At 42.5% G+C, this 71,651-nt stretch overlaps 2 protein-coding genes across 5 annotated transcripts; one reads left to right on the top strand and one right to left on the bottom strand.

Annotated features, from left to right (window-relative positions):
• Window positions 1-3,782: 3,782 nt before the first annotated feature.
• LOC118621416 (gamma-secretase subunit PEN-2-like) lies at window positions 3,783-4,088 on the bottom strand. Its single transcript, XM_036248727.1, has one exon. It carries the CDS (start codon window positions 4,086-4,088, stop codon window positions 3,783-3,785), a length of 306 nt encoding a protein of 101 aa, XP_036104620.1.
• Window positions 4,089-18,844: 14,756 nt separating this feature from the next.
• Window positions 18,845-63,026, top strand: GCLC (glutamate-cysteine ligase catalytic subunit). 4 transcript variants are annotated; one of them, XM_036248335.1, is made up of 17 exons: window positions 39,642-39,706; window positions 39,919-39,970; window positions 41,529-41,641; window positions 42,447-42,629; window positions 45,938-46,051; window positions 47,839-47,897; window positions 48,003-48,136; window positions 52,790-52,864; window positions 53,336-53,452; window positions 54,515-54,653; window positions 55,085-55,224; window positions 55,706-55,798; window positions 56,085-56,189; window positions 60,033-60,114; window positions 60,190-60,293; window positions 60,368-60,488; window positions 61,500-63,026. In XM_036248335.1, exons 1-17 carry the CDS (start codon window positions 39,657-39,659, stop codon window positions 61,709-61,711), a joined length of 1,893 nt encoding a protein of 630 aa, XP_036104228.1. In that variant the 5' UTR covers window positions 39,642-39,656; the 3' UTR covers window positions 61,712-63,026. The 4 variants fall into 4 exon arrangements, with proteins under 4 accessions (XP_036104227.1, XP_036104229.1, XP_036104226.1 ...); XM_036248334.1 differs by lacking the exons at window positions 39,642-39,706; window positions 39,919-39,970 and adding an exon at window positions 18,845-19,474 and having other exon boundaries at window positions 55,112-55,224; XM_036248333.1 differs by lacking the exons at window positions 39,642-39,706; window positions 39,919-39,970 and adding an exon at window positions 18,881-19,474.
• The last annotated feature ends 8,625 nt before the right edge of the window (window positions 63,027-71,651 follow it).

Raw genomic sequence — 71,651 nt, 5'->3', positions numbered from 1 at the left:
CCCCTTTTTATTGCAGGCTGCTGCAAAATTAACTTTCTCACAGCAAAGGCCCAGTAACCTATCTACCACTGCTCCCCGTGAAGTACAGACAGGATGTTTGCCAGGCGCAGGCCACAGGGAATCCCCTCTGGGGAAACTAGCAGAGGAAAGAATGCATTTATCTTGAAAACTGAGAAATTCCTGAAAAGACTGAAGGCCGTTGTCAACTTTGGGTGGAAGGCATGTAGAGGTGGAATAACAGGTAAACAGAGTGTTGTTAGGTTCTGCTCTGCCTCTCCTTCAGATTTCCTTTGGACCACTAGACAGTCTGCTCCTTACAGCACTGTGAGTCAGAAGGCAGCACCAACAGCCCACGTAATGTGAGGGAGGTTGACCAGTTGCCCTGAATACTCACTCCTCCAGTTCTCTTCATCAAATCTGCATAAGGGGATGATGGATCACATGTGAGATCACTGCCTTCTTCCTGTCAGAGGAAAGCCTAGTGAAGGGCAAAGGTGGGTGACTGACAGCTGTTGTCTAGGACTCTGCCCAGGAGCTCCTCTTCTAACCTCTTCTTTTTTTTCTTTTAATTGTTGAAAGTATTACAGATGTCCCCCTTTTGTTCTCACTGACCCCCTTCCTTCCCTCTCCCCTCTTCTTAAAATCACAAGGAAGCCATAAAGTAAGGCCTGAGCCTTGATGGCTCATCCTGGTACCTGATAACTCTATGGGAATATTAGCTCACAGCCTAAAGTACCTGAAGTCAGAACCACTCTAGTTATCAAGCAGAAACAGAACAAACAGAGTAAAATTTTAAAATAAACACAACTTATGATGTTAAAAGATATTGGTAATATAAAGCAGGGAAAAAACGTTTTCAAAGAAGAGATAAATGGAAAATTAAACATATAAAAAAAATAACACTTGAAAGAAAGAAGATGGGATAAATAGCAAGCTGAATATAGCCAAAGAATAAATTGCAGAACTAAAAGAGCAGACTGAGAAAAGCTGATGGAAGACAGGGGAAAAAAGGGTTAAAATAAAAAGGAGATAAAAATAAAAGAAGGGAGAAATATTTAAGATAATAATAAAAACAATATTCCTGGATTAACAAAAGATGTCCTGGCCCTGGCTGGTTTGGCTCAGCAGTTAGAGCATCGGCCCACGAACCAGAGAGACCTGGGTTTGGTTCCCGCTAAGGATACGTACCTCAGTTGTAGTTTGTCCCCGGCCCGGTTGGGGTCATGTGGATGGCAACTACTTGATGTGTCTCTCTCATGTGGGTGTTTCTCTCTCTCTTTCTCTTCCACCTTCTCTCCCTCCAGCTCTATCTCAAGATAAATGTGAAAATGTCCTTGGATGAGGATTAAAAAAAAAAGAAAGTTGGCCCGGCGGTGTGGCTCAGTGGTTGAGCATTGACTCATGCACCAAGAAGTTGCTGGTTTGATTCCCTGTCTGGGCACATGCCCAGGTTGTGGGCCTGATCCCCAGTGTGGGGCATGCAGGAGGTGGCCAGTCAATGTTCTCTCTCATCGATGTTTCTATCTCTCTCTCCCTCTCCCTTCCTTTCTCTCTAAAATCAATAAAGGAAAAAATAAAGAAAGAAAGATTCAAGAACATAGATGACAAGAATTGTTTGCCAAAGAAGAGTGATTAAGAACTCAGATATAGAATTGGGAAATTTAAGCACATCAAAGAAAAGGAGAAAATTATAAGAGCTTCCTTACAAAAGTATAAGAATCAGACTGGCATCAGATTTCTTAACAGCAACACTAAAGCCAAATATTTGGGAATTTTCCAAATATCACGCTGTTATTGATTTCTAATTTAATTCCATGTGATCTAAAAATTTACTTTGTATGACTAAATCCTTTTCAATTTATTGAGACTTGTCTTGTGGCTCAAAATATGGTCTTTCTTGAGCAAATACTTCACCAAATAAGATATATAGGTAACAAACAAGCAGGAGAAAATGCTCAACACAATTAGTCATTAGGAAAATGCAAATTAAACCATAATAAAATAATTCCACACCCCAACCAAACCAAGTGTTGCCAAGGATACAGAGGAACTGGAACTCTCATTACTGCTGGTTGGAATATGAAGTGGTTCAACAACTTCAAAAAATAGTTTGGCAGTTTCTTAAAAAGTTAAACATATACTACCATTCCTAGTCATTCCACTCCAATGTATCACTTAAGGAAAAAGAAAGTATATGTTCATACAAAGACTTATACATGCATGTTGATAGCACATTTACTACTGGTAATAACCACAAGTGGAAACAATCTAAATGTCCATTAACAGATGAATGGATAAACAAATTGCAGTACATTCATATAATGGAATATTCAGAGGTCTCAGTCCAGCTCTACAGGGCTCATCCTCCAACTTTATAGATTTTGTTTTATTTATTTATGTTTTTTTTTATTGATTTTTTGGGAGAGAGAGATAGAAACATTGATGTGAGAGACAAACATTGATCAGCTGCCTACTGCACACCCCCCACTGGCCAGAACCGGGACATGTGCCCTGACCTGGAATCGAGCCAGGACCTCTCAGTCCATGGGACGATGCTCAATCCACTGAGCTGGGCAAAAGTTCTTATCTTTAAAATATTTATACTTAAGTGTTTATAGAAGAAAGAATATGTTGTCTGTGATTTGCTTCAAAATAACCTCAGGGGAGGGATTGCTAAAGTAGGTTGAGCTATAGACAAAACAAGATTAGATGTACATGTACAATTATTACAAAATAGTGATACAGAGTTCATTATACTATTCCACCTTTTATGTTTGGAATTTTCCACAAAGGGCATTTTCAAAAGCATGCACACTGTAGTATTTATATAATAAAAATGCTTACACAAAAGTGTAACTATCAAGTGTATTAAAATGGTTGCCATTGGTGGGAGTGGGGATGGGATCAGAAGAGGGAATAAAAGAAAATTACAATGAATGAAACAGAAGGGTCTAGCATAGACCAATGACCAAGCTATTCTATAACCCCTGCAAAGTATTCACTGACTACTGCAGCTAGGAGAACATGACTGAGAAGCAGGAGATGACCAGATGTAACTAGACCGAGAGCTGCCCTCTCCATGATCATGCCACCACCAGGAGAGGTGAGGAGAAGCACCAACACTCTCCGAAAATGCTACAGGAAACAGGGAAAGAAAGGTCACTGACCCCAGTGTCCCCAGAACCAACAGCTGACTTTGTAGGAGAGCCCTGGGCCCGGTGCCTTTGTTCCCTTATGTAGCTGGGAAGAGCAGATGGCAGAGAGATGCCTGGAAAAGCAAGGTGGTGAACACCTGCATTGGAATTGGGATTCTGCCATTTCCTAGATATAACTTAAAAAAATATGCTTAAATACTCCAAAGGTTGCTTTTTCTCAACTGCTCAATGGAGCTATTATTGTCTACTTCATATGGTTGTTGTGAGAATTGAGAGGATGTGTAAGACTTTTGAACACAATGACAGAACACACTATGGCCTCAGCCAATGGAACTCAGTCTGTAATTATTTGATAGTGGCCTTGAATTAGATAAATCAGTCTCCTTGATCTTTTCCTGTCTTGTAGAATGAATCATCTACCCAAACAATGAGATAGCATATCTTAACAATGCAAACTATAGCTTTAAAAAATTTTTTTTGTTTTTTGAGAATTAGGATCATTTATTGGAGGATGTCAACAGAGAACACAGAAAATGGGAATAAGTATTAGGGGCTTGAGAGTGTGGGCTCAGAGTAGAGGAGTCCATCCTGGGAGAATGATCAGGTCCCAGGCCTGTGCTGAAGTTTTCAGGCGGTACCCAGGGGTATGGTGAAGGAGAGGTAGTCCCCAAGGGCGCCCCCACGGGGCCGGTAGATCTGGAAGATGGTGATCCAGGTGGAGAGTACAATCACCCAGAGGAGGAAGCCCACAGCTGAGCGCCAGACAGAGCCTTTGATTTGGCTCTGCTCTGTATATGCCGGGGCAAGGAAGGCCTCTCGGAAGAACCAGAAGATGTGGACCAACCAGAGAAAAGGCAGGAAAGCAAACCCACCCAGGCAGTACTTCTGGCACAGGTTCAACTTCTCCCCGTTGGACACTCGCTCCAAGTTCATAGTTGCACTGGGGCCGGTCTTCCCGAGGGTCTGCGGGGCAAGACCCAAGCCTTGACACTGTGAGATGCAAGGATTGCAAAAACCACGCTCCTTTTACGACAAAACAGATAAAATGAAGGATGGGTTTGCTGCAAGTAGGGCACCTCCGCCCCCATCAGCAAGCCGATTGTGTTATTTATGGGACGCTATTTATGTTTATTGGGGTGCGTAAAACGACCCCCATCTCACCAATGGAGTTTACTTCCTCTTTAAAAAATTTTACCATAAGCACCAATCAAAGGGTTATTATTCTGCTCCCACGAAACCCTCATACACTCAACGTGAGTACTCAGACACACCGCAAGCTTTCTCACAAGATAAGAGATGTTCCTTCTTACTCTCTGCTACGGGTGTGGCCTGAGCCCAGCATGGAGGCCACTTGAAATGCCTCAGATGTGGTTTTAGAAATAAGATGGTAAATGGGTTTGTGCCTTTTATTAATGGTATCTAGAGAGAATTTTCTTCTGTAGATAATTTTTTTTATCCTCACCCGAGGACATTTTTGCATTTTTTGTTCAGACAGAGCGGGAGGGAGAGAGGAAGAGAGAGAGAGAGAAACATCGATGTGAAAGGGACACATCGAGTGGTTGCCACCAGCAAGACCAACCAGGGCCCGGGACAAACTGCAACCGAGGTACGTGCCCTTAGCGGGAACCGAACCAGGGTCTCTCTGTACCGCAGGCCGACACTCCAACTGCTGAGCCAAACCGGCCAGGGCTGTAGATAATTTTTTTACAGCACTTGCATATATGTTATGTTGTTTAACCCACACAGTACACACAATAACTGTGAGACAGGGCTGGAATTATGACCATTTCCAGTTTTGTTTTGTTTTTCTTAATCTCCCCCTCCCCTACCCCCAGAACCCAAACTAAGAGGTTAATTTATTGGCCCAAAATCATGTCATTAGCACACTAACCTTTGAAGGAATGAATGAGTTAATTAATGGGCTATTAAGCAGGGAATTTAAGACACGAATCCATGCTATCACTATTTTCTTTCTTTCCTTCCCTTTTCTCCTTTTCTCCCGTCCCCACCTTATTTCTATCTGTCTGTCTCTTTCTTGTAACTTCTCATAATCCCCATGAATTTCCACGTCCTTCCTCTGGGACTCTGGAATGCAACAGTAATGCGATTACTAAACTACAAGCCTCAGAAAACAAAACATAATAGCCATTGTTTTTTATTATTTCCACGGTGTTCTTTCTAAGTACAGTTAAAAGAAACCCAGCCCTCATTAATCATGCAACAACATGTTACTTCAATTGAGCTATTAACAGACTGTAAATGTTGAAGTAAATATTTTCAGGCTTACGTTGGCATTCTTTTTGCTTTTAAATAAACTACCATATAATCATCTGACTGTAAAACAACCCTAAAACTGTATAAACTAGACATAACTTGAAAACTAAAACTTGGAAACCTCTAAGCATATTTCTTTAGTTAAAATGTGATGACCCGAATCTCCTTTTCACATCTAGAAAACACAAAAATGAATGAAAGAGAAAACTCTTGTTGAGGAGTCCATCTTCAAGCATAATTTATGTTGTTTTCTTCTGAAGGGGAGAAAACAGGACTTATAAGCAACTTTGGGTATGATATAATTAATATGGGTTAAATTGCTCTTTTATTACAAATTTTACATCAAATGTGCCACATTACTGAAAAACAGAATTCTCTGTACTTTCTCTCTCTCTCTTTTTTTTTTTTTTACGTTCTAGATGCTTTCCACACCCTGTACTAGGACCTGTATAGCAATGTGGTCTACCTACAGAATATTATAGTGTAATATTAGCAAAGGCTTGCCGTTAAGCATCATTTTCATCCCAAGTAAACTGTGGGAAAAGAAAATTCTTAACCATGTAAGTCCATTAATCAACAGGCTTAAAATATCAAATCAAATATTGTTTGCCATTTTGACACATTTTGGCTTTCTGAATATATCCTATCATAAATCTTTCACAAATGCTTCAGGCTTTAGAAATTGTTTAATATCATGTTTCTAAAGATCTATAAATTCATAACAGAAGCTAAGGACTGTCAAAGGTAACTAAAACATCAGTTTTTCAATAACCTTTTAGAATGATTATCTCACTTTCAAGGAATTTTGGAGGAAGCTCTATGCTCTGCCTGAAGGAAAAGGGGGGAAATTCTCTGTCCACTTCAACAGACAGACTTTATCCTCCGCGGGAGCAAAGGGGAGTGTTCTAGAGTTGGCAGCTTTTTCGGCTTGCGAAGTCACCACACTGCTACCTAAATCATTAGCAAACTGACTAGAAGACCGTCCAGCACACATAAGTCATCACAATAACAAGACTGTCTTCAAAATGGCATCCAAAACTATCGAGTTTATTTTCTTGTTTATTGCCTGTTTTCTCCCTCTAGAAGGAAAGCTCCATGGGAACAAAAATACTGCCCCTCTCATGCACCCAATACACCCACACTGAGAACAAGACGTACACAGAGTGGGTACCTAGTAAATATTTGTTAAGTAACCAAGTACAGGTTTAATCTGACGGGCAGAAAACACCTTACTTATGTCATCATGAAAATGTATACATCATTCAGACTTCCAAAGTGTTTTGTAGCCCCGATCAACATTGGTACTAATTTCATAGCTAGTTTATGGACATATTTAGTCTATGTCATTAAATATGAAAAGACATCTGCAAAAGAGTTCTCAGTTATTTGTTTTGCACAGTGAAAATAAAAAGATAGCGCTTAAATCTAACTCCAATAATGATCTTGCCTTCAACGACACATTCTCATATTCAAGGTTCTAGCTTGGCCATTCTTATTGCAATCTAATCATGACTCAGGAAACCTACTGAATTTCCCCATGATACTTTGTCAGCAATTACAGGACTGTGCTCTGACCTTACTGAGGGTTGTGTGAACAGTGATTAGTTCCCTGTGTGTGAAAATGGCTCATGATCTCTCACAAAAGTTATATTGGGTTTTCCTAAACAGGAAAAAGGGCTTTGCTGTGTATCTGAGAGACATCTCTGGACAGAGAATTTTCTTTTCTTTCTTTATTTTAGTGAATGATATGACTAAATGATACTAAAAAGGAGTCGCCTGTTTCACATCCATGGATTTACTTCAGGATCATACTTAGTGAGGGTTTTCCTTTAAAAAGTTATCATCGCTTAAGGGTCTTCTGCCTGTACTAGGTCTCATGGTAAGCACTCTCACCTCTCAAGCCTGTTCTTCACGTGATTGGTGATTTAACCTCTGAGCTGTCTTTTTTCTTTCTCTAATCTTCCTCTCTCAGTACATGACATAGGTATTATTCCAAAACCTCAAAATTATGGGCAAAGATACCAAAGAGTTTAGAGAGAAAATTAGAAATGTATAAAAAAATTTTAAATATCATCAGGTGTAAGAGTTTCTTTGGTATAGTTTTCACCCAGTCAAGATGACTATCTTATTCTGGAAGTTTCTACTGAATGAAATTGCACCGTTGCTCACTGGAGCAAAGAGGGTCCTGAATTTTGCAGTTAAAAGTCCTGGGTTTGAGTGCAGGTTCTATCATTCAACTCTTCGCCAGCTCAGTTTTCTCATCTCTAAAACAAAATTCTACGAGATTATATAATCCAGTTGTGTAAATAGAGCATATAAAATGGGGCATATATATTAAAGTTGGTTATTATATATTCTATTCTCTATTCTATTCTATTCTATTCTATTCTATTCTATTCTAATTTTATTCTCTTCTGGCAGCCTACATATTAAGACCCATAGGCAGAAGCTCAGATGGGAGTACTGTCAGGATAGACTTCATGAGGAGGAGACAGGTGAAGCTGGGCAGTCAGGCCATCCCCCTGAGAGGAGGGATGCTGACCTCATCACTTGCCTCAAGCAAGTAGTTACTCTACCCAGAGAAGAAAGTCATTTCCTGGGCCAGTGTTCTTTTGGTATTGGTTTTTTAATATTTTTTTTATTCTCATCCGAGGACATTTTTGCATTTATCTTCAGATAGAGCGTGAGGGAGAGAGGGAGGAAGAGAGAGAGAGAGAAACATCGATGTGAGAGAGACATACTGAGTGGCTGCCACCCACACAACCCCAACCGGGGCTGGGGACAAACTGCAACTGAGGCATGTGCCCTTAGTGGGAACCGAACCCTGGACTCTTTGGTCCATGGGCTGATGCTCTAACCGCTGAGCCAAACCTGCCAGAGCTGGTATTGGTTCTTAAAAAAACAGTTGACTGAGGATATTTTTAAAAAGGGGGACGGGGGTTGCCCAGGCCAGTTTGGCTCAGCCGGTTGAAGCATTGGCCTGCGAACCAGAGAGTCCTGAGTTCGGTTCCCACTAGAAGCACGTACCAAATAAATAAATAAATAAATAAATAAATAAATAAATAAATAAATAAAAGGGGGGCAGGGGAAAAACTATCTGCTAAATTTCAGCTCTTGAAGAACTGGGTTTGTGATGAAATACTCACTAATCAATGGCCACTGCCAAGTGCTGGCAGGATTGGAGCAATAAAGATAGGTGGCAATCCCAGCTTGGGCTGGGACTAGCAATGTGACTTTAGGGCAAGACAAGTAACATCTCAGCCTCAGTTTGCTCCCCGGCAAAATTGACCCACTACACAGGTGTGTTTTAATAAAATGAGATAAAATATTTGAAAGCTACACTATTGTACACAAATATGAGTTATTGGTGTGCTTGTTTTTTGAGTCCAGTTCTTAGGAGCGAAGTTTACTAAATTTGTAAACTAAATTTGTAAACCACATGAAAGCTATCTGCTATAAGTTTATACATAAAAAGTTAAAACTTAAAAAATTAAATCAAACTGTTGATATAAAGCACAAGATATAGTATAGGTTTATGAGAAATGTTCCTTCCCTCATCCCTTAATTCCCCCTTTCTTCTGTCAAAACACTCATAGTCCATAAAGGCCTATTCAAAATTTAGGTATTTCTGTTTATATGGTTTGGTTTGGTTTTTAGCAATGTGAGGAAAGTAAAGTGAACTTGAACTTTGAAGGCAAACTGACCTGGAATCAAATCCTAGTTCTGCTGTTTACTTGCTGTTCATAAGTGTAGCCTTTGAGTATGCTTCCTAATCTGTCAGCCTCAGCTTCCTGCTCTGTAAAATGGGTTAATACCCCATAGTAGTCTTTCCCAACATTTTTCATAGGTTTGCACTCCTTGAACATGAGACTATTTTTACTGCAGAGGATGTTGCTGCCCACAGTAAGATGTGGCCAGACCAGGGGGCTCTGATCACCCAAATCAGGTCGTGCTTTGCCATTGCGAGGACCAAGGGAATGGGCATTTTGGCTCTTCTTTATTGCTCAGGGCACGTTAGTAACTCGGTGTGCTCTTTGAGAAGCTCTTCTCTCTTTGATTTGTGAAGAGGAATAAATGTGAACCTTCCTGATCAGAATAGATGTTATATGATTTCTTAGTTCCCCTTCTTTCCCCAGATCGAGGACAGAGAAATCTGTTTAACTGGTGCCCATTACCCTGGCTGAACACTCCTCTGAATGGTGATGGCTGGGCTGTGCCAGAGCAGACATGCCCACACCAATTGATGCTTCATGTCAACTCCTCTTTGGTGAACTCACTGGCCGAGCCTGCTATATGCCCACCTTGAAGCATGGTTCTGCAACACTCTGCTTGAGGCCATGAAGGCAGCTGCTGACTAGCAAGTTGTTCTCTACTTTGTCCAGGTTGCTACTTGGGGAGGAAGAAAACAGAGGAGCCAGTGAATGTTTGTCTGAATGACACCTGCAGACAAAACAGGCAGTAATTACCAAACCTCAAAACTTCAAGTGCCAAAGAGTCAGCTCTTAGTGGTCAGCAGAGAGCTGGTAACCTTGGCTTTTACAGTTGCTGGGCCTTTGAGTAACAGGTGGGTGGAGGGTGTCTTTTCCAGGAAAATCTAAAACTTCTTACCATTTCCATGACAGAAGCATCCGATGCTGGAGCATAGTAGTGCTGCTCCTCCTGAAAGTCCTATCCTGTCTTGATTGATGCAAAAAAAGTACCATGATATGAGCCCCAATATGTACCAGATGCTCTATATGTTATTTTCAGTCTTTGCAACCACTCAGCACAGTATCACTCCCTATCACTCCCTTTATACAGATGATAAAATTGAAGCATAGTAGCTTGCCCAAGGTTACAGAACTAGAATGGGGCAGAGCTGAGATTTCAACTCAGTTCTCACATTCCAGCGGAGGTTTGTTCCAGTACCCATATTCCCTGCTCAGTACTAACAGAGCTTCTATTTTTTTTTCCTTTTCTTTTCTTTTTTGGTACGTGCCCCTAGTGGGAACCGAACCCAGGACTCTCTGGTCTGTAGGCCGACGCTCCAACAGCTGAGCCAAACCGGCCAGTGCCTAACAGAGCTTCTAAGAGATCTAATGAGTTTTCATTTTTTAAAACTGAATCTTTAAGCCCTAGCCAGTTTGGCTCAGCGGTTGGAGCTTCAGCCTGCGGACCAGAGAGACCCGGGTTTGGTTCCCACTAAGGGCATGTACCTCGGTTGCAGTTTGTCCCTGGCCCTGGTTGGGGTTGTGTGGGTGGCGGCCAGTGGATGTGTCTCTCTTACGTCGATCGATGTTTCTCTCTCTCTTCCTCACTCTATCCCTCCTGCTCTATCTGAAGATAAATGTAAAAATAAAACAAAACAAAACTAAATCTTTAAGAAATATAGACAGGTTGACCAAGAACTCCGCAGTTTAATATTAATATTGGTACAAGTATATAACTAGTCTCACATGGACAGAAAATAAGGCACTACAGAGAATACACCAGGGCTGGACCAGTAAGCGGCCACAAGGAAAAAAGAAACAGGATAAACAAGAGACCATAACCTCTCCAATCACGGGTTCCATCGGTGCACTAGAGACTTAGTATATTAGATGGCTATATCTATTTCTGCTCATGATAACTACACATAAAGTGATACTAACCATTGTATATATTCAGTTCTTCTCAACTAATCATTTGATGACCTTGGAAACTTTTACAAATATTGAAGAGAAGGCCTCCATGTAATACTTAGAATTAATCTAAGTATTAATTTCGGTCTGATGCATATAGACCAAGGTGTTTCTTTTTTTTTTTATCCTCACCCGAGAACATCCTTGCATCTATCTTCAGATAGAGCAGAAGGGGGAGAGGGAAGAAGAGAGAGAGAGAAATATCGACATGAGAGAGACATATCGACTGGTTGCCACCCACACGACCCCAACTGGGGCCAGGGACAAACTACAACCGAGGTACATGCCCCTAACAGGAGTCGAACCCAAGACTCTCCAGTCCATAGGCCGACGCTCCAACCACTGAGCCAAACCGGCCAGGGCTAGACCAAGGTGTTTCAATGTTGGCACTGGTGACACTTTGAGATGGATGATTCTTTGTGTGGGGGCTGTCCTGTGCATTGTAGGACAAGTTGTTCTAGATTAACTGATTTCCCCCCAAATACACCTACTACATTTTAGCCTAAGTACTAAAATAGGTGGCAGGGGGTATTGTGTGTGGAAAAATACAATATCTTTAGGAAGTACAATTATATTATTCCTTTTTTCTTTTTTTGCTCTGAGGAACTGGTCTTATTGAAGCAACATTACTCAATATCTAGTATAATTTCCTTTCTGCAAAGATGTAATTATGGTTAACACTTTTTCACATTTCATCATCCGTAAATGATGGGTTGCTGTGTGCCAAAATTAATGATTTGGTGTTACCTAACCTAGAATGAAATTTACATATTTTTATGTGAACCAAGGTGAGTGAAATAGGAGGAAAAGGGTGGTGAATAAAATTAGGAATCTCAGTAAGGGTAAATACTACCTTAAAAATCTTACTCACCTTTTGACAATGGGCCTACTTTGACCATAATAATTATCCATGCTGGCATTGTAAAATATTTTATACTATGTGTAAAAAGCATGATTTAAAAAATTTTTTTTATAAATACAATGTCCCATAATTTAAAACAACAATAGCTGGAAAATTTGGAATAAAAACAACTGAATAACATCAATAGTCTCCAATTTCCAGATGAAAGAAATTGATTTCAAATAAGGGATTAGCCTGTTGCTCATTCCTTTCCATCTTTCTGGATCACCCCTCATACCAATTGCTCAAACCATTTTTTATGTTCCTCTTTCTGTCTTCAGCCCTCATTTCAAGCTAACTACCTGAAATCATAATCCAGTGAGATTTGCTTTGAACTAATGAAAGAGGGTGAATACCCGAAATAGAATTAGCCATGTGTTAATTCTGAAGATGAGTAATAGGTACATTACGCTATGTTCTCTCTGTTTTTGTGCTTATTTGAAGTTGTGTTTCACCCTGGCTGGTTTGGCTCAGCAGTTAGAGTGTTGGCCTGCGGACCAGAGAGTCCAGGGTTGGGTTCCCGCTCGGGGCACGTACCTCTGTTGCGATTTGTCCCCGGACCCGGTTGGGGTCGTGTGGGTGGCAACCAGTCGATGTGTCTCTCTCATGTCAATGCTTCTCTCTCTCTCTTCCTCCCTCTCTCCCTCCTGCTCTATCTGAAGATAAATGCAAAAATGTCTTCGGGTGAGGATAAAACAAAGAAAAGCTGTATTTCTTTAGCTGTGCTCCAGTGAGAAGATTGATGGGACTGGACCCATCCCAACACACTTATCTTGGCTTCCTTACTTTCTTCCCTAGCATCTGACAAGAAAACAGATACATATAAGCTAAAACTTGGTTTTAAAAAACAAATTAAGAAGGTTATGTTTGTTTGTTTTTTCTAATTTTTTTCCTTTATTGATTTTAGAGAGAGAGGAAGTAAGAGGGAGAGAGAGAGAGAAACATCAATGAGAGAGAACATCTATTGGCCGCTTCCTGCATGACCCCCACTGGGAATCGGGCCCAGAACCTAGGCATGTGTCCTGGCCAGGAATCAAACTGGTGTACTCTTGGTGCATGAGTCAGTGCTCAACCACTGAGCCACACCGACTGGACTGTTCGTTTGTTTTTACTTAAAATGACAATGTGCATCTCAGAAGCATATGAAATATTACACAATACAAAAAGATTTGCACTTTTTTTGGACTAATTTAGTAGAATTGACATCAAAGAATGTTTAGGTTGGAAAGGAGTAATTATTTTGTTGTAGACCCTCATCTGAAGAGTGAAGAGGGTGGGGTCCCTAAGAAAAAAACACAACTTGGCTTAAATTGACCTAGCAGGTTACCCTCTGAGCTAAGGTGAAGACCCCAATGTTTTTTGGCTACTGCTCTTCTATTGTTATCAGAAAGGGGACCTGGCCCTGAGCGGGTCACCTAGGGCCAGCTGGTAGTGTGTGGGTTCTTGAGTTCCTGCAGGGAAAGTTTCACAACATGAGTCCAGGTGAATTTTAGAGGACGTTTATTAAAGCTGGGGGTAGTGAAACAAGAAAGGGCCAGGAACATGAACCTAGGCTGGTCTGTTTTGGTTCACTAAGAATTCAGAGAAATGGGGGCCTTGGGAACAGGTTCAGGGGGTTTGTCTGGGACAAACTGTTGCTGCCCATTGCTGTCTTGGTTGCAAACCTCATAGGGTCCCTTAGAGTTTAGGAGCTGCATGCCTGTGGGGGAAGAAGGTGGGGTGGAGGAAGGCATAGGCATGCTCCTGGGAAGGAGAGAACAAGCTGGGTCCTTGGTCTTGAGGCTTTTATTTCTCTCTTGCAGGTGGAAAGCTTAGGGGAGGTCTCAGGGGAGGGTTTGAATAGAATAGTCAGTTTTCTAGGTGTGCTTCTTGGGAGTCATGGTCTTCACTGGTTGGTCAGTGTCAGAACAGGGGATCCTTAGTCATTGCACCTGTTCCTAAACAAATATCACCTGCCTGGTTTTGCTGCTTTTCTGGGTCTGGACCTGAAATACAACTGAAGCCTAGTGCTATTTCTAGGGAGGTAACCTTCTGTATCTTCTGCAAATTGCTCCGTCAATAGTTTGTTCAGCTATCTGCCTCAGTTTCCCTATTCTATTTGTCCTGGCTTACTGGCCTGTTTCACTATCATAAGGTCCTGGGCCTTGTTCAGTACAATCAAATAAAATTCCATGTATAATGCAGTTGTAGGGAGAAATCCTCTCTACATCTTTTGCATTTTGTACCAAGTACACTGAAGTTAGGAAATAACGGTGTACTTGTTCCTACCAATTAATTAAAATACAAAGAAAGTCTTAAGCACCTCAATGGCAGACTAGAGGTCTTTTGGGGAATAGTTGTGTCAGAGAAGGAGGGCTCTGCAGAGATAATAGCAATACACAAAAAGAGTCCCATGGAAAGAGGCCCTCAGCTTTGCCCAGCCTGTGAGGTGTAGTACAAAGGGCACAGGCTCTGAAATCACACTAGAGTTCAAATCCCTGTGTTGCGACTACCTGTTATTTACAATTATAGTAGTACCTCCCTTACCCAGGGTTTTGATTTTCCCTTTCCGATTTCTGTTAACAGCACCAATGGTAGCCTGAAAATATTAAATGGAAAACTGCAGAAATGATTTATAAGTTTTAAATTGTGTCCTTATGTGCACTGTTCTGAGTAGCATGATGAAATCTTCCACCATCCCCCTCCAGGTGTGAATCATCCCTTTGTCTGGAGTATTCACACTGAATACCCTCCCTGCCCTAGTCATTTAGTAGCCATCTCGATGATCAGTTCAACTATCTCAAGTGCTTCCCTTCAAGTAAACTTTAACTTAATAATGGCCCCAAAGCACAAGAGTAGTTTAAACTTTACTACAAGTATGTATGTAGAGGGGAAAACACTATATATAGGATTAGGCACTGTCTGTGCTTTCAGGCATCCGCTGGGGGGTCTTGGAATGTATCCCCCCCAGATAAGTGGGGACTACTGTACTGGATTTCAGTTGCTTCATCTATAAAAGGAGGCAACAAGGAGGACTGTTCTTTGGATTCCAGATCAGAGTTCATGACACAAAGCAGGTGTTTCATAAAGAGCAAGTTATTGAGACCACCAGAGAGAACATCTAGGGGGATGCTCGGCCAAAGAGAACAGTATGGTCTGGGGCGGGTGACAAGTGACTTCAACCTACAAGTTTCTCCCTCATAGACCATACGCACTCCCTCTCCCCCTTTCCTCATTTAACCTCTGCTCAGCCAGCGCCAAACTCTCCGCGTAACCGCTGACTCAGGGAAACTAGGAACGGCGTGACTATCAGGGAAATATATATTTTCCTCCTCTCCTGCAGTTCCCAAGACCGACGAATCTGAAATGGCTGCTGCAACTAGCAGCAGCAGCAGCAGCAGCAGCTGCCAGGGGGTCAGGATTGACCAACTGAGACTTTGCCCCCGAAGCACCCCTCCTCGGACTGACCTCTAGCACAGAGCCCGCACAAAGTGCTGAGTCACGGGGAGGCGGTGCCTCGCGCCCGGAGGCGGGCCCGGTGCAGTCACGTGGCGGGCGCTGTATCACAACAACCTCGCGGCGTGCAGCGCCCGCGGCCCGCGCCGCTTCCTCCCGCGACAGACGCGCTTTCCGAGCATGCTCAGCTCAGCCGCGGGCTTGCGCGGAGTACCCAGCCGCCGTGCTCCTGGTTCCGGGTTTTCCCGGAGGCCGCCCCGGGTGCTAGGAGCCCAGGATGCGCTGTCCGCACCACCACTGTCAGGGCTTGGTTCTGGCGGAGGGGTCTTGATTTTTCCGCAGAAGAAATAACCAGGAATCGCCTTTGGGCAAGGCCAAGGGGAGAGCTGATTCTGCAAGATATGAGCTCTTTCTTTCCCCTTTAATGAACGTTAAGGCCCTAAACGATCTGTCCAGGACTGTCTGCTGAAAATCCACTTCCAGATTCGAAACCCAGTCCTGGTTGCAATTTACTGAATGACATCAAGAAGTAACCCTACAAGTGCAAAACACTGTCAAACAGAGGGAAATCACTGTTGTTGAATATGACTTTCGTTGACCTGTGGTGGGTTTCTTTAACCCTTGTAACAGTAATCGGCAAAGGCACTGTAGAGGTCATGGTTTAAATTTTACATAACTACCAAGTGGTGTCACCACACTGCACCCAATTTGGGATTGTCTAGAGCCCAGGAGCTCCCTCTTTGGATTATGGTTTGGAGTTTGGGGGCAGGATTGGAGTGGCGGCACCCTTCTGTGAGAATCAACCGGAATCCGAGACCAAGTGACAAATTATAGCACTAACTTTCACTACATTCAGTATCATGCAAAGCATTGGCTAGATTAGAACTTTCTCTTCCTACTCCCAACCCTGTCATTGCTTCCTTTTTAAAACGAAACACTTTCCCCAGAGACCAGCTTTACCATATTGTGAGGAAATAAAGCAGGTGTACGGGAAAGTGTATATTTTGCAAAGTGTAGATGCCTACACCTGCGCTGTTGTTTTTGTTTTTTTTTCTTTATTGGTTTTAGAGAGAGAGGAAGGGAGAGGGAGAGAGAGAGAGAAACATCTATGAGAGAGAACATCAATTGGTGGTTTTCTGCATGCCCCCCACTGGGGACTGGGCCCACAACCTGGGCAGGTGTCCTGACTGATGGAACTGGTAGACACTTAACCACTGGCTGTGCCACCTGTGCTGTTTTAATTAAGTGGAATGCAAGCCACCTATGTAATCTAAAAATTTCCATTAGCTACCATTAAACACTAAAAAGAAACAGGTGAATTAATTTAAGCACTATATTTTATCTTGACATACAAAATACTAGTATAGCAACATAATATAAACTTATTAATGAGATATTTACATTTTTTTGTACTAAGTCTTTGAATTGGGTGTATGCATTACACTCACAGCACATTTCCCAGGTCACTTAAATTTCACTGGAAACACTTGATCTGTGTTTAGATTTCATAAAATGAACAGATGAAAAAGTGGATTCACATTCCCAACCTGTTCCAAATTTACTTAAAAGTTTTCTAGCAACCAAATGGAATATCAGTTTTGAAAGTTATATTTAAGTGGATTTAAATAAAACTAAAATTCAGTATCTCAGTTAAATTAACCATGTTTCAAACACTCTGTAGCTACATGTGGTGGATGGTATTGGGTTGAACAGTGCAGGTCTATGCAAATGTGCAGTGAGATTATGAGAATAACAAAATAATCCTTTGGATGCCTCACCTGTATTCCAAACAATGACCAACACTGTCCCTTACCCTAGCCCTCACACTTACTTGCCTTCCACAGGAAGCAAACATTTATGCAGAGCATTTTTCTAGAATTAAAGATACAAAGGCATAAATCATCTCTATCCCAGAGGAAGGCACTATCTAGTGTGGAGATATTTATTTTTAAATGATTCTGTCATAACATAGAAATACAGGCATATACAAATGCAACTAAAATATAGGGAGGAGTATCTGAATCTCCAAGGATGAAAAGGAATGCTTCAGGTGGTGAATTTTAAGCAGAAAAATACAACAGAAAGCCAGGACCACACAGGTCTGGAGAGACTGGTGAGGAGAGTACAAGGAAGAGTAGGGGCAGTAGGTGAGGATGCTAACTCAGCTGTGGATTAATTAGAATAAGGCTTGGTTTCTAGCCTGGAGTGCAGCTGGGGATTGAAACATCATCCCCTGAGCTTCAAACACTGCCACACTCTGCCCCCACTCCCCACCCCATACAATACACATACACTGCTGTGGAAATTACAGCTAAATTTGGGGTATCCATGTCCCCAACCCTTGAGATGGGCACATCCAATATGAAGGGTGTGGGAGAAGAGACTCCTATCATACATCCACTCAGCAGTTAATAAGTGCTTTTTAAATGTTAACTTTGTAGTGTGAGGGAAATAGGCACAATAAATACACTTTCTGGTCTCAGTACATGTACGATCTAGTTGCTGCCACTTTTTCCTTGATCTGTCATGTCATTGCTCTGTCAACACATTTATTGAACAATCATTTGTGGTGAGGTGCCTCATTTCTTCCCTTTTCTGCCAGGATAGGGCCAATCCCAGCTGTTTCATATACCTTCTACCCCCATGGTAAAGCCCACATGGAACATCATTTTAATCACTTAATGGATGACTCTTAGGCTTAGACTGGGTATGTACTTTTGGAGGTGATTCCTTCAAATGATCCATTTGGAGATAATGACAAAGCCCCTTTTGTTGCAATAAATGGTGTCTGTCATCCAAAGAATGTATGTCATCAAATAGTTCAGAGAATACACAAATACTTGTAATACATTTCACATGTCTAAAAACTTCGAGACAATTCCTCTTAATAACCAGGTCATTTATTGACCATTAACTCTATGCACCTCTGCATTGTGCACATTCTTACAACAGGCATAAAAGATGGAATAAGTATAATTTTGTATAGTGTGGAAATAACTTGCCCAAGGTCTGACAGTCAGTAAATGGTGGAGACTAGAACATGTGTTTCACCTGACTCCCCAAGTTAATATTTTTCTTGCCATAACCCTGCTGTTCTCACCCCCCTCTCACCTAAAAAGTAATCTGGTAGGTTCTTCATTAATTGAAATACTCAACCAGAGTTGATCTTTTTGGGTAAGAGAAAACGGAAGGCCTGCGGGCCCAAAGCGCCCCCCCTCCCCCGCCTTGACAGACAGACCACACTTCCCGCCCCCGGTGAGCGCCTTCCCGCTGACTCCGCCCTAACCACGCCTGCGCACGCCTCCTCTGCAGCCCGCTTTGGCCTCTTCCGGCGCTCAGCCACGCCTCCTCCCCTGCACCGCCTCCGTTCCCCGCCCCCAGCCCGTAGTTTATAAGATCCGGAGCGACGGATTGTGCCCAGGAAGGGCGAGCGAGCGGGTAAAAGGACTGGGCATGCTCCGCGGCGGCGCAGGTTTTGGTCACAAGTAGGAAGAAGCCAGTGCACGACACCGGCAAAGAGAAGCGGGAGCTGCGGCACCGCGGTTGTGAGGTCCGTCGCCGCCTCCTCGGAGCAGGAGCGGGGCGGGAGCTCAAGCGGAAGAGGGACAAGGCTGCCGAGCCGAGAGCCGCCCAGCCTGCCCTCCTGTCCTTTGCCTCTGAGTCCGCGAGGTGCGCCGCCGGTACCCCTGGGTCGGTTACCTGGGCGGTGAGGACCCCGCGCCGGGGAGCCGGAACAGACCGGACCCTCCCTCTGCTGACTGCGGCCCGAGGGCGCCCCCCTCGGGCGGAGCAGCTCCCGCCGCCGCAACCTCCCGCGAGCCGCTAAGTGTCCAGCTCGCGCCCCGCGCCGGGAGCGTGCGGCCGCCGTCAGCCTCGAGGAGAAGGAGGAGGGGGCGGCCATGGGGCTGCTGTCCCAAGGCTCGCCGCTGAGCTGGGAGGAGACCAAGCGCCACGCCGACCACGTGCGACGGCACGGGATCCTCCAGTTCCTGCACATCTACCACGCCGTCAAGGACCGGCACAAGGACGTGCTCAAGTGGGGCGATGAGGTGAGCGCCGGAGACCTGTCCCTCTGGGCCCCCCTGTCAGGCCACCCCGCGCCGCCTTTGTTTGACAAGGCCCTACCTGCGACCCTGGCGCCCGGCCCCCGGGCCCCACGGCAGTCCGCGTCCTGCACTGCGCCCCGAGGGTCCCCGGGCGCCTCCCCGCCCTCCCCCGGTGGGCGTCCAGAATTGTCTGGGGCGTGGGGCCCTGCTCTGAACCCTCTGGCCAGGCTGCCCTCCCGTTCATTCATTCATTTGGGGTTTTCTCCTTCATTAAGCAAATGTGGATTGGGCAATAGTGTGACATTTGGTGCTTCGGGAATTTGCAGTTTCTTACACTTACCTGCCGGCCGCCTTTCGCGACCCACCGTCCCATCTCAATATGCGCTTTTGCTGTTAATATGAAAGGAAAGTTGTTTTAGGAAGGAAGGCCGGTCGCTATTAGGAATCAGGTCTAAAGGATGTTCACTTCTGCCCCTCCCCATTCCAGTTATCTTTAAAACCCCTATTTCTTCATCAATCCCCCGTCACAAACACACACACTTTATAGGGATAAATTGAAACTGAACTTTATTTGCCCCTAAAAAGGAGGAACCTTCCCAGCCCTGTTAGATTCTAACTCTGAACTCTTAGCGCTTCATAATTGGGATTTGTTAGTACCTCTCCATGGTGTAAATCCAGCATCTAAACTTTACAAATCAGTGCTTCAACATATGTTCTGCCTAGAGATGAAATATCTCTGGATTCTCATTTTATTGTACCATTGTTTAATTGGAATGATCTGGAAAGTATTGCCTCCTGTTAGAGTTACATTCTTTTCTGCCAAAGCATTTTGTGCCCTCCCGTCCCATTTTAAAAAATCACAGGTATATTCAGGTCAGATAATTAAATGACTTCTTGAAGAGTCCATTTATATGTTTTGTGTTTATCATTTGCCTTCCATGGCTTGGTCAGGTGTAAATGCTTTATCTTCTAGGCATTGTTAATCACTCTTGACTGAAGCGTCAAGGTGCTGCTTCACCAGTACAGAATCTCTTCCTGCAAAAAGTTAGGTTTTCTTTTTCTAAGATTGGAACATAATTCTACCTCTTGCAGTTAAAGAATTGTGCTGTTTTAAGTTTGAAAAGTGTAATGATCAGTAATTCACATTTATACTTTAAGTGATTTCGTTTCAGATGGAAAAGAGATATGCTATGTTTGATGATAATTATTCAGTTTAAATCTAAAGTCCATTGTTTCTTTATAACATCTGACTTTTTATGTTCATTTGTATACTGTGTGTAGTTTATAATCTAACTTCTCTATATTCCTAGATTTTCTTCTTTCCGGGACTTTTATAAAAATGGAGTTGGATGAAGAATATTAATTTATCATACATAGTAAAGAATATTATGTCAAACTTTTGAGTTATTTATTTGAGGTGGTGTGTATTGGTCATATGTAAATTATTTCTTACCATGGTTGCAGTTAAGACTTTGAAAGCCAGTCTCAGATTTATCATGGAAGGCTTCCTTGGTAAGATGAGCCTTTGAAACAGAGCAGCAGAGTAGTTAACTACTCCAGTGTTAACACTAATCCTTACACATAGTTGGAATTCACTATCATATTTGCCAAATAGAAGTCTTCCAGCAGGGGCAGACATCTAGAAAGCTTGTTTTTTGCAGAAGCCTTGGGCAATAATTGAGAAACAGGTTGGGAAGATAAGAGTGGAGAAGGGTGTGGTGGGTAGTATGGCCCCAGAGATGAAGAATAGCCTTGGCAGACAGAAAGTGGTGTTTGGGATGCGATATGTTGGACAGTGTTAATGTGATACCAAAATATTGCCCTTCATGGGGAGGTTTTGGTGGTGTACTTATGGGGCCATGGATTTGGATTAAAAAAGCAAAAAAAGTGCCTTGAAACTGTGTAAGGAGAGCCTGCCACTTTAGAAATGCTCGCTCAGCCCTAGTTATTAGGACAGTATTTCTCTCTGGTAGTATTTAATCGGAAAGAACCCTGGATCTGGAGTGGCACTTGTGTTGTATTCCAACTGCCTGTGTGATTCTGAGCCTCGGCTTCCTCATTGGCAAGGGAAAGAGTTGGATGCTCTTTCCCTTCCAGCTTTTACAGTTTAAGTAGTGTGAATAAATTTTTAAATAATGTACATCTTTCTAACTAGAATGTTAGTCTTTGAAATTCACCTGGAGATAATCTTTTGACTGCTGAGTAAAGAGAAGGCTGTCACCAATTGCTATGGTAAAAATGGATTGTGCATTTTTTTTTTTTAACCTTCAGAGTGACAGGTCCTAACCCTTGCCACCATTTATTATGCTATTTCTCTGGGAAATAGAAGTTCTAACTCCTAGGTGCCAGGAACTCATAGGTTCATTTTGCTCCAGGATGGGGAGGGAGAGGGGCCTGTAAAGGGGCCTGTAAGATGGGTGTTCCTGGGTGCCCTATTGCTGCTATTGGAGGTATGCAAAAAAGTAAGCATGTCTCTCTTCACAACTCACACACAACTTTTCAGGTGCAGATTTTGTTTATAACTTGGAGTTTGCACATTTAAAGACAAACCTAGGAAGTCTGTGCTGCAAATGTGGCAATAATACAACTCTTGGATTTTTCCTAATAATCACTCTAGTGTTAGCTACCTGCCCGGCCTTTGCAGCTATTTGGTTGCAGAGGCATTATCAGAATTGAAATCTGTCTGACTCAGGGTCCATTTCTTAAAGACATTATACCAGGTTTTGGATTATTTACAATGTATGAGATTTCATCAAATCTCCATTTACAGAGTTCAAACTCTACAGGTTACAGAAATGCCAGAACACAACATTTAAAAATACATTTTTATTGATTTTAGAGAGAGAGGAAGGGAGAGGGAGAGAGAGTTAGAAACATGGATGAGAGAGACACATCAACATTTATCAGCTGCCTCCTGCATGCCTCCTACTGGGGATCAAGCCCAAAACCTGGGCATGTGCCCTTATCTGGAATCGAACCAGCAACCTCTTGGTGCATGGGTGGAAGCTCAAGCACTGAGCCATGCCAACCAGGCCAGAACACAACATTCAAAAGCAAACATAATTTTTCTAAAGTTTTTAATCCAATGTAGAATGGCTCTCAAAGGCAGGAAGGTAAATTGTCCTCTAGTCAGGGAAAAGTCTGTGTGAACTTTGAGAGGAATAGATAGATATGTCTTTGATGTTTATGAGTGTGTTCTTAACATACCCAACACACAACTAATAAAACTGAGGTGGGATTTAAGGGCTGGCATATCATCTATTAATTTTGAACTACAGATTTGCCTGTGTAGGTTAAGAGCGCTTAAGTGATTATTTAGAAAATGCATAGCATGTCAGTATTTAAGGTTATGATCCTATAACAAAAATAAAATGATCCTCAGCTGTAAATCTAGACTAGACAAAAGCATAGTCATTTTAGTCTAATGAAAGGTTTTGTGTAGCTTTGGACCAATTACTTAATCTCTCTTAACCTCATTTTTGTCATCTATTAAATAGAGACAATAATACCTTATAGGGTTGTTAAGATTAAATGAGAAAATGTTGATGAAATAGTTCATAAGTGAGAGTCTAGCCTTTTTTTTTTTTCTTTTTCATTTATCTTCAGATAGAGTGGGAGGGGAGAGAGTGGGGAAAGAGAGAAACATCAATGTGAGAGACACATCGACTGGCCGCCACCCACACGACCCAGGGCTGGGGACAAACAACAACTGAGGTACGCGTCCTCAGTGGGAACTGAACCCAGGACTCTGTGGGCCGCAGGCCGACGCTCCAACCACTGAGCCAAACTGGCCGGGGCAAGAGAGTCTAGCCTTTTAAGACTCATAAATGCTAACTTAAACTGTTTACTTCATAAAATTTTAATATCCAGTATATCTCATTTAAATTAGAATAGTCATTGGGAAAGGAGGCGTTCCGTGTATGTAGATTTTTAAAAACATTGACTTCTTAGAATAAAGTATTGAGCACAAATTAATTATTTCTTGATAGTCATTGTGAAGATTTTGGGTTTGTGGCATAGTGAGCAAAGTTGTTGCATCTTTCTCTTTCTCAGTTGTCACTGTGGATATTAGTTGAATAGCATTCACTGACATGTGCCTAAAATGAAGGAAAAAAAGAGTGAAACACGGTTGGAGCCTTCTGGTGATGGTTTTGTTGTTGTTTTCAAAATTACCTTTTGTATCGAGATTCATTTTTGAAAGTTAGGAAACCAGTTTATTGACCCTATGTTTATATTAAGGATTGAGGCTGAGAATTTAAAGCGTAAATGTGAGCTTGACTACTACTTCCAGGGTAAATCTCAGTTTTTTGCTGTTCATTTTGTGTTACTTTTGCATGGTCTTGCTTTTTAAAACCAATTTCATTGAATTATAATTTACGTATAGAAATATGCACCCATTGCCAAGGCGGTTGGAGGGTTGGAGCGTAAGCCCGCAGACCAATAAATTGTGGGTTTGAGTTCGGTCAAGGGCACATACCTCAGTTGCCCGTGGTTGCATTTGGTCTCTGGCCCTGGTCAGGGCCCTGCGGGAGGCAACCAGTAGATGTGTGTCTCTCACTTCGATGTTTCTCTCTCTGTCCCCCTCTCCCCCCTCCCTCCCACTCTATCTGATGCTAAACAGAAAAATGTCCTTGGGTAAGGATTTAAAAAAATAATATGCACCCATTTTAAATGTATAATATAGTTCAATGACTTTTAACAAGTATATGTAACCAGATATCTGCCAAAACAGTTAAAATTAAAAACATAAAACACTTGTGTATATATAACACTTCTGTCATCCTCCAGAAGCTCCCGTTTTCCTTTACAGATGTTCTTGAGTTTATGAGACAAAGAAATACAGCACTTCAGTGATTCTGATTCTTTGTACACCACCTTTGGGAAGCTGCTCTAAGAATGTGTGGCTGTTAATTAGATGAAGAGAAGGGAAGGCATTCTAGGCAAAAGAACAATGTAATGAAGGCAGAAAGGTGTATTACTGATGTTGCTGTTATTACTGGATGGACCATATCCTAATGAGCTTGCTAATTAATATTCTCTGTTCATGATTTAACCAAGTTGGTTTTTATTAACATTGTACCAGCTTTATTTAGATATAATTGACCTACAATAAACTTTGCATATATAAAACGTACAGTTTGATATATGTATACACCTTTGCAACCGTCACCACAATCCAAATAATAAACATATCCACCACCTCCAAAAATGTCCTTGCCCTGACTGGTTTGGCTCAGCGGTTAGAGCATTGGCCTGTGGTCCTGAGAGACCCGGGTTCGGTTCCTGCTAAGGGCGTGTATCTCGGTTGCAATTTGTCCCTGGCCCTGGTTGGTTGTGCGGGTGGCAGCCACTCGATGTGTCCCTTTCGTGTCGATATTTCTTTCTCTCTGTTCCTCTGTCTCCCTACCCCTTTTCCTCCCTTCCTCAGGGGATCTTATTCACTTCACTGTAGCTTAGTTTGAATTTCCTAGTTTTATATCTAGGAAATCATACAACATGTACTTTTTTGGTCTAGTTTTTTATTTTTTTTTATTTTAACTTTTTGGTACGTGTCCCTAGCGGGAACCGAACCTGGGACTCTCTGGTCCGCAGGCCAATGCTCCAGCCGCTGAGACAAACTGGCCAGGGCATTGGTCTAGTTTTTAAACTCTGCATGTATGTTTCAAGATTCATTCATGTTGTTGCATGTGTCAGTAGTTCATTCCTTTTAACTGCTGAGTAGTGTTCCATTATATGGCTATACTATAATTTATTTACTATTTGAATTGTTTCCAGTTTTTAGCTATTACAAACAAACATTCATGAATATAAATGTACAAGTTTTTGTGTGAACTTAGACTTTCAATCCTGATTATTATCGAGGAGGATGTGTTTTAACTTTTTTAACTAACAAATGTTTCCAAAGTGATTGTGCCATATTTTTACATTTCCACCAGGAGTGTATACTAGTTCAGTTTGTCCGCATCCTTGCCAACACTTGGTATACTCGGTCTCATTCATTTTAGCCATTCTAATAGGTATGTGGTGGTATTTCATTGTATTTCCCTAAAGACCAGTGATGTTGAGTATCTTTCAGTGTGCTTATTTGCCATCTCTATATCTTTTTTGTGAAATGTGTTAAAATCATTTGTCTATTAAAAAAAATCTTTTTAGAGAGAGTGGGAGGGAGGGGGGGAGAGAGAGAGAGAGAGAGAGAGAGAGAGAAAATCAATGTAAGAGAGACATTTATTGGTTGCCTCTCATTCCCCAGCTGGGGCCAGGGATCGAACCTGCAACCCATGTATGTGTCCTTGATGTGGAATTGAACCCACGACCCATTGCTCCATGGGCCAGTGCTCTAACCACTAAGCAAAACAAGCCAGAGCTTTTGCCTGTTTTCAATGTTTTCTTATTACTAAGTTTTGAGAATTCTTTATGTATTGTGGATGTAAGTTATATCAGGTATGTGCTTTTACACCTATGTTCTACTAGTTCTACTAGTCATTCTCTTAACTGTTTTTTGAAGAACAGAAATTGCTCATATTGATGAAATCCAATTTGTTCATTTGTTATTTTATAGATCATGCTTTTGTCGTATCTAAGAAATCTTTCTTTAATCCCAGGTCACAAAGATGTTCTAGTATGTTTTCTTCTAGAAGTTTTATAATCTTATGTTTTTGCAATTAGGTCTGTGATCCATTTTGAGTTAATTTTTATATATGGTGCAAGATATGGATTTTTTGTTTCAGTTGTTTTTTTTTTTTTTTGCACACTGCCCCAGCACCATTGTGCACGATCTTTGCACCTTTGTCTAATATCAGTTGTCAATGTATATGTGCTTTTATTTCTGGATTGTTTTGTACTGTTCATTAATCTATTTATCTTTATGGTAGTACCACACTTCTTAATTGCTATAACTTTATAATAAGTCATGAGATCAGTAGTGTTAGCTGTACAGCTTGGTTCTTTTTGAACTTGTTTAGACTATTCTAGGTCCTTTGAATTTCCACATGAATTTTAGAACCAGTTTGGCAATTTCTACCAAAAACAAACAAAACAAACCCTTCTGGGATTTCGACTGGGATTGCATTGAATCTATATGTCAGTTTGGGGAACATTAACATCTTAACACAAATGAATCTTCTGACCCATGAACAAATACATCTCTTAATTATTTATGGTTTCTTTAACTTTTCTCATCACTATCTTGTAGTTTTCAGCGCATAAGTCTTTTCACATCTTTGTCAGATTTATCAACAAGTGTTTCATATATTTTTACTCTATTATTAATGGTAATATTACTTTTTAAGTTTTAATTTCTGATTGTTCCTTGCTAATACACAGAGGGACAAAAGTAAGTTTACAGCTGATTATGTGAAACAGTTTATTATTATGTTATTACTTGTTCATATAGAAATACAGTAATTAACAACTGTAAACCTACATTTGCCATACCCTGTATATTAAAATTGATTTTGTATACTTACCTTGTATCCTACAACCTTACTTTCAAACATGTGGAAGACAGTTCTAATCACTGTTTTAATGTCTTTGTTAATTCTATTGTGTCTGTCATTTAAGGTCAGGCTCAAATGATTTTTTTTCCTCTTCATTTTGAATGTTTTACTGCTTCTTTGCATGAATGGTAATCTTTGATTGGATGCCAGACATTATGAATTTTACCTTGTTGGGTACTTGATATTTGTATATTCCTAAAAGTATTAAGTATTCAAAAGTATTCTTTGTTCCTGGAATATAGTCATTTAGAGATAGTTTGATCCCTTTCAGGTCTTGCTTTTATAATTTATTAGGCAGGTCCGGAGAAGTCTCAGTTTAGCGCTAATTAATTCCCTTCTACTGAGACAAGACCTTCATGAGAACTTCCCACAAAGGCCCAAAATTTGGAGTTATTTCATTATGGCTTGTGGGAACGCACCCTGTCCCAGCGTTGAGTACCTGCCTCACATGCATGGGTTGATTTATTACTGAATCCTTAAGGGGTCCCTCTGCAGCTCTCTTCTTTTTGGTGCTTCGTCCTGTGAACTCTAATTGACTTGGTTTCCTCAGACCTTCAACTCCATCTCTTCAATTCAGGGAGTCCTCCAGGCTCTGATTTACCTCCCTGCCCATAATATAGAGCTTCTTTGATCAGTAAGTTGGGACAATTGTAGTATTCACTTAACCACCCCCTTCCCCATATCTCAGGGATCTCTGCCCTTGTTTGTCTTGAAAAAACTATTTTATATTCTCATATTCATTCATTCTCCCTCTCGTTCTCTCATGTCAGGTAGGAGGGTAAAATTGGCTGCTATTACACACTATCTTGATCAGTAGTGGAAGTCTTCCAGTTTTCCTATTCTTTCAGCCCTACTTCTTTGACTGTAAACTTTGTCCAGAGGCTGGCTATCTTCATGGTTATATCTCCAGAAACCAAGATGTAGCCAGGTTTTTAAAGTCAGGGTTTTTTATTTGCTCTTATGCTATAATGTTCAACATTTGGTATCACTATTATCATCCTATGGCCAGGTATTTGGTGAAAACACAACTATTTTAAAATTTTTCATACATTTTTATGGACTTTAATTTGAAGGTAGGAGTCTAAACCCCCTGAGTCTTCCCTCAAATGGTTGTGTGATATTAGATATGGAACTTAAATATTTTGGACCATGATTTGAATTGCATGCTTTTAAATGTAGATGCAAATGCTTATATATACTTCTAATTATATCTTTTAACAATTTAACTGTCAGAATGCTTTACACCCCATATAACTTTGGAAAATCAGGAAATGTGTTCTAGAGATGGTAGAATTAATTTCCTTACCTCTTTTGGGGTTTAGCGTTTTTCTAAGATAAACTAATCTAATTATAAAGCCATAGATACTAGGTTTCTAGAAATGTTTTTCTTGAACTTCCTCAGTAAATCTATTTGAGCCTCACAGCTTTTTTATTAAAAAAAGCAAGATGGTATTGCAAAATGTTTCTCTCAGAAAAGCTGAGACTTAACCTTTACTTGTGTGTGGTAAAACACTAAAACCTTGCCCTGGCTGGTTTGGCTCAGCAGTTAGAGCATCGGCCTGTGGTGCGGAGAGGCCTGGGTTCGGTTCCCGCTAAGGGCATGTACCTCGGTTGCAGTTTGTCCCTGGCCCTGGTTGGGTTCGTGCGGGTGGCAGCTACTCGATTGAAGAGAGAAACCAAGAAAAGAGATGCTCTCTCTGCCCAGTGGTTGGTGGGATGGGTTTGCCCTATAACCAGAGATCCTGGTGGACCTTCTGGTAGGATCTCAAAGCGCTTGTGCAAATGTGAAATTATGAAGGTGCCTTAAGTTTAGGGAGTACTGCTATAACACAGTACCAAAGCAGGGAATAGGAAATGGCTGGAAGTTAAGGTTAGAAAAGTGGGTTGGGTTTCGGCTGTTGAAGGTCCTTTATTAATAGCCCATGAGGGTAGACATGGTATTGTAAGTCCAGAAATGGTACAAGGCGTCTTTTTTCTAGATAGATCCCTTTAGTAACAGTGTGAAAACTGGATTTGGAAGAGTCACTAGAGACAAGGAGCCCACAGAGCACAGGACATCTTTGCAGAAAGGGAGGGGCAGGGAGAGAGGGAGAGGGAGAGGGAGAGGGGGGGGGGGTGAGAGAGAGAGAGAGAGAGAGAGAGAGAGAGAGAGAGAGAGAGAGAGAAGTGTAGCCGGAGGCTCTAGAAATAGATACAAATTAAAGAGCTACTTGGAGAAGGAGTCTGAGTACCTGGCACCTGAGTGGTTGTCTCCCACCCAGCTCCTAGTTTAGATGACCAAATGAGTGAGAATTCATGTGGTGATTGTTTCTGAGGGAACCGGTTTGGTTATTGTGGTCTGGAATCTTTATTTTCAGGAGCCCAGTGCTACCTCTACCAGGTAGACAGAGAGGAGAAGCTGGAGCAACATGTGAACTAGCTGTGCATGTGCATGTGCCTGCACAGCCATAGGCCTAAAGATGGAGAGCAAGGGAACCCGGAGAGAGGAAACATTGGTGGTACTCAGAACCCTGATGAATGCATATGTAAGGGACAGGTTTAGTATGGGATCCTGAGAAGGGTATTAGGACCTTCGTGTGTGGGAGAAGGATGGCAGGCTTTCCGGAGGTGTGGAAGGATGGGAACTTGAAATGAAGCCATTGGATATGCCTAACTGGCAGGGACTGGAGGCTTTGGCAGCGTCCTATTTCAAACATACTAAAAACTTGGGAAAAGAGCAAGAATTGATGTCTGGCCAAAATAAATGGCACAAAGCCCATGCATGTTTTCAGAGCTTGTAATGTCCTTGAAACCGTGGTGATAATTTTCAGAAAGAAACAATTGAACTGAGAAAGCGTGTGAGTTTGGGTCACTTAAGAAGTATCTCTGGCTGCTTTAAGATATCTCCGTGGCATATTGAAAGTGGTTGTAATGGATTGAGTGTGCTAGGATGATGACCCTGAATCTCCACTTAAAGGTTCAGTTTTCAGACATTGTTTAAAAAGATGAGGAAACATGAGTAAACCTCAAACTTCCAGCCAAAAGTGTTCATTTTGGATACATCTTTATAGGTATCTGGGAAAACTTGGTTTTCTAGATCACTGTGTCCTTGGAGAGTTCATATGGCGAAAGTTGTACTCTTCTGGACACTCTATGGAGAGCTTTCTGTATTCTTAGATTTTCATGTCTGTTATGGTCAGGATTTGGTAGTTAAACGTATTTCCACAGCAAGATTACGAAAGAATCCCTGAACCGTGATGTTCCTGATTACATTAGTATTCACACAGACCACTGTCTTCGTCTCCCCTCCCCAGCTCCTTTAGTAGTCCAGTAGTCCTTTGGAGTTAGTTAATTCTTTCTTTTTGAACTGGGTGCTGATTTAGCAGCCCTAAAACAAAACCCTAAGGCAAGAGACTCCACGACCCTTTTCCTGGAAGTTAGTAAGACTTGGGCTGCACCTGGGCCAATTTTGTTTTGGATCAGCTACAGGGGTCATAGGCTGGGGTGCACAGAGTTTCACTTTTTTAATGCTTTGGAGAGAGAGTAAAGATCTTGAACTGCCTGTGAAAGCTGGCTGGCACTTCTCGGAAGCTTTTTAAAGAGTTAGGTGTTGTAGCAGTTGACTGTAAACACTAGAAAGTTAACAGTTTGTTTTTGTTTTATTTTATTCTTGTTCGTAAAGTATGTACTCTGAGAACTGTGAACCTCAGATGAACTGAAAGAGATTTGGGGGTGCTTCCTTTATTTCCCTCTCTAAATATTTAGATATTGACACAAATCAGGTAATTGGAAGGTATGTTGTTGTCTAGCACACTTTTCAACAGTCCTGCCCATACTAAGCAAGGTAGGCTTTCAGGCCTACGTTGGCCATGTGAAATTGGCCATGTAGGGGTCATGATCTGCTGACTGTTACTTAAAGAGTTAAGAACTAGGAAGTAAACAAAAGTCCTAAGGACAGAGTTCATGTGCTTTACTCCTGGAAAGGCATCTCAGATCCTTACCCAGAGATCCCTGACTTTATATATAATTCCTGCAAGCTCTTTCATCCAGTTTCCCAGTTCAGGATGAACTACAAAAATAAAATTATTTGAGGCAGAAATGAGAGACCAGTTTGGAGAGAGCAACTGTGAAAAGCAGATCTAGATGCTGCAGCTGTGGGCCTCCAGGGCCTTGCTCTGTTAGGACTCCAGTTAGAAACGAACCCACTAATGAAGTCTGAAGCCTTAATAAAAAATGAAGGTATCTTTAATGTCTTCCTTTTTTTTTTTTTTAATCCTCACCAGAGGTTATTTTTCCATTTATCTTCAGGTAGATAGGGAGAGAGAGAGAAACATTGACGTGAGAGGGACACATCTACTGGTTGCCTCCTGCATGACTCCAACCAGGGCCAGGGACAAACCGCAACCTAGGTATGTGCCCTTGGCTGGAATCGAACCCGGGACTCATTGGTTCGTGGGCCAGTGCTCTACTGCTGCGCCAAACTGACCAGGGCAGTGTCTTTCTTTTGACAGCAGAAGATGATGTAATCAATTTTAGAAAGATTTCCACTGATACATACATACAGTTTTTTAAGAGATCACATGCTTAAAAGGGGTAAAGCAAAGCAACAAGAAAATGCATTTGAGTAAAATTACATTCTTGGCAATGCAGAGTAAGTAATGTATTTGAGAGTGAAATAAAAATTGATGGTTATATACTAACAAGATTTCTGGAAGAGTGTAGTTACGAAAATACTAGTTTAGAGCTGGAAGGGATATTATGGGTTTTTTTCCCTTCTTATTTTCCAGGTGATGAAACTAAGGCCCAGCGATCAGAACACATTCCAAATGTCTATAATGGTAATATTTGTGACAAGAGAGGGAAACATGAAGGTTCCTCTGGTCAGGGTCGCCACCTTGCACAAGTCCAGGAGGCACTAGTGTAGTTGGTGCCCCTTGGGGATGGGCACAAGAAGGGGGCTACAGTGTTGGGAGTGTCAGCAAAGTTTTCTCTGAAGAGGTGATACTGGACTTGGTACCCACAGGAGCTATTTGAAGGGCTGAGGTAAAATCTTTCCAAGAAGAGAGAATAAAAGTGCGTCAGGGCCCTGAAGTGGTTGCTAGAGAAACAGCAAGAGTGGCCTGTGTGGTAGCTGTGTGGTGATGGGGGGCGGGGTTGATACGGAGGAAGCAGAGGCTGGAAGATGGGCTGAATGCTCTTGGTGGTTTCTTGCTGAGTGTGAGCCCTTTGAAAGTCTCAAGGAGGGGAGCGACTTGATCTGCAGGGTGCTAGAAACCCAGCTGGGTCTGCCTATTTGCAGGGTTGGGCAATATTATACACTAATAGTTTGCACCTTTGGCTGAGACCAGTAGTACCTGAAACACATGCTGTTTGAAACAATATTTTGATGAAACAGTAATGTCCTTCCCATAAGTGACGTATTCTGATATTTTATCCTTTATTTCAAATTTTTTTGTAATGTTGAATACAACCCACTATGGCCCCACTAAGAGGTTGTAACTGGCATTCGAAAGACACTATTCTGCCTCGATAAGTGTATCACAACCTTAGAGCTAGAAATTAAAAAATAATAACATTTGAGTGGAACTGTGTGCTTGTTACTGTTGTACTTCACATGTGATCCTCCCCAGTGGCTCTGAGGTAGCTATTCTTCCCATTTTACAAAAGAAAAAACTGAAACTCAGAGAAGTTACTAAGATGGAAACTGATTGACTCCAAAGCCTGCACTCCTCACTCTCCCCTAAGGACCACCCGCCAAATCAAGGAGGGAAGGGCTCTGTGACTGTGGGCTGCAACAGGAGATGAGAGCGAAGGTGACAGGAAAAGAAGAAAGAAATAGAGGAAGAGGTAGTGTCAACAAGGAAAGTAGGGTTTTTCTGTTTTGTTTTTGGTTTGTTTCTAAATGAAAATCTAACTGTTTCATAGCCACAAGTGCAGGCTTAAGTATTTTTCGTTACCAGATGGCCAATGATTCTCTTCTAGTGAATGCCAGCATTCTTTCTAAACTATAATGAGTATACTCGGTTATTAGCAGGACAAATGCTAACAGGTTTAGTAATGTGTCCACAGCCTTTCCAGCTAATCTGCTGGCAATGGAGCCCTATGAAAAGGCAGATGCAGACAAACCCTTTACACGAAGAGCAGGCTGTGACCTCACTTGACACATGCAGCCTGTGCCAGCCTCATCCTAGGGCTGCAGGTAGTGGGCCAGGAGGAGAGCCCAGAACCAGGAGCTTTGACTTAACTCTTTGAGATTTGCTCCTTTAATGTGAATCTCAAATACGGCAGTGGAGTTTATGTAGCAAGAGTCTCCATCTTCCAAATCCTGTCTGAAGCAGGTCTGTTGGGATCTGCCCTACCATCCAGGAGTAATTCCTGAAGGGGAGCCCTGGTGCTGCCTTTATGTGATATGATCATGAAAGAGTAACTGTGCTCAGATTCTTGTGATGGTAGAATAGCATTCAACTTGGAGGTCTTGAGTCACTGTCACTGGGGGCCTAGGTGGGCACCCTCTGAATTAATATAGCAGTGACTTTGGAGTTAGAGTTCCTCTGTTGAAGCATTTGCTCTCGGTCTCTAGAAAGCACTTTTTAACACCCCCCCCCCCTTTGTTGGTTGGGTTAGTCTACCATCAGTTCCTAACTAAAACCTAATTTTCTCATAGGTAGTTTCCGAATTTAAGCCAGCCTAATTTATAGGTCACAAGGGAATATACTCTCTTGTTCAGCTCCAGTAGTGCAGCAGGCCCTGAGCTGGACTCTACCATGGAGGATGGGTGTTCTCTAGCAACAGTCCTGCCTGTTTTTTGTGGGGTTTTTTTGTTCGTTTATATTGATTTTTAGAGAGAGAGGAAGGGAGAGAGAGATAGAAACATCAATGAGAGAGAACATCGATTGGCCGCCTGCTGCATGCCCCCCACTGGGGATCGGGCCCACAACCTGGGCATGTGCCCTCACCGGGAATCGAACTGGCAGCCTCTTGGTGCATGGGTCGATGCTCAACCACTGAGCCACAGTGGCTGGGCGTGCCTCTGTTAATGTCCTAAGCTCTCTGTATCTGGTAGGAGCCACCTCAGAGGTTCCTGATAGTCCTTACCCACTACAGATTCTTCTTTTTTTTTTTAAAAACTCATCTTTATTGTTGAATGTATTACAGATGGTACCCCTTTTTTTCCTCATTGACCCCCTCCTTCTCAGTCCCGCCTTTCTCCATCCTTCCCCACACTATTGTCGGTGTCCATTGGTTATGCATATATGCATAGAAGTTCTTTGGTTTATCTCATCCCGCCCTCCCTCCCCCTTTCCCTTTGAGGTAATCAGTCTAACAACCAATTTGTACTTCTTAATCCCTTCATATTTTTCACCCATTCCCCCAGCCCCTGCCCATCTGGCAAACAACAAAAAGTTCTTTGTATCTAGGAGTCTGTTTCTGTTCTGCTTGCTCATTTTGTTTGTAGATTTAATTGTTGATAGATATGTATTAATTGCCATTTTATTCATATTTTTGTTGTTCTCCTTCACCTATAGATTCTTGATGTGGCCTCACTCCCTTACACTCTTCAAACCCTTCCATCTGAACCCTGCAGAGCAGTTGATTGAAAGCAGCCTCTATTTGGGGGACCAGGATACCCTCTTTGTTGTTAGCCACGTGGTAACTGGAACTCTGGCAGGGGAATATGTTCTCAGGAAAGAGCCAAGGAATTCACTTGTCCTTAGAATCCAGAAGCTATAATGCTAACGTGCAGGTGTTTTGAGGCAAATAAAAACTACTTATATATTTACACTATTGTTTCTTTAAAAAGAAACGTCTACTGGTTTAGGTTCAGGTTTCTCAGTTGCAGATGGTCAGCATTAACTTGGCAGTCATAGCAATATCAAGTTATATTGATAACTTTACTTGATGTGCTGCCTTTTCTGGGGTTCATTTGTGTAAGAAGACTGGTTGGGTCCTGTTATTTTAGGTTTGGTTCAGAAATAATAGGAGTTCCTTAACATGATCTTTATAACCACCAGAAAATTAAAATTGACATATGCCTGAAGTGTAGTGGTATGGTAGAAAAAAAAGAAAAAACAACCAAGTCAGCCAATGTAAATTCTCAGGGCCAGAAATGAAATGTCTCCTTCCATCTGTAGGCCATGAAAGAGCAGATATACATTCAGTGATTTTCTGTGTAACGAATTCGTATGTCCAGGTACAGTTCCAGGGTTGTGGTGTCTCGGGTTTAGACCAGTGCTATTTGGCACAACTTTTTGCAGTAATAGAAATGTTTGCACTGGCCAGTAGGGTCATCAGAGTTGGCTAGTAGGACTTGGGAATTGAGTTTTAATTAATTTTAACTTGAAATAGCCACATGTGCCTAGTAATAAACAGTATGGCTTTTTCTTCTCTTTAGTAAAAGGTGTCATTGTCTCCCTTAGGAGATTCACCCCAATTTTTCCAGCAGCTCCCAGTTTCTTTCTTTTAAAGTCCTAAAATTTTTCACTTAGGCTTCATATCACTAATCTTGGCATGTGAAGAACTTGTTTTCTCATTATGGGCCAAGATAATGATTCAAGGAAGTTACTTCACCTAATCCATGGGAAATTCATTGCTGTTATGCTGCTAAGCTGAAGTCTATTTTAGGAGTCCAACAAAGATAAGGTCAGGGTGAGGCCACATTGATTTGGCTTTCCAAAAGTGTAAACTTCCTTAGAGTTCACCTGTGTAATTCTGTGATATAAAATGACATTTCATAGTAGGGGTAAAAGTCAAAATATATCATATTATGAGAATTTGATATAACTTGAGACTACATTGCTAAAACATTTATCTGGAGGACATAGCACAGTTTAATTTGACATATCAACAGCTACCAGTTTAAAATATGTATCTGACTGTACAGAAGTACATGTTACAATTTCTGTTTCATACTTGTTACCTCAAAGTGCTCAGATGTTACCACATAGAACAGTGGTTTTGATATTTAGTAATATCATCCTTAGACATATCTAAACTAGGGAGTTTGCCTTAAACAGAATTCTGAGCCATATTAAATTTTATTATATCTATATTAGAATTTCTTACTGAAGTTTGTCCACTATTTCAAGCTCAGCTGCTCTTTTGATTTTGTTATTCAGGTCTTCCCTAAGTATAGGCGATTTTTAAAAAGGTGTCACTCCTGCCCTGGCCAGTTTGGCTCAGCGGTTAGAGCGTTGGCCTGCAGACCAGAGAGACCTGGGTTCGGTTCCCGCTAAGGGCACGTACCTCGGTTGCAGTTTGTCCCTGGCCCAGTTGGGGTCGTGTGGGTGGCGACTATTCACTGTGTCTCTCTCACATTGATGTTTTCTCTCTCTCTGTCTTCCTCCCTCTCTCCCTCCCGCTCTATCTGGAGATAAATGCAAAAAAAAAAAAAATGTCTTCGGGTGATATAAAAAGGTGTCACTCTGACCCTGGTCAGTTTAGCTCAGCGGTTAGAGCGTCGACCCTCAGACCAAAGAGTTGTGGGTTCAGTTCTGGTCAAGGGCATGTTCCTTGGTTGTGGTTTGTCACTGGCCCTGGTCGGGGTCATACGGGAGGCAACCAGTCAATGTCTCTGTCTCTGTCTCTTTCTCCCCACCCCTCCCTTCCACTCTTTCTGCAGATAAATGGAAAAATGTCCTTGGTTGAGGATTAAAAAAACATAATAAAAATAAAAAGTGTCACTCTGGCTAGCACCTTCTTGGGTCCTCAATTTGGGTTCATGCTTTTATGGAAATAGGTGCCATCCAACTAGATGGTTGAGAGTGCTCAAAAATATTAGTTATTAATATTTTGTCATATGAGGAAATAGTCTTGGACAGAAAGCATGGTCACTAGCTTTAAAACAGCATATAATCTAGAAAGGGAGGGACTATTGTAGCATGATCTCTGTGGGGTGGGACCACTTTATCTGCCTCTCTGACCAGCCAGATGTGATTCTGCTGCAGTCAGGATGGTGGTCAGGGAGAGCATGGGCATCCTGTTTATATTGAAGCATCAGCAGACTATTTCCCTTGCCTGGGCAGTTCCCTTCCTCCAAGAACCCTCTGATCTCTCAGACTGGATCAGATTGTCCTATTACATGTGCACATTTCAAGCACTCATGCAGGTCATTTAGCTATATTGTGTTATTGGCTGTGGCTTCAGCACGGGAACATGAACCACACCTGCCTGGCTCCTCACAGTATTCCCTATAACTGCTTCTGAGTCTTATAGAAGTAGATTGTCTAATTAAGCACTGTTTTCACCTCCAGAGAGTAGAAATTTTAAAATGTGTGTTTTATAAATTTGTAGCCTTTCCTTAAATTCTAAGCTCCCTGAAACCCTCACCTTAATGGTAGAGTTTCAAAGTGTTTTTGTTGCTGTTGTAGTTTTAAAAAGGAAAACTTTAATTTTAAACTTGGTAAATGCCACTTAAAGACAACTAAATACTAAAAATTTTAATATTAACAGTTAATTACTGTTATCTTGAACTTTAAAGTCACGAGTACCTCATGGTCTGTATGTTCAGCAATTGTACTGGGTACTTACATCATTCTCAATTAAGGTTATATTTATTGGCCTAATTTCAGGTGAATGAAGCACCTTGGGCTTGTGCAAGCCTGCATTAAAAGACTAGAGGGTTATTGTGTCCAGGTCGATCCTAGCAACACTGTGTAACAGTAAACTAATATAATAGTCTTTCATTAAACAGCTGGGAGATATTAGTAACTGTTATTCTAGTAGGATAAAATGTAGCCGTTTAGCCTTTTAGCAATGAAATTTAAAGGATTTTAATTTTCATTTATAGAAAAAGTAGTACACATTTTAAAAAAATGAGTATGTCACAAAGAGTGGTAGGTTATTTTTATGGGTCTTAGTTTCCCGCCATTTAAAAAGACAATTGACAGGCACCAAATAGAAGTTACCCTAAGTTATGTCTAGGGCAATGTACTCTGTGTACTGAGAATAGTACAGTGACTATATTTGCTTTTTCCAATGATGTGTTAATTACACAAGTTCAAATTAGTCACTCTAAATCCATTTATAGTGCTCTTCGGGCATATGCTTTTAGAGTTGTGTGTGTATGTGCAGTGCACATTCATGTTGTTATATGTCTGGGTATACTGCCTACATGCTATTTGAAGTCAGGAAGCTGGTACAGTTTAATCCTTGGAATCTATGTTGTGTACAGAAGGGCCTCTATATCCTCTTTTGTTATTTTCTCTTTGATTTTGTCTTTTCCTCTCATCCCTTGGATGTAAAAAGATTTAGCTTGGGGACAAAATCCAGAAATATTAAAATAAATTACTTTGGCTTTAGGTATTTTATATTGGGAAAGCATCGTCTTATTTTATTACTTTTATTATCCTATCAGCTAGGTTACTGAACCAAAATCTATTTCAGTTCCAGTTTGACTCTTAAAGATTGAGTTAATTATTTGAATGTTTGTATGAACTAGACTTGGAAATAAAAATAAATGTATTGAAGTCGGTGGGGGAAGGATTAAATAAAAAGGCAAGAGGTTAAAGAACCATTTTGAGCACTGGTACAGAAAGGTCAAGGGTGACTACAGGGGACAATTACTTTAGAAAGCCTTAAATTTGAATTTGAGAAATCTTTAGGGAATTCTGAGGCTTCTAACTAAACTTCGATTTTATCCATAAATAAGTTTGTTTTTCTTTCCCATTTGATAAATATTCTGATGTTTTTCTGTTTCATTTGCTTAATGAGATCATGGATAATTATTTTTAATTAAGGAGAGTTTGGTTTATTAGCATTTTAAATGTCATTCACTTGGCTGATATTTAAAACTCAAACTGAGTTTAAGCTTTTTGTTCTTTTGCCCTTCCCGTGTTCTAAATTGTGGGCTTAGAGAGAGTTCTGAAAACTAAGGATTTTAACTATTTCAAAACTAGGGAACTAACAAAAGTTATTATAATTTAGGTTATACAATTGGTACTAAAATTCTTGCTCATTGCGATAGTAAATGATGGGGACCCAGTAAGCTAGAAAGTTTCTCTTCATCTTTCAGGAAGCATGCTATCTTGTTAAGAAGATAACTTAACCCTGGTAACAGATGCTGCCAGCCAGATGTGTTGGAACCAGTGATGGAAGGAGGAAGTACTGAATGAGGAAGATTCCTTCTAACTGGGAGAGTTAGGAATGCTGCATAGAGCAAATGCCCACTTTGTTCTGGCCCTAAGAGATGGGCCAACCCATCATTTAAATCTGTAACCGTAACTGTTAACATCTCAGCTACTATGATACAATGTCAGGCCTACTTCATAAAATTGTGGCCTGATCAATTTGAGAGATTGTCAGCCAGTGTTACAACTTTTCCCTGCCTCATATAGCTTACAACAACTTTTTTAAAGCTTATTAGTAACCAAGATTGGCATCCTCTATAGTCCTAGCAGGAAGGCATGCTGGGCCTTGAGGCCAGACAGAGCTGGGTTCAAATCCCTGCTCTGACACTATGGTCTTGGGCAACTTACTCAGCATGTCTGAGCCTCTTTGCCCATCTGTAAAAAAGGGTGATCATGCCAACTTTGTATAATGGGTTTGAAGATTAGGATCCATAAATGAAAAGTTCATGGTATACCTTTTCTCATGATGCTCATTTAAAGGTAATTGTGTTTCTCTTACCTGTGATATTTTATATAACCATTCTGCAATTTAACAAAGTACCTGTTTCATTATGTTTTAACTATTCAGGAGTAATGGATCTGTAGATGCTATCTGAAAACCTGTACTTAAAATTGGGAGCAATTCCGGGTTTCAGGTATTTGACACTCAGTGATTGCACAGGTGCAAATCTCTCATCTCTGGTTTGTGTACCTACATCAAGTAGTCTTACCTATTTTGAACTAAATTCTAATGGAGATGCATGAATGGGAACTTAAACTCATTGATAAGGTAGCTACCTTGTCAATTCAGGCTGCTGTAACAAATACCATAAACTGGATGGCTTAAACAGACCTTTATTTCTCACAGTTCAGGAGGTTGGGAAGTCCAAGATCAAAGATATTGGCAGATTCAGTGCCAGGTAAGGGCCCTCATCCTGGCTTACAAATGGCCACCTTCTTGCTGTGTCCTCACATGGTGGAGAGAGAGAGAGGTCATTTTTCTTCTCTTTTTAAAAGGGCACTAATTCCATCATGAGGACTCTACCCTCTTGACCTAATTACTCCCCAGAGGCCTCAGGTCAAATACCATTACATTGGAAATTAAGGACTTCAACATATGAATTTGGGGGGGACAGAAACATTCAGTCCATAGCAACAATTAGTAAAAGTTAATTGAAAGTTTGTTGTTGTTGTTTAAACCTGCCAGTCTATTTCCTATGGTTACTAAAACATTTTCCCTTTATATTTCTTAGCTGAAGGGCAGAACAGTTGCTTGGATGTTACCATTTCTGTGGGAGGGATGGGTGGCTGAAATGCCTTCCAGGACGGGGCATGTACACATAAACAAGGGAATAGGCCGGGGCAGATCAGCGTGCCTCCTTAAGGCGAGCAGTCCAGCCCCAGCCCTGCAGGACTGGGCATAGTGCTGGGCTTCTGGGTATGTGTTTCCAAGGCTGGGAATCTGGATTTACATGTGAACTATCAGGTAGTTGATGTATTGTTGCTTACCTTTTTAAAAATCTTTAAAATTTTAATACTGTAAGCCAAACAGAATACATCTGTGTACTGGTCTGCCCTGTGGGGTGTTAGTTTGCCTCTTTTGTCTTGTGCCAAAGGTATTGTCTAGTGTTTGCCTGAGTGATCCATTGTCATACCTTTCACTTACGTGTGGGTAATGTGTGTTTTGTTTCTGTCATGGTGATTCATAATCTTCCGTGTGTATATCAGTAATCATGATTTAAACCATGTGATTTCAGTGAAAACAAAAGTAGGTTCTATTTGTACTCTGTCTAGAAAAGTCTTAGTTTGGTATTGAAATCAAGATTTTTATCAGAATTCCCCCAGGTATTGTTATAAATGCACTAGAGCGCCTTGCATTGTCAACTTGATCTAGTTTCAGAGTTGGGAAGTTGTCTTAACATTATTATTGAAAACCCAAACTAAATGGTTGAAACTCCTAGAATAAGTACTCCATATTGGTATGTTGATGATTGAACTCCAATAGTGGGACTTCCAATGGGATTATTAAATAACGTGCCAGTAAGGAAGGATCATCTACCTTGATCAGAATGCCCAGATAACCACTTTCATAAACTTAAAATAAACCAGATGAGGAAATAAATTTTAAAATGTAACTTCTTGCAACTGTAATTTACAGAACCTTAGCTTTGAAATACTTCTCTCTTGAAGTACAATTTGTCATAATGGGCATCTTGACCTTTCTGTAGGATATTAACTAGAAAAGGTGAAAGAAGGAACCGGGGTCTAAGAGTTCTTGTCCTCAGTGCCACTACTGACTTTTCTCTAGGTTTTCATATGCAAACTAACGTTTATTATGTGCTGTAGTAAAGACATGTGACAGTCTCAGGTTACTGTTGATCCTTCCCAACCTCCACATTTCCCCGCTTTCTTCTCTTAAAGGTCACACTGAGCACCAGTATGGAAGCATGTTCATCTTTTTCTCCTTAATTTCAATAGGTGGAATACATGTTGGTGTCTTTTGATCATGAAAATAAAAAAGTCCAATTGGTCCTGTCTGGAGAAGAAGTTCTTGAAACTCTCCAAGAAAAGGGGGAAAGGACAAACCCAAAGTAAGCTGAAGGCTTGTCTTAGTATTTTTGAAACTGTTAAAACTACTAGAACAGACCTTTTCTCGGATGTAAAGGAGATGGGATAGCATAACAGGTCAGCGCCCAGGCTCTGATTCCCAGTTGCCTGGGTTCAGATCCTGGTTCCTGTACTTAATAACTGGGGAACCTTAGGCAACTCACTTAACTTCTCTGTGCCTCAGTTTCCTCATCTGTAAGGTAGGGGTAATAATATCTACCTTGTAGGGTGTTGATATTTTTAATCCATTAATATATTAAAGCACTTAGAACAGTAAACTCAATATAAAGCCTGTTCACTATTATTTTTAAAAATTGCCATAGTGTTACTGAGATCACAAACTGGTGCCAGATGAAACTTGCAGATGGGTTTTGTTTGGCTGATGGGATGTTTTAAATATCTGTTCGAGTAGACAGGTGAAGGGGGCCTGTACGCTGCAGTTCGTTTTCTCACTGGATTTTGGTGGGCTGCGTTTGAGTGGGGACCTCAGCATACAACTGACAGCACTCGAGGCCTCATCTCCTCCCTGCACAGTGGACTAGCTTGTCTTGGACAGAGAGTGCCCTGTGTGCATTTTTAGTTATTTATAAATATTTTGGACCCAGAACTTTTAACCCTTCATAGTTGAAGAGCTATGAAAAATTAATGGTCTTTGGGAACTGTACAGTTTTGGGCTTCATTTATACTCAGTTTCTAAAATTTCTGAGGCAACTTATAAAAAAAACTTCTAAAAATTGAGTAGACTGCAGCAAAAGAATAAGATGGAGTGCACTTTTTTCTCCTCTTTAGCCACCCCACGCTTTGGAGACCAGAGTATGGGAGTTACATGATTGAAGGGACACCGGGACAGCCGTACGGAGGAACCATGTCCGAGTTCAACACCGTCGAAGACAACATGAGAAAACGCCGGGAGGAGGCGACTTCTGTATTAAAAAAAAATCAGGCTCTTTGCACAATAACTTCATTTCCCAGGTTAGTTCCCACATGAACATGTCCCAGCACACAGTTCAGAGCTTGAGGTTATAAAGAGAGCAAATCATGATGACCGAGCATTTGACCCTACAATTCTCCTAATTTGCAGACAGGTCATTTTTCACAATGTGCCTTTGATAGACTATAATGTTAGAGTTACAGGCAAACATTGCACGCCAGCTCATGGCTGGTGGTGGCCTGGAGCACTTGGGGAGAGCCGTTGTCTGAGCTTGGTGGGCGAGACCAGGAGGGACCACTGTGGCTGGTTGGCAGGGTGGAGGGAGCAGCACATCCTGGTGCCCCGCAGCTGGCCCTGTGAGGAGTAAGGAGTCCCTGAGCAAGTGCTCTTCTCATTCGCTGTAACTGTTGTTCACTCACATGTGTTTGCCTGCCAGCAAAGGGCGATGCTGGTGGCCGATCAGAGGGTCACATTGGAGGGCTGGCATCAGTGCTTCTAGGGCACTATTGGCACGTATTAACTGTAAAGAAAATTTTAGATTTGTCATCAAATCTAGTAATGGTTGAAAGTTCATAAAGTAAACATAAATAGTGAGATTATATGCTTAGCTTACAATGAGGCATATATATGCTACAATTATATGTAGAACCTGTTTGTGAGAAGACAGTTCTACCAAATTATCAATCTGATGGACGTATGGTCGAAATCTGTCAGAATGTGACCAAGTATGCTTACCTCCTCAAAGTTAAAAAAGCTTTGAGGATTGATATCTATGTCCTGAAACAGTTTTCACACCTTCTCCCCCCCCCCATGTCTGTAATGAACACAGACATCCAGAGTCATACCACGCGTCTCAGAAAAACTTGAATGAGATTTTTTGTTTTTAAAATTTCTATCGTCACATCTAAATAGTTGAAACCTTTTTTAAGCAACTTTCAAACATTTAGAAAAACCACTCTTATTTTCTGTGATTCCTTTGTTTCATTTGTGCAGACCACTCCCCTCTCCCTGTCAGAAATAAAAACCCTAGCTGGGTGAGGGTGGACAAGTTTGCTTGGAAGATAACTGGTTTGTCCCTTTGCCCCATGTTTGAAGGAGGAGGTAAAGAAACCACGACTGCCATTCACTTGGATGCATGAGTGCCTGCCCCACACCAGGCCCATGCAGTGACGGGGTGAGATCATGAGTGATAGTGAAGGGGCGTAGAGCAGAGAGTGTGATGTGGTTGTTAACAGGAGAGGAAAGGGAGGGGCTTCCTAGGGAGAGGGAGCTGCTTGAGCACAAATCCTAGGATGAGCTGGGGGAGCTGGAGTCTCTGAGAGAAGAAGGCCGGCCAGTGTGACGAAGGTGCTGAGAATGAAGTGAAATGTGGGGTAAGGCAGGTAGTTGATGGGCCACATTGTGTTAACTAAGAATTTTGGTTTCTGTCTTAAAAGCAGTAGGAGTCCTTGGGACGGTTGGGGTGGGCGGACAGCATCAGGTTTTATTTCTGCAACCCCTCACTTGGGCTGCAGAGTCAGTGTGGCTGTGGGATGGGTACAGGGCTTGCTAGGAGATGAGTAAGGGGCTCTCTCCGGGGAGACGATGGCAGCCTGCGTGGGAGTGGGTGGTGCAGGTGGACAGATCAAGAGATGGCAAAGCCAGCAGACCTGGGGGTGGAGAGGAGATGTCAAGGCTGTAGGTTAAATAATTATTATGAAATTTAGAATAATAAAGGTCAAGAAGTATATTACAGATGTTATTTGACAAGTTTTAGTGAACTGGAAAATTCAATATCTTTTTCTTTAATATTAGGGGGTCTACTTTTCACTTAGCAAATTAAAAAAAATTCTGTTTTGTAACACAAACCAGAATTGTTTTCTCTTACACTTTAAATTCAGGCATGTAAAATGTAAAAAACAAAACTAGCCATATGTTTTATGATAGGGAAGGTATTTTTGGAATTAAAAACGAAACAAGAATAATCTTTAGTTGTAGAAACCTCACCTTACATCCATAGTAAATGATAAGGGAAGTTTTATTTTGGAATCAAGAGTAAAAATAGTACTTGGTTTTTAAGTGTCCCTCTGTAAAGAGGCAAACTAGATAGTGTGGAATCGTAGTCCAAAACAATGGTCATAGGACAATTTAAGTTTAATCAGACGTACAGAACATGAAGAATTCAGTTCCCCAGTCACACTCGCCTCAGTTCAGTGCTGCAAGGCCACCTGTGGCTAGTGACCACATTCTGGGAGTGGACGGTGCAGGTGTTACTAAACATGGCCATCGCCATGGGCTGGGGGCAGGAGGCCGGGGGGATAGGAGGTGCTGATCTAGGAGAAAAGCAGCTGTGGGAGTTTGAGGATCTGAGCTCCGACTCCCCAGATCAACCAGTCCTGGCTGAGAATCCCCAGGCCCAAGTTTGTCTCTCTCCTAAAGGAGTTCTCCCTGGTTTCAGGCTCATGGTAAACAAGGCACAGTGCTGCAGAAGTCCCTAGCAACCCTGGGAACTTTCTAGATAAGATTAGCAAATTCAAATGTTATTCACAGGCAGAAGGGGTCAGCTAACAGGTTTCATTTTATAAAAGGTGGGGTTGAAAATAAGGTGTGGGCTAGTCTTGGCTCTGCACCAGAAGTTTTCTATCACTTTGACAAGAGCCTCTCCCTTGTTTTACTTCCACTAACTTCTCAGTCTGTTCTCCCTCACAGCACACTTACAATGACCTTATAATTCTTAACTGAAGAATGGGTGGTATCCCTGCAAGTATGTGGGATTGGAAAGTTACGCTTAGGGCTGCGTGCAGAGCTTCCTTTCTGTGTCGAACTACAACTCTTTAGGTCAAGTAGATGATAGGGTTGGGTTTCAGACTTCACAGGGAGATCTGGGTGGGTGAGGACACCTATAGAGATGCTACTTAATTTAATTTTGAGGGATTCATAGGGGGTCAAAAGGTAAGCCGAGAGTTAGAGCTAGTAGAAGAGGAAGCCTCAGAAGCTGTGGACTGGGGAACCTATAACCCCTCACAACTGACCTGACCAAGGGAAGGGATTTCTGGGCTGTGGGTCGTTGCTGTTAAAGGAAGAGATGGGTAGGATGTAAGGGGGTGTCCTGTAGACAGTGAGTGACTGGAAATAGAAGTTCGCTGATAAGGTCAGTAAAGGGCTGGAGTCACAAAAGAAGACCTCAGTTAATAAGATGAAGGCAAGGGGTGGTTGTAATGGGACACAATGTTTGTAAAATATCCGTGTGCTTGACCCTCGGAAAAGGGGAATCATAGACAAGGTATTTTAACAGAAGCAACGATGGTGAGACATAATTAACTCTTGGGGGGAAAAAATCCTATCTATTTAGTTCTTTAATTTGTTGTAGATTAGGCTGTCCTGGGTTCACGCTGCCTGAGTTCAAACCCAACCCAGTCGAAGGAGGAGCTTCCAAGTCCCTCTTCTTTCCTGATGAAGCAATAAACAAGCACCCCCGCTTCAGGTGAGTATGGCTCTGTTTAAACGCAGACGCCCCTCACTCAGATCCCTGCCTTCTGAGAGGACGCTGTTCCTGCCCAGGGATCCTTTTTGTGCATTGACTGAATTCTGGCTCCTTCTGTAATTAACCAGAGAAGACAGCAGGCACAGGTATATACACACACAAAAACAACCCCACCCCCACCACCTCTGTTCCGTGCTCAGAAGCCCAAGACTGCTTGATTGTTGCTTCCCGGCACCAGGCTTGACTTGCTCACTTCCAACTCATCTTAAAGTCATTAACTTAGCCACTGTCATCTCCCTCGGTGAACAGATTCTTTTCCATCCCAGTTCTGGAAACACGTGTTTTGGGAAGCTTTCCCTTAGTTATTTCTACCTTTTTCCCCTCTGTAAGTTACTACCAGTATCTGTGATCTACTTATTCCATTCTATATACCTTGATAATAAGGTAAAATGTACATCTACATAACACTCTCTACCTTCTGTTCTATTATCTTCTAGGTCTGTTAGTTTCTAGTTTAATTCTTGGGTTCAAGTTGCTTCGGGGCCCACACCAGTCTGATCTTGGCTTGGTACCTTGAGTCTCACCCATCATCCTGAACCTAGGCACCTGACCTAGAGTTAGGGATGTTGGGACTTCTGAATATTCATTTTAAAAAGAGGCCTGCACACCTGCTATATGCAAAGTCTTTGTGGGGAGACAACAATTGAAAGACTTAGTTCCCAACTTGAAATGTTAGTGTGTGAAGGGGGAAATAGAGATATTCAACTGCAAGAAAAGATAGATTATGACTGTCAAGAAAGGGCAGCACTGCCCTGGCCAGGTGGCATAGTTGGAGAGTCATCCTGTACACCAAAAGGTTGCGGGTTCAATCCCTGGTCAAGGCGCGTATGGGAGGCAACCGATTGATATATCTCTCCCCCTTCCTTTCTCTCTAAAAAAATCAGTGAAAACATATCCTCGGGTGAGGATTAAAAAAAAAATAATGGTAGCACTGAGTACTCCTTGGAGAAAGGAGGGTGCTTTTGACTGAGGGATCCAGCAGGCTTTGTGAGGAGAGAGGGCACTGAGCGGAGTCTCTAGCAGACTGTCCAGCGGGGTCACAATGCAAGCCACCAGTGTTACTTTAAATTTCCTAGTAGCCACATTAGAAAAATAAATGTAGACTTGATTTTATAATATATTTTATTTAACCCAATATATCTAAAATATTATTTCAACTTGTAATCTCAGTATTTTAGAAGTATTAATAAGAATTCTTTTTGTACTAAATCATCAAAACCTGGTGTGTGTTTTACCCTCACAGTGTATTTTTATTAGGACTAGCCACATTTGCCTACTAGCTTCTGGATGAGACATCACCAATCTAGAGGATAAGTGTTAACGCTGCAGTTCGAGGTGGGAGTAATGAGGTGTTGGGGCTCCAGAGACGCCTGGGGAGAGCAAGCGCTAAGTTTGGTTCAAGTCTTGATCGACATGGGAAGTGGTAGGAAAGCAGGGTGAGACCAGACCCTGAGGGCTCCAAACACTTGATCTGGTGAGTTACGAGGAGCTGGGGAAGCAGGGATTGAGCAGGTGAGAGAAGGGCAGTCTGGAGTAAGGGCCCAGGGGATGCGAAGCCTTCATTCCGAGTATCCCTCAGAGTATCTTAAGCCACATAAATTATCTATAGAGTGGCCTCAGAAGTTTGAAGGTATAGGATTTCACTCATTTACTTGTATGTGATCAAATTCTTCTTTTACATAATGGTCTTTGGTGACTGATTTATGACATTTGGTTGTCTGTTTCAGCACCCTAACAAGAAATATCCGACATAGGAGAGGAGAAAAGGTTGTCATCAATGTACCAAGTGAGTCCACAGAGAGGTGGTGGTTGGGAGAGGTCCCTGTTCAATTGTTTTTTAATCCTTGGCTCTCACCCATTCCTTTTTTTTTTTTTTTTTTTTAATATACAGTATTTAAGGATAAGAACACACCATCTCCATTTATAGAAACCTTTCCTGGTGATGACGAGGCGGCAAAAGCTTCGAAGCCAGATCATATCTACATGGATGCCATGGGGTTTGGGATGGGCAACTGCTGTCTTCAGGTACTGTTTCAAATACGCAGGCAGAGTGCCCTCACCCACTTTCTTTATAACTTCTCTTCGTTTGTGTTTTCATTTTAAAAATCACATTTAGTCAGGTTAAATGGTAGCTAGTATTAGCCTTTCTGAAAACCAGTGAATTTAGTAAATCCATTGGAAGCTATCTCTTGACAGAATTTACATAATCTACCATTCACTACAAAGATATGTATTTGTTAATTAACTTAAAATATGAACTATTCCCAGGTCCTTGTCTCTATTCTTTCTATATGCCTAATTTTTGCTGCCATCTAGTGACGGTGTAGCTCTGTTATAAACATTGCTCAGATGTGTTATTTCTGAAAATGAACTCGGATGGATGCATTCCAATGATTTTGTAATCCAAGGAAGGACTGTTTGGACTTTAAATGTCTGTATTCATGCAAGGCCATCTAGTAGTATAAAAAGAACAATACTTAACAGCCCATGTTTGCCTTGTCCCTGGCTAAGGTACACAGGAGGTAGAACAGCCTTTTGGGATCCACTCAGATCACTGGTGCCCCTGGCATTGACTGTGCCCGGGTCTCTCAGGCGCTGCTGGGTGGCATAGCACACAACCCAGCAGGCAGCATGGGGCCTGTGTACAGGGTTTGGTTGCTCTGGTGTTTGAGTAACTTCCTTCACTTCTTTTAGCCACAGTTTTCTCAGCATTTTAAGGAAGAGTTTATATTAAGGCCCCTTCTAGGTCTGACTCCAAACTAATATTTATTTCATTGTTTTTATTAATAGAAATATTTGTTTTAACCTTTAATTTGTTTAAAATCTTCTTAGAACAGGAATTGAAAATAGAAATTTTCAAATTGAAAAAATCAAATGAAAAAGAGTCCTCTTATTATTTTTCAAGGAGATTTTTTTTTCTAGTTCTAATTATTTCAGCTGATTGGAAACAGTGTCCTTGGAGTGGCACAAGGCTCGGCCCCCAAGTGTAGCCCCCTGGGCCTCCAGCCTGAGTGCTGTCCACCAAGAGGCCAAAGCACCAGCATCCTCATCTCAAGCAGTGTTTGCGTAACCATAGCAAATGTTTCAGTAACCACAGCAAGGATAAAACTTTTTCCCGACTTCCATAGGTAGTATAAAATATGTGGCTTCCAAACACACACGGGCCAAGAAAGTTTCCTTACAAATGGCCATACTTTATAACAAAGAGACCTCTTCACTCTTAACTGCATATCTGCTTTCCTATCTTAATTACAAATATTTCCAAAGAGAACTATTAACCTCTAGAACTTACAGTGCACGGCTTTACGATTCTGTTGGTGCTGTTGGAGCACCGCTTGCCTTTTCCTGGTTTAATATTAAACCTGAGTGTTTTGCCAGGGACATCACAGTTGTTCTGTTCCAGAGGGCTGTTCTTTCCTTTGAAATACTGTATTTATACAGATAAATGCGGTCTAGTGGTAGGGAGTTACATTTTTTACTGCTGGCAGATACAGTTTCCCATCCAATTTAAGCTTTGTCATGGGTTTAAGACTGAGTTTCTTTTTCTCACTGGCACGTTGAGACGCCCAGGTTCAGAACGCAAACAGTTGGCACAGATGGGAAGTGTGTGGCAGATGAGATCACTTCCCAAATCACACAGAAATTCCCGCTTTGCATCTCTGTAGTGGAACACTAGGACCTGCTTATTACGGTAAAGCAGAAAAATGGTTAAATAGTAATTTAAGATTAATGGAAAACTTACTTTACCAAAAAAAAATCATTTTAACCACATTTGAATTCTGACTCTTGGGGAGCTTTCGGGAATCATTTAATGAGTTCATAGCAGTAAGTTCATGCCTGTTGTAAGCGGTCTCCCCCCACCCTCACTCCAGGAAATCGCGTGGCTTCAAACTGGGTTCTAGATAAGTTTAGATTAGATATTTAGGTTTCTAGCATCTAGTTTTCATACTTCCTCTTTTTCCCCCTCTCATCAGTTTCCTGGTGACATTGCTTCTCTTTATATACACTAAAGGATACAAGAAGCCAACTGTTCATATATTTATACCTTTTTAAGGTATTAGAACTTTTTTCTTCCCCCACTTAAGCCATTATCCACAGTGATGTTGAATGTGGTTTGGTAATGATGATGTCAGCTCTAGAGTAAGGAAGTTAGTTAATAAGTAGATTTAGAATAACTAAGTCTCTGTGCTGTTGTAACTCAACTGTTGAATTGCAGGCACTAATTTTCTTAAGCATACTGGTCTAGGGTTGACTTTTTCAGGATTTGCCTATGGATCGTCTAATATGTGATAGGCCAGCTAAGAGAAAGCCAGTCAAAAAACTGAAAAGAAAAAATGCTTATCATAGTATCTTTTTAAAAACAAAAGGAATAGACACACACTAAAATACCCAAAAGTGATGAAATAGGACCTAAATAAATGAGAGATGTCTGTTCAAAAGAATTCAGCAAAAAAACACTTGGAACATTTAGGTGCTTGTCATCTCAAATTATTTAAGTTTGGCCTGTGGGGTCACAGTTTTTCAAGTATCTCACTATTTTATAAAAATAAAACTTATTTTTGCCCCTGTGTTATCCTCTTTAGCATCCTCATTCCTTCAAGATACTGTATTTGTTTAATAAATACCTATTAAGTATAAAGTGGGTGTCAGACACTTCTCATTTAGAACAGAGAACTCAAGGTAAATAGATCCTTGCTGTCCTGGAGCTTTTTGAGGGAGGGTCACAGCAGATGAGTGTGTAAATACTTTATTTAACCATCCCTCATTCCCCCACTTCTCATTTAACCTGTACCCATGCACAAACTAATTTGAGTCCCTGCGTCTTTGCAGAAGCTATCCTTCTGGTTATCAGTGAGCTAATTGCCAACGCTCCTCAATCTTTTTTATCTATTTTAACCCTTGATACTTTTATTCATTGATGTCTGTGACACAACTCTTCTCCATGTTGAACTAATTCGTAATGGTTGGTGAATTATTACATTTTAATGAAAACATGGCCTTCGCCTGGCCAGTGTGGCTCAGTAGATTGAGCATCATCCTGTGGACTGGTTTGATTCCCTGTTAGGGCACATGCCCAGGTTGCTGGCTCGATCCTCAGGGGCGTGCAGGAGGCAGCTGATAGATGTTTCTGCCTTTCTCTCTTAAAAAACAAACGAACAAAAAAACAAAACAAAATATAGCCTTAACATAGGAATTGTAGGAAGAAAACCTGTCTGAATGATTGTTTTCTGTAGTTCTCACACTGGCCTGAAATGCCACTCTGATTCAGCAGGTGCACCTGTGACTCTCAGAAAGCAGTTCTCAGCTTTTAAAAAGTACAAAGTTGAGACCTGGCTAAAACTATTGGAACTAACATGTTGGGATTGTAACAATAAACATACTCAAGTGCTTTTTCAAGTATTAAGCATTTGAATAATTTTCTGCAGCAACACTCATTAAAGAACTCTCATTAAAGAACAATGACAGAGGAAATTAGAACAGTTCCCAGTCTGCAGTTAATACAGATGTGCTGATACAACCATGATTTATATCCCTTGTTCCATCCACTGCTCCCAGTGCTCTACCCCAAAGAAGGTAGAACTTTTAGTGTCTTTTTGGTAATTGTTTATGGAGGATTTCTACTAATAGTGTGATCTTTTTCTCTGCCTCTTTTTTTTAATCCTCACCTGAGGGTATTTTTACATTTATCTTCAGATAGAGCAGGAGAGAGAGAGAGAGAGAGAGAGAGAGAGAGAGAGAGAGAGAGAAAGAGAGAAAGAAACATCGATGTGAGAGAGACACATCAATTGGTTGCCAGCCACACAACCCTAACCAAGGTATGTGTCCTTGGCAGGAATCAAACCCGGGACTCTTTGCTTTATGGGCTGATGCTCTACCGCTGAGCCATAATGGCCAGGGCTCTCTGCTTAACTCTTAAATGTGCTACTTACCTATCATGTACAGACTCTCTGGGTGATCTGCCCATCATGTAAGCCTACTCTCCAAATATTTCTCCAGCTCAGATTCTTCTTCTGGGCATCAGCCCTGGGACCAAGCCACTCTAGGCTTCTTTGTCTGTCTGTTCCTTGGCTTCGTAAGCCCATTGTGTCATGGTGCCTCTTCTGTGTGTCCTGGGAACACCTAAGCCACATCCTCACTTTCTCTACCTCACTGGTCACCAGATCCTGCTGCTTTGTTTTGGTATGTTCAACTTTTTCTTAGATGGTGCAGTGCTTGAACTGCTCTGCTGCCTCCAGTCTTGCCCTTTCCAAGCTAGTCTTCATCCTGCCACTCTGAACCCGTCCTTGCACCTCCAAGTCCCCTTTGTACCCAGCTGTACATAACCCCTCAGCCAACTGAAGTGAATGGGAGGCTCTTGAAAGAAACGAGCCAGCAGAAGAAGAAATGCCTTACTGAACTTTATCATTTATTTAGTGTCTTATTTTTCTTTCTTGACTTTTCAAACCTTATTAAACTTAGGCACATGGTTATTATATCAGCTGTGAACATGATTAAAGGCCATTTTCTAGCAAAATTTATCTAGGACAGCTTCTAAATAAAACCCTTGTATTAAATGTTTCATTAATGGAATGACCATTACATGCCAGGCCCTTCTCCAACCTTCTTCTCAGACACTTCATTCCTTAAAGGAAGATGTTCAAGATTCACTGTTGTTAACAACTTGCAATTCTTAAACAGGTAACGTTCCAAGCCTGCAGCATAGCTGAGGCTAGATACCTATATGATCAGTTGGCCACCATCTGCCCAATTGTTGTAAGTAGACATCACATCTTATTTTAAATACTTCTTTGTATAAAATAAAGACTGCATGCGTGAAATTTGCTGAGTGTGCTATTTAAGTCCACTTAAGACTTCATTCAGAAATGAACTAACATAGTTAATATGAAGGTTAGGAGCCAAGGGACTAAGAGTCTAAGCTTAGATGTTTACTATTGCTAGTAAGACATTTATGTGCAAAAATGTCAAGTTCCAGTGTAGTCTGCCATCTCCCCTCTTCCGTCCTTCCTGTCTTCACATTGCAGAGAGGAGGATGTAAGGGGATCAGCTCCAAGGATTTGAGGCACTTAGGTGTAGTTCACTACGAGAAACAGGCGCAGACAGCGCACGAGAGCTCTGTAGGGGTTGTGTAACTGATTCTTCTTGACCAGAGATAACTGCATGGAGTTTTTTCAGCATGTAAGTGACACTTTGTACCTGCAGGTGCTGACTTCTGTTTGTTTTTAGATGGCTTTGAGTGCTGCGTCTCCGTTTTACCGAGGCTATGTGTCAGACATTGATTGTCGCTGGGGAGTGATTTCTGCATCTGTAGATGATAGAACTCGGGAGGAGAGAGGACTGGAGGTGGGAATGATTTTTCCTTACTAGCCTTTTTATATCAAGCAGGTCAAGTGGAGTTATTGTAACTACTTGTGATTTTGAAGTTTCCCTTAAATTTTTATCTTGAGTAGGTGCACATGTGGGAAGAAATTCATGGGTTATAAAACCTGTCTTTGTGGTCTTTGGCTTTATAGTGTTTGTTTTGGGATGAATATGTGGGAAACATGATTTGGTTTGGGTGGGGAATTAATTTTCATCATTTGTTAAAATCTGTATTTGTTTTATCTTCTAAAATTAATAGTGCAGTTTAAAAAAAGATTTGGGGGGAAGTAATTGCTGATGGCTGTTTTTACCAAAAGGCTTTTTGGCGCTTCCGAGTGCTTTGTACATGATGCTTTCTGCCGTGGAAAGTGTACACTGCTGGTAAAGATTTTTTTACCCCATAGACAGGGTTAAGTTTTGCCTAATAAGGTTGGTTGGTGCCTCTTGTTTGCATGTTGAACTGTGACCTTACATTTCTCCAACCAAGAGTGTCCATCAGAACCACCTCTGGAGATGTTTAAAAAATAGACACCCAGGCCCATCCTAGGCCTAACGAGTATCTCTAGTGCTGGAGCCTTGACGTAGGTGTTTTTAAAGGAGCCCTCACAGTAATTCTGGTGTTCTCAGCCAGGACCGCACTATTGGTGCTCTGGTCTTCATGCAGTTGTTCATAAATTGTTGAACATACTTTCTAAAAATAAATGAACTTTAAAGGAGAAATCATTCTGATAGCTTTCTTTTATGTTATAGGATTATCATCATTTTTGCTGTCAACCCTGGCATTTATTTTTCAAGCTTAATAAGAATGAAGGTGATCTGCTTTAAAAAAGCAGAAAAGTTCAATTATATTTACATCATATCAGGAAAAAAGGCTACTTAATTTCTCTCCAGGCTTTTAAAATATAGTTTTCCCTAATACTTGTCAGTGTTAACTTCTTTTGAGGGTCTTATTTTAAAGTTGGACATTTTAATATACTTATTTGGGGCATTAGTTTATCTCCAGATGACTTTATATTGCATTCATTCAAATTTTTTAAATTTTAGCCACTGAAGAACAATAACTATAGGATTAGTAAATCCCGATATGATTCAATAGACAGCTATCTATCTGAGTGTGGCGAGAAATATAATGACATCGACTTGACAATAGATAAAGAAATCTACAAACAGCTGTTGCAGGAAGGTGAGCATCCATGCCTTTTTTTTTCATGATTTGATTGTACGCCTTTAGTTCTTCAAAACTCTTTTAAACTTTTTTGCTGACTCCTGGTCTGGTTTCTGTTTTTAGTGTGAAGTCTCTAACTTTTCTTAGGAGGCTGCTTGTTCCTAAAGTTTCAAGTTCCAAATACTTGTGAGATCTTCTTGACTTTTAGCAAAAGGAACTTACTTTGGAGGTCTGTATCTAGGTCCACACCAGTGCCCCACAGGCATTGTGTAAGTAGCGAACAAAACTCGGACACTGCCCCAGAGCCCATAGGATAAGATCCTGGGCGCCATGAGAGTACTGAACACACCAGCCATTGCTTGAGCTTCTAGATACCCGCTCTTCAACCCTCCTGAGCTGTCCTCTCTTCTTGCGGGATGTAGAGAACAGTGGAGTCTTGGGCTCTGCAGTGAGCCCAGGGTGCCCTCTCTCTGCAGGCATTGACCACCTCCTGGCCCAGCATGTCGCTCACCTCTTTATCAGAGACCCGCTGACGCTGTTCGCAGAGAAGATACACCTGGACGATGCCAATGAGTCTGACCATTTTGAGGTATTTCCTGTTTTAAATGCATTTTACTTCACTACTCAAGATGGAGACAGTTTTCTAAGAAATTAGTGACAGTAGAAATTGCATATGCCTTTCATTACCCAGTGCAGTAAAGAACTAAGACAAATTTTAAATTGTTTTGGAGTACTTTTATTATGATTCTTATTGGTTATGTCTCCAATTCTAAATTTCTTGTTGGGTATTTTCTTGTTTGCATAATGGTGAAAAATTCAAGCGTGGTGCATAAAAATAACTTGATCAGTTATTTCAGTGCTGCTCACTTGTCACCCAACTTTTGTTAAACACTTGGCTGCTGGTTTTCCTAGGGGGTCACACTCCAAGAAAATCTTAAATTGTACCTTTTTGTAATTGAAGAGTATTAAGTATGGACAGTGAACAATCTTCCCTCATGAAATATCAAATCATCTTAATATCTTCTTGGACCTATGGAAAGTTGATTTTATTTTCTGCCTTTTTATTATAGAATATTCAGTCCACAAATTGGCAGACAATGAGATTTAAGCCTCCTCCTCCAAACTCAGATATTGGATGGAGAGTAGAATTCCGACCCATGGAGGTAAGACTCGCATCAGCAGGAACGAACTCACATGCACCTGTCCTCTGGCAGCCTGCCACCCTCTGAGGCTCTTATCAGAGGCTTCTGAAGGCAGTACAGACCCAGTGTGCGCACCTTCTGAGCACGTCCAGAAGCTAAGGAGGGTTGATTTCTGAGAACAGATTGTAGACAGAGGGCTTCCAGATCCAGATGGGGAATTAGGGAATGATGCGATCTGAGGAGGACTTTGTTGGGGAATAAGTTTGTGTGGTGGGTTTATAACTTTTCTGGGCTCCTGCTTGTCTAGGTTCAGTTAACAGACTTTGAGAACTCTGCGTATGTGGTGTTCGTGGTGCTGCTCACCAGGGTGATCCTCTCATACAAACTGGATTTTCTCATTCCACTGTCAAAGGTAAGACCATGTTTCAGTCTAGTGCTGGGTCTGGATATCTGTAGACTACTCTGTTTATTTATAAATCATACTTATTTTAAATCTGACCTCAGAGTTGTTCACCCTTTAGAATAAAATGCTTCTCCCTCCACCCTGTTCTTTTTTTCCTTTTTGATACTACATGGTTGAGACCCCAAAAGAAATTGCTAACAGTAGTGCCTTACTCAGCCCATTAGGATGATGGTTGGAGCGAGTCCTACATACTGATTTCATTCTTCTTCAAATCTGATTTTGGTTATGGTATTAAAATAACTGCTGGAGTACAGGGACAGGCACCTCAGTGGGACCAAACTGGAGAATGTAGATGGCATTGGACTATCATAAAAACAAATTGGAGTTAATCAGCACAATAAAAAAACAGAAAAGGAAACTTCTGGAAGCAGTTTCCTGGCAAGCCCTCAGAACAGTTCCAGGCTGTGAGGCAGCAAATAGAGGCCTTTGGTTCCTGGGCCAGTAGGTGTCTTGGCGCAGAGAGGGTCTGGGAAAGACTGTGAGGCAGAATGAGGGGTGTCTGTTGAGGTTTCAGGGCAGAGAGAGGAGAAGTAGAGCAGCCTTGTCTCCAGAATGGGAGGAGGGAGACGAGCCGCCCAGCCTATCATCGGCTCCCTCCCTCCAGTGGGTTCTCAGCTGCACCTGTCCCACCCACACGCCCTGAAGGAAGTCCCTGCCTGCCCTTCACACCCAGGCCCAAGGGGACCCATAGAACTCTATGGGCCCACGTTGCCCATGTGGGTGTACCTGTTGGGGAGAGCAGCCTATCTAAGGCACAGTGCATGTAAGCTACCAGTCTAAGCCTTTATTTAGAAATACGAGTAGAGAGAAGGGCCTGGCCGGGCCTGCAGAGTATATTATCCTCAGTGGAACAGTTAATTCAGGAAATTGGAAAGAGCTCTTAAAGAAGTTCTGACTGGTGCCCTAGAAGAAATTCTAGAGAAGGGTCACATCCATGAAGCAAGCACTGTGGACCAAAGAGCAACTGGGGAATAGTTGTGAGAAACAGAGAACACGAGAGCCACAGTTTTAAAACGCAGTGTGCGTACCAGTAGAGCAGATGCTGATGAGCAAAGCCAGTGATTTGAGGACTGAACCGAGATCCATCCCAGCAGATGGCAAAGAAACGGAAGCTGGAAAAAGTGAAACATGGGGGATTGCTTTGGGAGGTTCGCTGTTGGTGTAATAATCTAGAAGAAAAGAACGGTCTGTGTAAAAGAGATGCGAGATACGATAATCAAAGAAACAAGGCTATTTTCCCTGTAAGAGTCCATTAAGGCTGAGACAGAAACATTTAAAAAATAACCCAAATCTAGGGATTTCTGAATATCAAAGACCAAAATCCACTGTCTGCAAAGGAGATAAAATTAGGATAACTGCCAAGAGGGGGAGAAAACCAGTTGATATCACTTCTCATCTACAACATTAAATAGTAAGAGGTCGAGAAAAGTCTTCAGCTCCTGAGGGGTGAGGAGTATAACCATCAGTTCTCTTCCAGGTGATTCTATCAAAACTTGAGATTGTTAGGGCTAACAGGAGGCCAGAAGTTTTACTAGTGAAGGGCTAGTGGAGGAGAGGGATGATGGATACTCCTTAATGCTCAGCATTTAGAGAGAATTTCAAAGTACTTGTTAAAAGTAAGAAAAACGACTAATTGTATAGAAATGGGATTTACTACTTTTAATCTGCCAGCTGAAAGGGGGGAGAATAAAGAAACTTCCTAGTGCCATAGAAGTGGGTGTGGGTTAGGGCCCTGGCAGGACAAAATAGCCCAGAGAACATAAAATGGTTAAAAAAAAAACAAATTTGAATGAATTCTCCTATTAAAAAGCTGAAACAAATTATTTTAAATAGCAACATAATAGCTTATGTTGTGTTGTTTGTATATGTCACAGTGGTTCTCAACCTTCCTAATGCCATGACCCTTTAATACAGTTCCTCATGTTGTGGTGACCCCCAACCATAAATTTATTTTTGTTGCTACTTCATAACTGTAATTTTGCTACTGTTATGTTTTAGGCGACCCCTGTGAAAGGGTTGTTCAACCCCCAAAGGGGTCGCAACCCACAGGTTGAGAACCGCTGGTATATGACATACCTAAAATAAGGACAAATGTGGGAAATAGAGAGCTACATGGTGACCTGTTAAAAAGATAGTGGTAATGACAAATTAAGTGTGAGAAAGATAGTATTAAATGAGATAGAGAAAGCAATTTTTTATGCTTTTCCAAGATAATGTTAGACTTGTGATTCTTTTTATACCATAAAGTGTAGCAAACATTTCTCGGAAGCGTAAGAAGCATGCAAAGGCATTGTAGTATATAGCAAGTAAGATATGGCTTTGGTGTGAGCAGGAAGTTCATAAATCACTTGTGCTACTTACTAGCTTTTTATCACGGGCAAGTTACTTACCCTGTCAGTACCTCAGTTTGCATGTGTAGAATGGGAATAAGTGGCCTGCCACGTGGATCGTCATGGAGGTAAGTCACCTCGAGTGTTACTTAGTAACTGACAGGTCACATAATCAAAGAATGAGGAAGGCCACAGGGAAGTTAAATGACATGGAGGCCACATAACCAAGCTTATTAACCATCACAAATCTCATACCACGGGCCATCTTTTTACCATACAGGGTGCGTTCCCACCAACATTCAACAAAAGGATATTGATGTTGAGAAATTTAACCATTGGAAATTTAAAATGTTTTTTAAATGTATGTGCCCTGACCAAGAATTGAACCCACAACTTTCTGGTGCATGGGACGACACTCCAACTAACAGAGCCATACGAGCCAAGGCTAAAATATACTTTTAAAAGAGGATTCTTAATACCAGAAATTAAAATGACTAAGAAAAAAATTATTAGAAATAAAAACATTTATAACCATGGTAGACTTTGTGCCTTCATGCTAGTTCAATGTGACCCTCAAACCTGTCTCTTTATATGTTGAGATTTCCCTAAGATTTCATTATAGCTCTACTTTGAAGAAGTGGTGAATTCACAAATGAAGAGTTTTGGTCTTGTGAATAAGTTGACATGGCCAGGGCCATCTGGTGGGCTCTTATGTTCCTCTGCCCCGAGGGCTAACCTCTTCCAGATCTGATTGCAAAGTGAGGCAGCACAGCCCGGGCGGGGGTGCAGACGGATGACGACGACACTGAACTGGAGTCAGGAGGACTGGGTTCTCTGCCTTTTCTGTGCATCTGTGTTGTGTAAAGGGAACCAGCCACCTGCCCTCCAGACAGATTTCTTTTGCAAGGTTTAGTCACAAAGGTGCTTTGAAGTGCAGGCAGCCTAGTAAGTATAGGTTTTTGTTTGTTTTTCAAGATAAGTTTCCCTGAGAGTTTCCCCACTGCTGTTAAAAAGCACATACCAGCCCTGGCCGGTTTGGCACAGCGGTTGGAGCGTCCACCTGTGGTACAGAGAGACCCGGGTTCGGTTCCCGCTAAGGGCACGTACCTCGGTTGCAGTTTGTCCCCGGCCCTGGTTGGTCGTGCGGGTGGCAGCCACTCGATGTGTCCCTTCATGTCGATGTTTCTCTCTCTCTCTTCCTCTCTCTCCCTCCCGCTCTATCTGAACAAAAAATGGAAAAATGTCCTCGGGTGAGGATAAAAAAAAAAAAAAAAAAGCACATACCAATTTGTGGTTGAGCAACACAGACCCCACGTAAAAGTAAAAAGTCTTTTTCAACCAGAAGGCATGGGCAGGACAGTGGAGTTCTTAAGGGAGGTTGGTCCTGGCCGCGGACGTGAGGAAGGCCCTCCTGTCTGGTCAAGAATGTTCCGACTTAGCCCTGCATATTTTTCTCCCCTAGGTTGATGAGAACATGAAAGTGGCACAGAAACGAGATGCTGTACTACAGGGAATGTTCTACTTCAGGAAAGATATTTGCAAAGGTATGACCTCCTCTTGGATTTCTCAGGTCATGTAGGCTACAATAGGCCACTAAAGCTGCTCTGCCCTGTTGGTAGGTGGCAACGCCATGGTGGATGGCCGGGGGAAGGCCCAGCCCAGCACGGAGCCGGCCGCAGAGGAGTACGCCCTGATGAGCATAGACACCATCATCAATGGGAAGGTAGGGGCCTGTGAGCACACTGCGCTGCCGACACCTACAGGCAGGGAGCTCATGGCACGTCCCGCTTCTTGCAGGAAGGTGTGTTTCCCGGGCTGATCCCGATTCTGAACTCCTACCTTGAAAACATGGAAGTGGATGTGGACACCAGATGTAGTATTCTGAACTACCTAAAGCTGATTAAGAAGAGAGCATCTGGTATGGTATCCTTTGCTTTCTTTTCTTACTTAAAAAAAAAAAAAATCTCATAATGTAGGCACATCAAAATCTTACAATACTCAGTTTCTTAAAGCTGTCTTTTAAAGGATGCATTTATCAGTGCACACCTTTTCACACTTTGACATCTCTGTAATTACATATACCATGTAATCTTTGATAGTCACAGTTTAATTAGCAGTGCTTTTTTTTTATACTGATGCATAAAAAAGTGGTGCATCTTTTAAGTCGATGGCATAGTGGACCTTGTGAAACTATCTGAATTGCCGAGTCGTCACTTAAGTCCAGCTGTGTTCATTGTGCACCATCATGGGCTCTTTTTATAGGACTGGGTGACTCTGTAGGTTAAATAACAACACAGCTAGGATACCTGGGTCTTCAGCCTGCCTGCTTGCAATGAGCATCCCCAAGAACCCCCTTCTCTGTTGGCTTTGAGGTTGCAGGTGCCGTTCCTAGGGGAGTTCTCAGCTGTGAACAGAAGCAACAGTGATGATGGTAACGGCACCTTGAGGCTTCTGTAAACTTTCTGGAGTCCCAAGGAAATACCCCCAAATGGTGTACCTGCCAGTCTCTCTCCCCATTCGCTCTACTTCCTATTGATTCTCTCCACCTCTTTGACCAGAGGTCGCTCTGGCAAACTTGGGACCTACTGTCCTCTGAGCTAGTCTTGTGACACGGTCAGCATATGTGGTCTTCATCCTCTGGCCAAGTGGGAGGACGTGTGCCGTAGTACACATGTTGGCGGTGCCAGTGGTCGCGTGGGTAGCACCTCACAGCAGCACTGCGATGTGTGTGCTGCCGCCTGCGGCCCAAGTTCCTTCCCAAGAGGAAGTCTCACACACTGTGGAAAACATGCTTTCCAGCCCCTGCCACCTGGCTATACCAAAAGGTCAAATCTGGACTGTGTTTATCTTGGCCACTAACTGTCAACTTATTTTTTTAAAAGCACTACTATTAATTTAAAGTGTCTTAAAAAAAAATTTTTTTTTTCAGGAGAACTAATGACAGTCGCCAGATGGATGAGGGAGTTTATCGCAAACCACCCTGACTACAAGCACGACAGTGTAATAACTGATCAAATGAACTACAGCCTTATTTCAAAGTGCAATCAGATTGCAAATGAATTATGCGAGTGCCCGGAGTTACTTGGACCAGCCTTCAGGAAAGTAAAGTACAGCGGAAGCAAAACCGGCTCCTCCAACTAGCCGTCTGCAGAGGGAGGTCACTGCTGTCCCACCGGGGAGCCCTGCAGTCCGCCGGCCGGTGCGGGCGAAGCCGGGCCGTAGGACCGTCCTGTCTCCCGGCCAGTCGGCCAGAGATGGATTTAGAGGCTACGTAGGTAAATCTAGAGTTTATACAGTGAACATGTACATAGTAAAGTATTTTTATGATTAACAATGTATTTTAATAACATATCTCAAGTCATTGGGGACTGGCTTGTACATTTTTCAGTTCTTACTCTGGAGCAACAACTGAGCAGTTTTGTAAATGTGATTTACTAGTAATTGTACTGTATCTGCATTCCAGAGTTCAAAACATTGTACATTTTTTGTTTTGTTTTTTAAAGACTTCACCTGGGAACTGATTCACTGAAATTTATCACTTTATTTTAAAAAAGTTTGTCTTGTTAATTTTCTTTGAGTCATCTCCTTTATTTTGTATATAAAATCAGTGTCGAATCCATTGAAGGGCTTAAGGTGCCAGAAAGCCAAGGTTATCCCTTATCTGTTTCTTTTATAATCGGAATAGCTAACCACTAAGTAAAATCCATTGAACTGATGGCAGTTATGAAAGGTACTTTCCTTCTTTAAATGTGATGACTCAGGCACTAAGTTTGAAGAGAACTCTGTAGGAAAGCAGGGGACTGTTACCCTGAGTTCCCGCGTAGTGGTTATTGGGGGTGGTTTTCTTCCTGTGCATAATATACAGAGTATTGTCAAAAACAGCACCCGCTCTCCTGTTGTGGGCCCTGTCTATTTAAATTTGCAAATGAGGTGCAGTTGCTGAAGCTTCTGTTTTGTTACTTTTTCTAGTTTTCAGTAAGCATATCGACAGACATTCTTCTAAAAGCCATTTGCTCTCGCTTTTACTCTACATGCTGCTTATGACCTTCTCTGTGAAACTCGTCAGTAAATCATGCACTAAGTTTTGTGAATCAGGACCCTACATGTTTAATTGTAAATAATTTAAGTTTCACATAATTGTTAGAGCATTTTGTTGAGGTTTTTTTCCCTCACTTAAAGTCTTACCTGCTTCAGAAATAACTATGTACAGTAGATTATGCAAACCTTAATAGACATCAATATTTAAACTGTAATGCGAATTTTAAGAGAATGTGATAAAGCTGCTTCCACTAAGCCTGTTTATGTAAAAACTAGGGTTTGTGCTATATTTCATACATGCATTTTGGAGAGTTAAAGAATGCCTGTTTTTCATTTGCAGTTTGCTTATAAATCAGGTTGTAAAAAGGCAGATAAACTAAAATGTTCATGGTACAAGGAAATAAAAGAATGGAATTAGCATTCTGAAAACTCTTGATTGCATGAGTTCTGCAATTGAAGGGATGGTATGGGGTTTGCCTTTTTAATTAGCTCACACATTCTGTGAACTTATTTTTCATTGCAATCCTCAGATGTTTTTAGAAAGAAGCATAGTGACAAAAACAGATGCCTCTCTCCCCTGTAGCTGTCAATCCCTGTGAGGGGAGGTTCTTGATGTTGGGCTGAAATGACAGCTGGGCCACTGGAATTTTTTTTGAACTCTCCACACCTGCCTGAGCGGGAGACACTTCAGGCAGCTGTTCTCGTCCCCTGGCTGTGGATCAGCATCCCTCTCACCCCCGAGTTCACGTGAGCATGTTCTTGGGCCAGAGCTCCGACTTCACCTGAATGACCCTAGGGCAGTGCTTGTCAAACTAATCTGTACACAGATTTTTGGGGTCTTATTAAAGGGCACATCCTGGCTCTGGGGTGGCCCCGCGCTTCTGCATTTCTAACAGGCTCTCAGGTGATGCTCCTGGTCCTTGGGCCACAGTGTATAACATGGGCTTAGGTCACTTTCTGTACCCACGTTACAGACACAGCAGCTGTGCATCGCAAAGGGCACGTGATTGTCATTTAGTGGGTTGTATCCACAGTTCTGTTACTGAACACCAGGTAATGGTACTGTGTCGCCAAGACAAGAAGGTGAGTCTCGCCTCCTGAGCTTTACTACCTGCACACAGCCGAACTGTAAACACTGAGAGAAGTAAAAAGGGCTTTCTCCTTGGTGGCCCAGGCTCCCAGCCCCTCACTCAGAATACACCTTAACCCACTCTTAGCCCAAAGTCTCGTTTCCTGCCCGCCCATTTCTCCTGGGTCAAGAAGAGGGCTTCCTGGCCCCGGGATGCCGCTACCGGAAGTTGGTTTCTCACTGAAGCTGTTCGGGAGCCGTTCAGACATGGAGGGAGCTTGCCTGGGCCGCCTCCAGCTAAACTGCCTCCTGACACAAAATTAACCAAGTGACATGTGGGGGCCAGGGTGTGGTGCAGGTGAGGCCACATCCCTGAGGAGCTGAAGGAAGATTTCTGGGGACCTGAGACCTTTCAAAGAGAAAGGTGGAAGGATCCTTGGAGCAGCAGGCAGTGCTGGCTGGGGGGGGGGGGGGGGTGCGGCCCCGGGAAGCGTGCCCGTGATGCCAGGCCTTCCAAGTGCTGGGTTAGAGAAGGGGCCCTTTCAGAACGGTAAATAGGCGGCTTAATTGCAAGGTGTTTAGAGGTGCTGCTACTAAGCTTTTCATTTAGGTTGTCTCCCCTTTTTTTTTTTTTTATCCTCACCCGAGGACATTTTTGCATTTTTTGTTCAGACAGAGCGGGAGGGAGAGAGGAAGAGAGAGAGAGAGAAACATCGATGTGAAGGGACACATCGAGTGGTTGCCACCCGCACGACCAACCAGGGCTGGGGACAAACTGCAACCGAGTTACGTGCCCTTAGCGGGAACCGAACCCGGGTCTCTCCGGACCGCAGGCCGACACTCTAACCGCTGAGCCAAACCGGCCAGGGCAGGTTGTCTCCCCTTTCCCTGGAAATAAGCCACTGAGTTCTACCAGCTGCTCTCCATTATGCTTTTGTGTAAATACTGAACATACATGCCAAGTGACAGAAGAGTGTAAACTGGAGGGGAACTGATGAGGTCTGGACTAGAGGTGAGACCTTGGTGGGTGGCCTTTGCTGGCAAAGAGACACTCTTTAGCCTGTTCGGGTTCTTGGCAGGGAGCTGAAATAGGCTGGGAAACCCCCAAACCCCTCACACTCCTGACGTTCTGTGACATGCAGCGTGACAAAGCTGAGTGTGGCAGATGCAGCAGGAGAGAGCAGCGGTGCCACCAGCTTGGTCCTCATGTCAAACCAACTGCAAAGCTGTGATAGTCGCAATGGAATGATCTGTGCGTCTACTGTTCTGCCAGTGCCAAAGGAACAGAACAGAGCCCAGAAGTGCACCTGTGCGTACGTGGTCAACTTACGACACAGGAGCCAAGAATATATATACAGCCTCTTTACTACATGGTGTTTGGAAAACTAGACCACTCTCTTATACCATTTACAAAAATTAAGTCAGTATGAATTAAAGACGTGAAAATCAAGACCTGAAACCATCAACATTCTAGAAGAAAACAGCTGGTAAGCTCTTTGATATTGGGCTGGTGGTGATTTTCTTTAAACATGACACCAAAAGTAAAAAACAGGTGGGACTACGTTAAACAGAAGTTTCTGCACAGCAAAGGAAACCAACAAAAGGAAACCTACTGAATAGGAGAACATATTTGCAAATCATATCTCGAATAAGGGACTAATATCCCCCAAATAGGAATAACTCCTACAACTCAATAGTAAAACCTCCCAAGCATCCCAGTTTAAAAATGGGCAGCAGGTCTGAACAGACATTTTGCCAAAGATTGGAAAAGATGTTTAACGTCACTAAACATCAGGGAAATGCAAATCAAAAGCACAGTGAGGTGTCACCTCACTTCACACCTGTTAGGATGGGTATTTGGTAAAAGTTGAGAAAAGTGTTGGGTGAGGATGTGGGGGAAAAGGAACCCCTGTGCGCTGTTGGTAGGAATGTAAATTGGTACAGCCACGATGGAAAACTGGAGTTGCCTAAAAAAACTTAAAAATAGAACTACCATACGATCTAACAATTCTAGGTATTTATCTGAAGAAAATGAAAACTGACTTGAAAATCTATCTGCACCTCCATGTTCATTGCAGCATTAATAGCCAAGATAATGATAATGGAATCAACCCAAGTGTCCACTGATGGGTGAATCAATAAAGATGTGGTATATATACATACAGTGGAATATTAGCCATAGAAAAGGAATAAAATCCATTTTAGAATACGTCACGGGTTTGTAACGTAGAGCATGGTGACTGGTTTATCATGTGGTACTGCATATTTGAAAGTTGCTGTGAGATCTTAAAAGTTTTCCACAAGCAAAACAATGTGTGTGTGACTGGCAAATGGACGTTAACTAGACTTGTGATCATGTCACAGTGTGTACAAATATCAAATTATGTTGCACACCTGAAATCCATCATGTTGCATGCACATAAATTATACCTCGATAAAAAAGCCACAGACGAGAGCACAATAGAAAAGGAAGAACTGTTACACATACCATGGGTGTCTCACACAGGTCACACTAAGTAAAGAAGCCAGACCAAAAAAGGATTATGATTCTATTTCTAAGTTCAAGAACAGACAAAACTAAGTGACAATGATCTCAGTCCCACCAGTGGTTACTGCCTATTAGAAAGACCTAAAATAAAACTTGTAGAGTGCTAGACACATTCTGTATCTTCATCTGGGGGATGACTTGTGCATATAAGTATGTTTAAAAGTCCCTGAGCTGTGCAGTCAAGGTGAGTGCATTTTACACATTTTATGGATGTGATTCCTCAAATAGGAAAAAAAAAAATGGGGGTAAAGATTCAGAAGGGAGGAGGGAATAAAAGGAACTTTTCTGAGTAAAAACTAGCTCTCTTCTGTGGTGAATGACTGCATTTTTATACCTTTTGAATACATTGTGCTTTCATTGTCGCTTGTTAATGAAAGCAGTTTAACAGCTAATGTCTCAATCAAAAGTATTGTGTTTTGCCCTGGCCGGTTTGGCTCAGCAGTTAGAGTGTTGGCCCACCGACCAGAGTCGTGGGTTCAATTTTGGGTCAAGGGCATGTACCTCCATTGCAGTTCGTCCCTGGTCCTGGTTGGGGTCATGTGGGAAGCAACCAGTTGATGTGTCCCTCTCACATCGATGTTTCTCTCCCTCCCTCCCACTCTATCTGAAGATAAATATGGAAAATGTCCTCAGGTGAGGATTACAAACAAACAAAAAGTACTATGTCTAAGTTTCCTAGAAAACGTGTCAGGCTGGGTTCGGAGGGGATGCAAGGACTTCTAGCATAAAAGTATTGCACACAGACTTGTTCTAATCCTGGTATGTGTACGTACTAGCTGGTGACTTGAGTGATATAATTTCTTCATCTGCAGAGACATGAGCAGTCTTTGCAGGGATGCTGCGGGGCAAACCACATAGAGTGTTCAGGCGAGATATTTTTACCCTCTACTCTTTCCCCCTAGAGAACCAGGGGACACTATTGTATTTAAGGTGACACAATCTGTATCTACTTTATACCAACATATTTTCTTAAAGGTCTCCTTTGAAATAATTGACCCAAGAATGCAATGGAAAAGTCAGCAGAGAAAAACAACCACGTTATATAGACAAGTTAGAAACTAACATTTCTGGGGAAGTCTGGCTGGTGTGGCTCAAGGGTTGAGCATGGTCCGATGCACCAGAAGGTCCCTGGTTCGATTCCCAGTCAGGGCACATGCCCGGGTTGTGGGCTTAATCCCCAGTAGGGGGCATGCAGGAGGCAGCCGATCAATGTTTCCCTCATCACTGAAGTTTCTATCCCTCCCTCTCCCTTTCTCTCTCTGAAATCAATTAAAAAATATTTTTTAAATAAAATTTCTGGGAGAAAAACAAACATGAGAATGTTATGTTTTTCTGTCCTTAGTTTCACCTCCTAACCACAGATGTGAGTTTCCTAGAACCTTCCCCCCACCCCATAGCCTGAATGGTTTATTCACACTGCCAAAAAGTGGAAATAACCCCAAATGTTCATCGACTGATGGATATACAAATGGTGGTATAGCCATACAGTGGAATATTATTTGGCCCCCAAAAGAGTGAAGTGCTGATACATGCTACAACACGACCCTTTAAAACTTGTGCTAGTGAAAGAGGCCAGGTACCAAAGACCACACACACACACTATGATTCCATTTCTATGAAATATCCAGAATCGGCAAATTTACAGAGATAGAAGATTCATGGTTTCCTAGGGCTGGTGGGGGGTGGGGGGAGTGGATTGGGAGCAAATACTAATGGGAATGGGGTTTCTTTTCGGGTGATGAAAACGTTCTGGACTTAGTGGTGATGGTTGCCCAATTAAATAAGTATACTAAAAACCACTGAATTGTACACTTTAAAATTGTATACTTAACATTATATAAATTACATCTCAATAAAGTTGTTACGGACGGACGGACGGAAGAAAAGAAGGAGAAAGGGAGGGAGGGAGGGAGGGAGGGCCCTGACATATTCAAGAAATAAAAGCCAGTGTGGTTGGAGGACAGTGAGTGGTAGGATGCATGCATTCATTCATTCATTCATTCATTCATTCATTCATTCAAAAACATGTATTGTGTGCTTCCCATATGTTCTAGACATTGTGGATACCACATTAACTATAACAAAACTCTGTCCTTATGTGCTTAAGTAACCGGCACTTATTCAATGTGAGACATTGTACTTGCTGTATGTATATCAACTCAATATTCATAACGATTCTACACCAGCAGTTCACAGGTTAAACCACCCACCTGGCTCTGCATTCATGGAGCCAGGACCCCAGCCTGCAGCGCAGCTTCATGAGCTGAGTTTTTAGCCTCCAAACTGTTCTGCCAACTTACATTCCCACTAGACCAACAGAAAGGAGCTCACTGCGCAGCGCCTGACTGCCTCCGGAGGGCACTCAGAATGTATCCTTTGTGCAAAGGGATGGTTAAAGGGTTCCCGCGGGGAGCAAGGAGGCTCCCTCTGGCCAGTTGGAGAGAACGGGCCTCTGGGCATTGAGCATTCCAACAGGAGGCCAGTGAGGGACTCAGACGGTGTTCCAGGTGAGAAGGTGGGCCGGCCAGGCTGGTGGCACTCTCATGTCATCTCAATTCTGTGATGGCCACATTTTACAGACGGGGAAAGTCAGCATCTGGAGGCTGCGAGGACCTCGGCCAGAGCCATTTCTGTCCACCGTCTGATTCAGCAGAATTCCTGAATCCAGTCTTATATTTGGTTATTCAACAGCAACTCAAACCCATGTACTCCCTCACCACGGGGGAGAGAACACCCTATTTTACCAAGGAAGTAGCCAAGGCTTAGAGGGCCAGAACTCGTCTGTCCGCCCCCCCCCCCCACCTTGAGTTTCTGAGGGAACCATGTGCCTGCCTCCCCCCACCCGGACCCCGTCTCCCTGACCAAACTGTGTCAAACCACGTCTGAGTGTGTGGCTTCGTGTGTGGCTCTAAGGCCAAAAACCTCTTTAAAAAATTTTTTTTCTTCATTGATTTTAGAGATAGAGGAAGGGCGAGGGAGAGAGAGAGATAGGAACATCGATGAGAGAGAACATCAATTGGCCGCCTCCTGCATGCCCCCTACTGGGGATGTGGCCCACAACCTGGGCATGGGCCCTGAAGGGGAATCGAACTGGCAGCCTCCTGGTGCCTGGGTCCACGCTCAACAGCTGAGCCACACCGGCTCAACAGCTGAGCCACACCGGCTGGGCCCAAAAACCTCTTAGCGGCACATTATCATCTAGGTAATTCACACTCACTCCATGACACTGAACCTGGAGTCCCTCCATCCCCAAACTGTCCATCCCCCATGTCTGGTCCCTCAGTCCACCGGAGAAACTTCTACCCAGCGTTCCAGACCAAAGCAGTTTCTAGGTCGCCGCGTGCTTTCTGTCAGCGCTCCCGCGACCCTCAGCATGGCCCTGAGCAGACGATCCGACAGCAGGGGGAGCCCTTCTCTAGGGGGCGGGAGGCTCCTTGGCGAGTTCCCCCTGGTGGAGGGCTCCCTGGGGCAGGCCGGCCCTGGGGGAGGGAAGGAGCCCTTAGTCCAGCCTTGCCAGCTGTGGCCTGCCACTCACAACCTTGGGCACTAATATGTCTTATACTTTAATACAATCTCTGGAACCTCTTCCTTCCTTGCTGTCTTTTGAGGTCCAAGAGGATCCCTGCTGTTTTTTGCTTTGTGTTTATACCTCGTACCTAACAATAAAGCGAGAGGGAAAGGAGTCTGCCGGTTGAGGGGTGTACGGGAAGGGCCTGCGCGGGTCAGCCTTCTGGGACTCAGGCCAGCGCTGGGCTCTGGGCTCGGGGCGGTGCTGGCTCTCCCCTCTGCGGGAGACCAAATCCACCTGCAGTCACGCGAGGCGTTGAAGACTCCCGCCTCGGTCTTGTTCAATGACTTACTAGGTCCCAGGCCCTCTCCTGGGAACAGGAACTATAAGAAGAAAAGAGGTGGAGAGTTAAAAGTCCCCTCCTCGCAGCCTTGCTCCCTTCAGGGCTACATCTGAGGAAAAAGACAGTCGTGTCCCATGTCACTCTGACCCCAGCTGCCCTGGCCCCGATGCAACAATACCTGGCGTTCTATGAAAGCCTGTCCAGCTCAGAACCTGCCTGGATCCACAGGCTCAAGTTCACTGGGCAGGGGCAGTGGTGAAAAGGCTGGTGTGAAACCAGACGTGTGTATTTGCAGTCTCCACAGCGCTGTTTCTTGCTGCTTGCTTGTTTGCTGGCTGCTCTTCCGGCCGCGTGGCCAAGCACACACCTTGATGAGCTCCTGCAGGGCTCAGAAGAGCTGGGATGCTGGGCCTAGGCAGACTGCCTTGTTCAGGAAGGGCTCCAGGTCGTGGTCTGGCTGTTGGTCATCTCGGAGAACTGAAGCCAGCCTGCCCCTGCTGTGTCATCTCCGTGAGCTCTTCCATGGCCGCTTCTCCAGCTCCCTGCTCTGAGCCATGGCTTCATGAGCTGGACCTCTGGGAAGCCAGCTCCTCTTCCTCAGAAAAGTGGCCTGAGATCAGGACCCGTGAGAGCTGACTTCTGTCTCTTCTGTTTCCATTTGAGTTGGCTGCTCCCCACTGGGCCTACGGCGGGGCTCAGTGCCTTGGCCCTGTCTACAACCTTGGTGCATTTATTTTTATTTTTTTAATCCTCACTCGAGGCTATTTTACATTTACCTTCAGACAGACTGGGGAGTGGGAGGGAAAGAGAGAGAGAAACATCGATGTGAGAGAGATACACTGATTGGTTGCCACCTGCACGACCCCAGCTGGGGCTGGGGACTAAGCACAACCGACGTATGTGCCCTTGGCTGGAATTGAACCCGGGACTCTTTGGTCCACAGGCCGATGCTCTCACTGCTGAGCCAAACCGGCCAGGGCCAATCTTGGTGTATTTAAAGTATATCACAGGAGCTCACGCCTGGTGAGATGATGGCAATGCATGGCTCGGCACCAGCTGGAAAGGGTCCGGTTTGTAAAACACAGTCCTGTCCTCTAAACTTCTTTTTTCCTTTTTCAAAATAAAACCATGTGTTCTGAGTACTACTAGCCTTTTTGCAAAGCAAACAAGCTTGGCATATTTACTGTTGGTTGCAAGTAATAGAAAACCCTGCACCAGCTGGCTTTAAAGAAAAAGGTTTATACCAACTTACATAACTGAAACACCCTAGAAGTCACACTAGCGTTGGGCACAGCTTACTGGGGGCTCAAGTGCCACCAGGTCCTGGTGGCTCCACCCCTGGCCTGTGCTTGCCACTCTAATGGTTTCACTCTCAGGCAGCCTTTCTCCCTCCCTCCTCACCCACCTCTACCCATAGAGCAAATGCACCAACTCCAGGCCAACGTCTCATAGCTGGGCAATCCCAGTGGAAAGAGCTCATTGCCAGAAACAAGCCTGTAGGAAAGTCTGTAGGTTCTGTCTCTGCTTTCATGAAAAATTAGGAGACTGGGTTCCAGTTCTAATTTGTTCCTAGTA

Source organism: Molossus molossus, unplaced genomic scaffold, assembly GCF_014108415.1.
Source record: "Molossus molossus isolate mMolMol1 unplaced genomic scaffold, mMolMol1.p scaffold_m16_p_8, whole genome shotgun sequence".
Classification (NCBI taxonomy): Eukaryota; Metazoa; Chordata; class Mammalia; order Chiroptera; family Molossidae; genus Molossus; species Molossus molossus.
The sequence above is the reverse complement of the archived record's forward strand: the minus strand, read 5'-3'. Positions and strand labels throughout refer to the sequence as shown.

What these genes read in the sequence shown, in the direction of transcription:
- GCLC (XM_036248333.1), top strand. Translation starts at nt 19,325, where the DNA reads ATGGGGCTGCTGTCCCAAGGCTCGCCGCTGAGCTGGGAGGAGACCAAG. An exon ending in ACAATAACTTCATTTCCCAG is followed by an intron (nt 42,630 to 45,937) that starts GTTAGTTCCCAC and finishes AATTTGTTGTAG; the next exon opens with ATTAGGCTGTCCTGGGTTCA. An exon ending in CCACCATCTGCCCAATTGTT is followed by an intron (nt 52,865 to 53,335) that starts GTAAGTAGACAT and finishes GTTTGTTTTTAG; the next exon opens with ATGGCTTTGAGTGCTGCGTC.
- LOC118621416 (XM_036248727.1), bottom strand. Translation starts at nt 4,088, where the DNA reads ATGAACTTGGAGCGAGTGTCCAACGGGGAGAAGTTGAACCTGTGCCAG.